The 64702-nt window shown below is 55.2% G+C and overlaps 4 protein-coding genes across 4 annotated transcripts; 1 reads left to right on the top strand and 3 right to left on the bottom strand.

Moving 5' to 3' along the window:
• The first annotated feature begins 17415 nt into the window (after positions 1-17415).
• B3GNT4 (UDP-GlcNAc:betaGal beta-1,3-N-acetylglucosaminyltransferase 4) lies at positions 17416-32183 on the top strand. The gene is made up of 11 exons (XM_090292063.1): positions 17416-17469; positions 18999-19138; positions 20617-20855; positions 21420-21607; positions 23406-23641; positions 25194-25335; positions 25486-25617; positions 25699-25887; positions 26171-26201; positions 26315-26359; positions 31055-32183. The coding sequence occupies exons 2-11, from the start codon at positions 19032-19034 to the stop codon at positions 32134-32136; spliced, it is 2391 nt and encodes a 796-aa protein (XP_090148189.1). The 5' UTR covers positions 17416-17469; positions 18999-19031; the 3' UTR covers positions 32137-32183.
• A 225-nt stretch (positions 32184-32408) lies between these two features.
• DIABLO (diablo IAP-binding mitochondrial protein) lies at positions 32409-42621 on the bottom strand. Its single transcript, XM_090292001.1, has 6 exons — positions 42528-42621; positions 41762-41888; positions 37078-37209; positions 36320-36430; positions 36079-36175; positions 32409-33126 (listed from the first exon to the last, which is right to left on the bottom strand). Exons 1-6 carry the CDS (start codon positions 42575-42577, stop codon positions 32933-32935), a joined length of 711 nt encoding a protein of 236 aa, XP_090148127.1. The 5' UTR covers positions 42578-42621; the 3' UTR covers positions 32409-32932.
• Positions 42622-42918: 297 nt separating this feature from the next.
• Positions 42919-43870, bottom strand: LOC149996759 (uncharacterized). The gene is made up of 2 exons (XM_090292002.1): positions 43812-43870; positions 42919-43114 (listed from the first exon to the last, which is right to left on the bottom strand). The coding sequence occupies exon 2, from the start codon at positions 43094-43096 to the stop codon at positions 42962-42964; it is 135 nt and encodes a 44-aa protein (XP_090148128.1). The 5' UTR covers positions 43097-43114; positions 43812-43870; the 3' UTR covers positions 42919-42961.
• A 3690-nt stretch (positions 43871-47560) lies between these two features.
• Positions 47561-63132, bottom strand: VPS33A (VPS33A core subunit of CORVET and HOPS complexes). The gene is made up of 13 exons (XM_090290961.1): positions 62940-63132; positions 61076-61141; positions 60601-60728; positions 59546-59732; positions 56478-56594; positions 55484-55658; positions 54504-54697; positions 53248-53374; positions 52344-52411; positions 51562-51699; positions 49511-49648; positions 48483-48651; positions 47561-48113 (listed from the first exon to the last, which is right to left on the bottom strand). Exons 1-13 carry the CDS (start codon positions 63039-63041, stop codon positions 47932-47934), a joined length of 1791 nt encoding a protein of 596 aa, XP_090147087.1. The 5' UTR covers positions 63042-63132; the 3' UTR covers positions 47561-47931.
• Positions 63133-64702: the final 1570 nt, after the last annotated feature.

The raw sequence follows: 64702 nt of genomic DNA, 5'->3' as shown, positions 1-64702 counted from the left end.
GTCCTGCCAGGGTCACCTCCAGAGTCAGCACAGGTCCACACTCCTCCGCCTCATGCCCCTCCGTCACATGGGCCCGTTCCATGCCCTGTGTCCTAACCAAACCTTCTGAGCTCAGGTCTGAAAAGGTCAGGAAAGAACATCCAGCTTCCTGACACTCATCCCTTTTTCAAAAATCTGCCTTCCTGCCCTGGCTGGTGTGGCTCAGTGGATTGAGTGCTGGCCTGTCAACCAAATGGTCGCTGGTTCAATCCCCAGTCAGGGCACAGGCCTGGGTTGTGGGCCAGGTCCCCAGTTGTGAGTGCACAAGAGGCTACCAATTAATGTTTCTCTTGCACATCAATGTTTCATTTCCCTTCTTTCTCCCTCTCTTCCCCTTTCTCTAAAAAATAAATAAGATCTTTTTAAAAAATTAAAATAAAAAATAGTAATAGCCACATGTGGAACAATCTAAATTCCTAAAACTGATGAATGGATGAACAAATGTGACCGGTATGTGTATAAAGGGAATATTACTTAGCCATGAAAAAGAATGAAGCACTGGCACCTGCCATAACACGGATGGACCTTGCAAATGTGATGCTGAGGGAAAAGCCAGGCACGAAAGGCACAGACCGTGTGATCCCGCTGATAGGAAATGCGCAGGATAGAGATGAGGTGGCCTCGCACCCAGGTGGGGACCAGAAACTGAAACCCAAGAAGAAGTGAATTAATAAAGCGGGGACCTCAAAGAGCCTCACAACGGTCTCTGATTGTTGCGCCGCACGGTCCAGGAAAGGGGTGGGAGGCATGTTACTGCCTTGGCTGCCCTGCCGATTGGTGATACTGTACAGGGAATACCGCGCGCCGAGGGGCTGCTCTGGGTGTGCTCTTTAGCCGGGGTCTGCAGAGCAGAGGAAGAGCTGTGGGCAGTGAACCCTGGTCTCATTGCAGAGATCAGAGAAAAGAAACAGCAACCCTCACAAACCCACTGCTACGGTGAACAGCCAGGAGGACATGGCGGAAGAATTGTGCCTTTCCCAAGAGTACCTGGAAAACCCTTCAAACCGCCCTGGCCGGGCAGCGTCGTCCTGGCACACCAAGGTTGTGGGTTCGATTCCCAGTCAGGGCACCTATGGGAGTCAGCCAGTGAGAGCATGGGCGGCTGGAACAGCAGATCAATGTTTCTCTCTCCCCCTTCCTCTCTAATCAATCAATTAAGAATTACAAAAACAAAACCAATGTTCCAACTCTCCACATTTCATTCTCTTTTCTCCAGCCGCTGTTTCTTTTAAAATTTGAAACTTTATTTTACTGATTTCTAAAATGATATATACTGGTTTTAGGAAGTTTGCAAAATGCATTAAAATACAGAGAACATGATCCCTGTCCAGAAAGACAGTCCTTCTCTAGTCTTGCTCTCTGTCCATATGCGTTACACACACACATTTTAAAGCTCAGTAGGGGTCATAGATACAGTTTCGTATCCTGCTTTTTGCCGGAGCATTATGTATTCTTTGAGGAAATGATTTTGAATGGCGACGCAATGCCATCTTGGAGGGACACCAGAGTTTCTCTTAGTTTTGTTCTGGTTTGAGCCATCTCCTTACTTTTAGGCATTTGGGGTCTGGGGCAGCCATGAAGACGTGCGTCTCAGGTCCCCTCCCGTGGGAGAGCAGTGGGCTCCGCCCGGCCGCTGCGGCCGCAGGTCCACCAGCCAGTGACCGTGTGTGGGGCAGACCCTGAGGCCGGCTCGTTTCTCTCACAGGGGGCTTGGAGGGCTCCCTCCCAGCCTTGCCAGCCTCTCCTGGAACAGCACTTAGGTCTCCGGTGCTGCCACCCGCCCTCCCTCCTTCCCCGTCCGTCCCACAGGGAGCAGACCGCCTGGGGGAGCCCGGCCTGCGGCCCCTCGCCCCTCGCAGGCTGGCTGCGGACACCCCGCTGTCCCAGCCCGGTCGGCTCAGCTCTTGTTCCCTTGTTGGGGGGGGAATGTTGCTGTCCATGCTGTTTTGATTGTGGGGTGTGTGTATCCCGTCCGCACCGCCATCGCAGGAAATTGCATTGTGCTCGGACCCCAGGAAGGGGTTCCCCGGGAGGAATAGAATCCCTTCCTAAGTCCGGTGGGGACTTCCGGAAGGGGGCGAACAGGCTCTTCTCATGACACCCCATCGTTCATTCAGGGCTTGCCAGTCGCAAAACCACTGCCGATTTGATGGGCAGAAAACAGGTTCCTCTGCTTGTTTGCCTGTCTTGGTTCTGAGGGGCTCTGAGCAGTTTCACGTTGATGGGCTATTTGGTTTCTTCTTGTATGTGAAACCCTCTCTCTCTCTCCTCCTCCTCCCTTCCCCCCCCCACCCCATTACCTCATTGCCTCTTCTATTTCCTTTTAATTTTCCTTCCCCCTCTTAATTCTCCAGAATAAGACAATGATGTTGCTTCAAAGTTTTTCCTTGCAGCGCATGTCCCCTGTCCTTCCTTTACACACGGGGCAAGCTTAGGCAGTTGCTGGCTCCCAGGAAGCCCCCCAGACATAGATGAGTCCTGCACTGTGTTAGCTTTGCTCTGTGCTGCCCTTGCGTGTTGGTGTGTCTGCCTCCCTTTACTCTGGGAGTAAGCGGCCCTTGACTTTTCAAAGCCATGGTTGTGAAGTGTTTTACTCCCAAGCGATGCCATGGGAGTTGTTTGGGGGAGGAGATGCTAAATTCGCCACAGGATGCCAACATCTGCTTATCGCTTTGCGTCTTCCTTGGTTTTAGCAGATCACCACCGAAAGGGATGCTAATTGTCGCCGAGTCCTTGTTAGCAGGGTCCCAGGTAACTTGGGGTTCGTCCCCTTCCCGTCTGAAGGTGTCTCTGCCCCACGTTGCCACTTTCAGGAAAGGTGAGGATGAATTGTTTGTTCTCCCTTTTCCATGATGCTGTGGTTGGTGGTCTTGACTTCAAGTCTGCTTGTGGATGATCTTTGAGAACATGGCGCTGAGCGAGAGACGCCAGACTCACAGTGTGTGGTTCCATGGATAGGAACTGTCCAGGATGGGCAGACCCACAGACAGACAGCGGAACAGTGGTGGCCAGAGACGGAGGGGGGGGACACGGGGGCGGCTGCTGATGGGTCCCGGGGTTCTTCTGAGGGAGATGAAAATGTTCTGGAGCGATGGCTGCACAGCTCTGTGTCGATACTAAAAAAGACGTCGAATTGTACACTTTAAACGAGGGAACTTTGAGGCCTGTAAATTATATGTCAGTTAAGCTGTTAAAAGTACAGATCCCAGGGCCCAGCCAGACCTGGTCGGTCAGGATCTCGGTGTCTGACCAGGCATCCGCCCTTCACCCAGACCCCCAGCAGGACCAGGGACATAATTTGCAGGGCCAGGGCCAAGTGCACGTGTAGGGCCGCTGGCTCAAGCGTCATTAAGGATGTCAAGAGAGTGACGAGAGAACATGGGAACCTGCGGGGGGCCCTTCTGAAGGCGGCACTCTGTGTGACCACATGGGACACAGGCCTCTGAAGCCAACCCTGCAGCTTGGGATGCGGGTTCTGTCCCCAAAGGAAGGACGGGAGCTGGTTAACAGAGAAGCCTCGTCATCAGAGAAGCTGTAGGTAGATTTGCTGGAAACATGAGACGAGAAATCAGAAACTTCAAAAGGCTTCCTCCCTCTGCAAGTGCCCCGAGGCGGTTTTAGTCGGAACTAGCGAGCGGCCCCACGCCAGCCTCTGAGTCATCTGTGGACTTGCCAGGAGGCTGCTGCCTGAGCAGCGGGCGGTCCTGGGCCAGCGCTGCGCCGCCGTGACCGTGACCGCTCTGGATGGTTCCGGAGCTGGGACAGCAAGCCAGGGACCTGCCCTGCAGCTGGGGGGCGGGGGGTGGCCGACACTAAGCCCCGTCCCTGTGGTCCCGGGGCTGGGGGGGCGGGGGGCGAGGCTGTCTGTCTCTGCAACCAGGAACTTGCCACCATCCCTACTGTTCACGCCACCGGCCGCGGACCCACTGTCTGCGCGTATCGCCATGGTTGTGTGCGGTTGCCTAGTAAGAAAGACACGTTCGGTCTCTGCTCCCAGTTCCTCACGCAGCTCCTGAAAGCCTTGGGTCGCCTCCCGAGGGACAGGAGTGTCTTTGGTTCTAATGACGTGACTCTTGGGGGGCTCCTGGGTGTCTGCAGGATGGGGGCTGGTCCCCGGCAAGACCAAGCCATGATTAGAAGCTTGGAACTTGCAGCCCTGTGTCCTGTGGAGGAGTTAGTTGGGCGTCGTCCTGCAAAACAAAAGGTCACTGGTTCGATTCCCGGTCAAGGCACATTCCTGGGTTTCCGGTTTGGTCCCTGGCCGGTGAGTGTACAAGAGGCAACAGATCAGTGTTTGTCTCTCACATCGATGTTTCTCTCCCTCTCTTTCTGCCTCCCTTCCCCTCTCTTTAAAAATAAATAAAACCTTTATTTTAAATAAAAAACAAAGACCTTACCTATGAGGAGGGAGAAGGACTGGAAATTGAGTTAATCATCAATCATGCCTGAGAGATGGAACCTCCATGGTTCTGGGTTCCAGTCCCGGTCAGAGCACATACAAGAATCAACCAATGATGCGTAGAATCAATAAATAAAAATAAAGTATCATGCCAAAGTCCCATTCCTAGACCAGTGCCTCCAGCAGAGCTTTCTGCGGTCATGGGATTGTTGACTGAGCGCTTCAAAGGCGGCTAGTGTGTCTGAGGGACTGAAGCTTCAAAATATGTTTTATTTTGAAATATATTTTCATGCAGGGACATGTTACAGATACCACTGAGTTCTCATATACCGTCCTGGCTGCTAAAGATCACGGCCGTGGCGCACTGCTCAAAACTAAGAAATGAGCACCAGACGGTCTGCATGTGGATTTCCACCAGTTTTCCCTCTAATGTCCTTTCTAAGGGTCCCCTCCAAGATTGCACTCTGTCCCGCCTCCTGTCACAGGGACGGCTGTCAGGGAACCTGAGGACACCGCAGTGACTAGGAGTTGTCTGGGGAGACGCTGCGAGGCTGTGCAAGTCCCCGTTCCTGCTCAGGGTTGTGCCGGCTCAGTGACACTCCTGGGGGGGCCAGCCGGCGCTGTCACCGCGGCCTGACGGTGAGTTCTGTTCCCCTCCCTCCGCCTCCGCCGATGAATTAGAATTCTGTAAGGACGGCTTCTCCCTCCTCTCTGTTTATTTTTTTATAGTACTGCAGACTAGTGGGTATTTATTTTATTCTTTGGAAGGACAAATGGTTATCTTTCCACCTCATTCCCCGATTTTGAATAATTTTTCTGATAATGGTAAAGGCGGTCCGATACCGGACAGTCAAAAAGAATGACAGCTGTCCACCACCGTGGCTGTCTGGAAGGACTGACCAAAACCTGGCCCCTGGAGGCTAGGATATTTGGGGACGTAGACACCCGGTATGGGACTTGGGAGTAGAAATACCCACTGGAGTAAGATTGGGAAGAAGTCCCTCCCCCTATACAAGGACTTGGATGCGTCGAGCTGTCTCTTTGGGCCTCAGTTCCCCCAAATAAGGGGAAGGTGAAAGTGCTAGCCGACTCGAGGCCGGCAGCCCTCTGGCTGAAGCGTGCGTGGCGGTCACCTGGAGGTCTCACTGAAGGACAGACTGCAGGCTGCACCCCCACACGGTCTGATGCACTAGGTCTGGGGTGGGGCCCACAGGTTTGCATTGTAACCCGTTGCCCGGTGACACTGCCCCTCCTGCCCCAGAGCGCGCGCGTGGAGAACCCTGAGTCCGGAAGACTTCTCAGAACCAGGTAACGGCCTTGGGCTCAGTGTTCATTCGCGGGATTGACACTGGCCCCGGCTGCGAAGAAGTCACTGAGGAGCGGAAGGCACAGGCCCCCGCGGGAGCAGGCGCCGGGGAAGGCCGTGCCGGCTCTGAGCCCACCGTGGCCACCCGTGGGCCGCAAGGCCCAGTCCTGCCCAGGGAGGGGCACAGCGGGGACGGAGTGCCGAAGAGCCAGCTGGAGCCCGGGTCCCACCACGGCACAGCTTGGTGGCCTCGAGCAAGTGTCCCCGCCTATAAAAGGAGAACAGCCATGGCACTTCCACAGCCTGGCGCAAAGGAAATGCCCAGTGCGGTCGCTGCTGCTGAACGACCCCCGTGTGCTCCCGAGCCTGTCGGCGGGGAGAGGCGTGTGATGCTCCCTCGCCACCCACGCCTGGCCGGGTGCCTGTCCCAACATCCAAGACACAGACTATGAGAACAATTCAAAATAATTTATTAAATAAGTTCCCAGGGTTCCTCCAAGGAGCATTAATAGCTCTAAATACAATAAATATCAATAAGTTAACATAATTGCCACTTCCTGCCCTCACAGGGGTATAAGGAGCATCATAAATAAGACTGAATTCTGCAGAAGAAAGACATTCTATAAATAACAAGGTCAGTAGCCATGACATAGTTCGGGACCTGTTTCAAGTTCACTCACACACTTCTGTGCCCCCAGGATGGGTCCGCCTGGGGCTTCGCGGAGCCCTTTCACGGGAATAACCCACGCAGCAGCTCACGCTCGGCGGTCACTCGCCCCCTCCTCAGGCTCCTAAGGCACTGGCTCCGCCGGATGGCCTCCGGGCCCCTGGGCCAGCACTTAACAGTGACTTCAAGCACGCAGAAAACTCTTGTAAAACGGCCTGGGTGAACCTTTTGCGTTGAAAGCTATCTGTAGGCACTGCGGGCGCCGGCACTGTGGCTTCCGGTCTGTGTGGAAATCCGATTTTTTCCAGCTGTTCTATGGTGTCCTCAATTAGGGTTTTGTCCTCAAATGATGCTTTTATGGCCTGCAAGTACGGCAGGATGGCTGTCCTGTTGATCTGGTGCGGCGGCTGGCAGGAGGGGGCGAAGGGCGAAGGCAGCAAATAGGTGGGGCGCGTGGGGAGTCCCTCCTCTCTCTTCAGGGGAGCAGCAAGAGGGAGAGATGGTGAGCATTAGGTTTGTCAGAAATCCCAACAGGTAACTTCTGAATGCTTCCTCCGGGACCGGGGTGGGCGAGGGACCCCCCCCGACCCCCTCAACCTCTCCTCTAACGGTGCCACAACCCCATGAGCCTGGGGTCATCACTGCCCCGGGAGAGACTGGAGCTCGGTGGGTTTGTGGAGCCGGCCCGAGATCAGGCGGCAGACCGGGTTCCAGCCCACGCCGGGCAGCGGCCTCCCCGCCACACCTGCTCGTGGGTGCGGGGACTCAGGGAGGCGGGGCTGCGCAGCCGTCAGTGCCCACGCTGCCGAGCAGGTGCATCCCCGGCCCAGAGAGCGGAGCTGAGGCTCATCTGCAAAGGCCCCCGGGGTGCCGGGGAGAGATTTCCCCACGTACCCAGACTATAGACCACACGCTCTCCTGTCCCTCTGCCTAAGGACTAAGGGCTTGGGGGTTCCTCTTGAAGAGCTAAGAGCACCCCTCTGCCTGAACCGCCTGGTCACCTTGGCTGATGAGAGCCTCCGCTTTGTGTCTATAGAGACCCAGGCTCAGGCGTCAGCACCGGCGTGGAAGGAGAGGGCAAGGCCAACGTCGCACGTTGTTTCCGTGTTTTGGTTTTGCTTATTGGTTTAATGAAAGCTGCCTAAGAGGTCTGTCTCAGCCACAGCCCGGAGAAAACGAGGGCTGCTGACATTTATGCTGCCTCAGACGCCCCCTGAAGGGACTGGCTCGGCGAGGCCCCCCTCCCCCGCCAGGAGCAGACTGGGTCCTAGTTAAATGACAAAGCAGCGCAGAGGCAGACACCTAGTTTGTTAACTGACACCCTCCGTGAACCCCCTGAGAATTTTAACATCCCACATTCACGGGGACATTGTTTCCAGCTTAGGCTGGCAGTCACTGCTCCTTAGCGGGCTCCTGAGGCTGTGGGCAAGGCGCCCCCGTCCCAGGGACGGCCCCCAGACAGGAGGGCTCACTTCCCTGGGCTGTGAGCCAAGCGTGCAGGTCCCGTAGGATGTGAGCGGCGGCGGCCTTTTCCGCCGTCCGGGCTCATCCCTGCCTGTGACCCCTACCCACGAGAAAGCCCCATGGTGGCCCGTCTGCTTGTCCCCGTCCCTTCCTGGCGTACCCACAGCCCTCGCTTCACGAGTGTGAAAGGAGCCCCCTCTTCTGCGGGCAATGAGAGGCATGTGAAAGGAATGGGTGGGCCGAGGAGTCTGAAGGGCACTCACGTAGCTTTCCAAAAGCCTCTCAGACAAGGACTTCAGTTCTCTGACGATCATTTCTTGGTGGCGATTGCTGATGGAAGTCAGGGGCAGGGACAGCAGGGTCCCCACGCCGCAGAGCAGTAACAGGGCAAACCGGGCGGGACCTGGAGAGAGAGCGAGCCGCAGTGAGGCCCGGCCCCGGCCCCCCACTCAGCCCCCTCGCCGGCTGAGCCCCCCGGAGTCGTCCTCTCTGGCCCGGGTACCTGTGTGCGAGATCATGGCCAGAGCGAGCGGGTTCTGCCTCAGCCGCAGCTTCTTGCGCCCCTGTGCTCGCCATGGTCGCTGTGCACTATATAAAGGGCCCGCGGGGAGGAAGGACGACCCATGTCCCGCCCCCGGCAAGATTATTGCTCAGCTTTTCTCCAGAAATGCCTTTCAAACTTCTGCCAGCCGAGGCTGCGTGAAAGCGGGCTGGAAGGAAACGCTGAGGCGACCTCAGGTGGGCAGGCGCCTGAGTCAGTGCGGGCGCGCACAGGAAGGCACACACGTCGTTGCCGTTTCTTCTTGGAAGAGCTGGCTGATTAGCCCGGAAGAAATGCTGAAGCCCAGGGGTGGCCCAGGGCACAGCCACCAGGAAACTGATGACACGGGCGACGCCGGGCGGCCGATTTCTGGGGAGGGTCCCCGTGGAGCGCGAGTGGGCGCGTTATCTCGGTGAATTTCCGAAGCCTGCGCGGCCCCGCTGCCCACTGTGGATGAGGAAGCCCGCAGGCGTTTTCGCCCCTCTGCCGGGTCTTGCACGTCCCTGGGCCCTTGGCTGTGTCTTTGCCAGGGCAGGGCTCGTGCTCAGGGGGGGACCGGTTGAAGTCACTTATGTATGTTCTATGCGCCAACTCTGAGCAGGTGGCAGAGAAGCTCAGCAAAGCCCCTGCCCTCACGGAGCTGGCATCCTAGTGGGCAGGGCACGTTGATAACCAAGACGGCATGAAAGTCAAACAAGGGGATGGGACAGAGAGGGACGGGGGAGAGACTTTTAAGTCAGGTGCCCAGGAAAAGTCTCTCTAAGGAGGTGACGTTCAAGCTGAAACTGGAAAGAGGAGAAGGGCCTGCTGTGGGGAGGCCTGAGGAAGGAGTGCTGGGAGCAGAGGGGGCCCTCGGGAACCCCGGGACAGACACGCGCTCGCCGTGACCAAGGCCAGGAAGCAGGTCGCGGCAGCGGGAGGGACGCGGAGAGGCGGTCAGAGGCCAGCTCACGAGGGTCTTCTGAGGACAGAGAACTTGGGCTTTATGCCAGACGGGATGAGGCCCCACCAGACAGCGGTGGAAACTGGAGGATCTGGGTTAAGTGGGAAGGAGGCGGGGCTGCCCCGTGGGGATGGGCCGTGCGCACCCCGCACGGAAGCGGAGACACGGACCTGCGGGCTCGGCGGCCGAGAGACGCGGGGCCTGCAGCAGGGAGGTGCGGGTGAGGCAGCGCCTGCAGACCCCGCTGCTGGGATAGTGCGGAGGGGAACTGCAGACGGGGGTCAAGGGTGACGCCTGGTGTGGCTGATGGGCCGCGAGGGAAAAGAAGTCCAGAGAGGGGAGGTCAGGAGTCCTGTCTGGAATGAGTTAAGTTGAAGGTGCCCTGTGGGCATCTCTTTGATCAAGGCAGCCGTTGGGTGGGAGCCAGGAGCTCCCGGGTGAGGTCAGGCCAGGGTGGTCCCCGGAACTTAGTCCCAAGTCTCCCTCCAGCCACTGCTGGTCTCGCTCCTCTTCTTAAATAAGCTGCTGCTGCTTTTTTGGTTTTATCCTCACCGAGGACATGTTTTCATTGTTTTTAGAGAGAGGGAGGGAGGGAGAGAAACATCGATGTGAGAGAGAAGCACTGACCCGTCGCCTGCCCGTGCACCCAGACCGGGGATCACACGCGCCCTGACTGGGAATCGAACCCGCGACCCTTTGGTTTGCAGGCTGGCCCTCAATCCACTGAGCCACACCAGCCAGGGCCACTTCCACCTTCTTGAAAACCTCCTTTTCCTCTCCTTCCTGCTACATGTGGCCCCTCTGACAGTGCCTTCAGAGGCTGAATCGCCTTCCCACGGGGCCCCTGTCGCGGCCATGTGCCCCATGGCTTCCCCTGGGACCTGTGCTCCACACCCTTCAGTCTGTCTCGCCTTCAGGCTCCAGGTCTGAATGCCCCACTGCCAAATGGACGTCCCCCTGAATGTCCCGCCTGTAGCTCACACCTGATGCGTCCAAAGCCAAGGGTCTGAGCCAGGGCAATGGCGGGAGAAGAGATGAAGTGATGGGGCCGGACTGGGGGAATCTGTAGTCGGTAACGGTCACGGGAGACGGTGATTGGCTGGCCACGGGCAGCGTGGGAAGGGAGGCGTTGAGGATAACTTGCAGGGGTCTGGTTTTGGCAGCTGGACGGAGTGGGGTGCTACACACAGGACCAGGGGGCTCAGGTAAAGCTACGAATTCAGTTTTTGACGCGGCGAGACACACGTGTTAGGGATCTCTTGGGTGAAGACAGAGAGCAGGCCACTGAACCGCGGGATTCGGAGCTGGACATCAGGAACCCAAGGCATAAATGTGCGTGGCGGCTGATGAAACCGCAAGCCTACAAGAGACGGCCAATGTGAGGTGGGTCGGTCCCAGGGGGGAGCTCGGGGGCGCACCTCCGTCCGCAGAACAGGGAGAGGAAGGCGGGTTGACAGGAGTCCTGAGAAGGACCCTCAGAGGTGCAGAGAGGTAGGAGAACAAGTCATGGAACGGGCCGGGAAGTGGTTTTCAAGAAGGAGGAAATGACCAGCCGCATCATCAACTGCAGAGAGGTTAATTAAGATAAAGGCTGAAGAGAGTCCCTAGCTGTGGAGCGTGAGGTCACCGGGGACTTTGAGGGGAGTTTGAACAAGCTGTTGGGGGTGGAAGCCACATCACAGTGATTTGAGAAGTGAGAAAAAAGTGAAACCACCTCGTTGTGTCATTAAAACCCTGGGAGTTCATCTCGATTCATTTCTGATTGGTTTATATCGCAACAGACCCAGGGATCTTTATTTTATTCTTTGAAAGGATATCTGATTCTCGTTTTGCCTCATTTCCTAGCTTTGGGGAGTTTCTCTAATAATAGTAAAGGTGTTCCCCCGATGGGAAAGGAAAAAAGGATGATAAATCACTGCAGTGGGTGCTTTGGGAAGGATCGCAGTCAGGCAAGGGGAATCCCTCGGCAATAAAAACTTTTTTGCTCCGCTAGAAACACTGGGAAGAGACGGGAAAGACAGGCCTCGACTAGGAGAAAAGATTTACCAACACAAATCTGACAAAGGACTTGAGCAGGACGTATGAAGAAGTCGAAAAACTATTTTATGGATCAGGCAGTGTTTTCTTGAAACTGGACACCAAAAGCACAAGCTACTAAAACAAAAATAGGTAAATTACACTTCGTCAAAATTACAAACTTTTGTCAAAAGACACTATCAAAAAAAGTGAAAAAAGACAACCCGCAGAAAATATTTGCAAATACAAGGTGCTAGTATCCAGAATATATTTTTAAAACTCCTACAGCTCAAAGAAAATGAACCCAATTTGAAAATAACCAAAACATGTAAATAGACATTTCTCCAGAGAAGACACACAAATGCCCAACAAGAACACGGGAGGATGCTTGCTGTCCTTAGGAACCGGGGCATGCAAATCAAAACCACGGCGAGTTACCACGTTCCACTTCACGCCCACGGAGGCGGCGCTAATTTTTTTAAAAGGTAAAATAATAGAAGTGAGTGAGGATATGAAAAATTGCGCCCCCCTCCTATTGCTGGTGAGACTGGAAAATGGTGCCTCTTCTCTGTAAAACTGCCTGGCACGTCGCAAACCATTACGCGTAGTTCCTCCGTGGCTATCGATTGCATTCCTAGAGAAATTCATTCCAAGGGAAACAAAAACATATATTCACACCAGAACTTGCACAGGAATGTTCACAGCAGCATTATTCATCAGAGCCAGAAAGTGAAGACAACCCTAATCTCTATCAGCGGATGTCGTCGGCAGCCGTCCGTCTCGAGAGACGATGGTGTAGCTTCTTAAGAGTCTATCTGCACCGCCGAGAATGGCTGTGCAGTCCGACTCGGGAGTGACACGGTATCTGTCTCTTCCCGTGTTGAATCGACATCTTGCGATGACGCTGAAGCTACAGAGCCTGGGCAGGGTAATATGGAGGGTCTGCTGTTGCCCATGCAGCAGACCCCCCCTCTCTTCGCAGCTGAAGGGTCCAAGGGAAAGACGGAGTCGATACAGCTTGGGTTCAGGTGCGCCGCAGGAGTTGCCGGTGTTGACTACAACGTCAAACCGCCTTAGGGACTCCGGCTCCGGATTTTCTGTCGGGGTTTACTCCCTTAGCCTTTCCCCTGAAGAGGTATGCCGCAAGGCAGCAGAGGTTTTTTGGAGTCAGAGTTTTCCTTCTCTGATGTACCCTGACTGGAAGATCGAACCAGCGACACTTAGCTCGCAGGCCGACGCTCAATCCACTGAGCTAAACCAGCCAGGGCAGAGTCAAAGAATAAGAGAAGATAAAAAGCAACAACAAAATACTAGTTCCCTGTTCCACTGGGTAAAGTACCACAGTTATGCAGCAGCAGAAAAAAAAAAAGGACTCCTACCATTTGCAACAACATGGATGGAACTAGGGAGAATTATGCTTAGTGAAACAAGCCAGGTAACAAAAGAAAAATGCCACATGATATCACCTAACACAGGAAGCTAATGAACAACACAAACAAACGAGCATGAATGAATAAGTAAACTGTGTTCCCTCCAGACAGTGGACTATAAACCCACCTTAGAAAGGAATGAAGCACAGACATGAGAACAGGGATGACCCTTGAAAACCAGATACAAAAGGACAAACGTTGTATGATTCTAGTTATGTGAAGTGCTTAGAAGCAGCAAATCCGCGGAGACAGAAGATGTTAGCGGTTGCCAGGGGCTGGAGACGGATAGTAGCTGAGAATTGCTTACAGAGGTCGTTGCTCTCTGGGTCTCCTTGCGCGGTGAACACACGAAAACTCAGAATTGTATACTTTAAACCGGCGAATTTTAGGGCATGTGAACTACGTCTCTGTAAAGGTGTTGCATTCCCAGATTATAGGAACGGGAAACACCTCACCCCGTTGATTCACAAACTAGCGCCTGGGAACCCCTACAGTGCGCGGGGCGCCGGGCTGGATGCTCCGAGGACGGAGGTGAGATTGGACCGGTCTAAACGGGGGTCTTGGAGCTGAAACGGTTACGCGTGTGAAGTGTTTAAACCCCCCAGTCAGGGGTTAAAGGGATCCACACTGGAATCCACGGGCAGAATCTAGAGATCGGCCTCGGGCTCATTCCTCCTTTCCGACCGGCCACGCGGGGATGAGGATTAGCACTTCTCTCGGGCGGAGAAACAGACCACCGCGTGGGAAGCGCGGGACACCCGCTGGGAGCCGCAGCAGTTACCCCGGGACGCGGTGGCACGCAGACTGTCGCCCGTTTTTCAGCCGCGCGCGCACACGAGGCCAGAAGAGAAAACCCAGGTCGCCCGGGGCTGAGTCGGGTTTCGCGTTTCCAGCGGGAAAAGTCGGCTCCGCCCAGAAGTCAGGGGGTGGCCCGAGCGCCCGGCCGCCCCGAGCACGCGCGCGTCCCGGCGGTTGCCTGGCAACGGGCAAGGCGCTGCAGCGGCCGTGCGGGCCATGGAGGCGGCCGGCGGGACCGTGAGCGCCGCGGTCCGGGAGCACCTGCGGCGGTTGTGTCTGCACGAGTTTCCGTGCGGCGCGGGCAGCTGGGTGCGGGGGCCGGCGGCGGGAGGGGCCTGGGGGTCCGGAGGGGCGGGCCGTCCAGGGCTTAGGGACTGAGAGCCGGGCGCGGCTGGGCAGAGGGGACTGGTCTGCGGACGCTCCAGAGGGGGCTGGGATCTGAGCGTTTAGGGAGCAGCCTGCCCTGGAGTGGGCGCGGGGCCCTAGGCCCCCACTTGGGCCTGCGGGAGCTGATCCGCGGTGGAGGGCAAGGACCCCCGAGACGAACACTTCGGCCGATCTGGGGAGGGGCTCTCGCTTTCCTGAAGACATCAGGCTCCCCTTGAGTTGAGCAGCTCATCCTGAGAGCAATGCCAGCAGTTGGGACCCCGCTGAGATGTGGCCAGAGGGGCATGTCGCCAGCTAAATGTCAGTGGTGGGGAGGAGGAGCAGGGCTGCGAGACGGGGGTCCCCAAATGTGCAGGAACGTCCTGAGTGCGAAGGGCCCCTGTACTCCTCAGCGCTAAGGGGGGGCGGCGTTGCCTCCCTCCTCGCACAGGGATTGAGCACCCACTGTGTGCCTGGGATTGTGCTGAGCTCCAGGGTCCCAGAGATGCCTCTCAAGCGTCTCCTGGAGGAAGGGGTGGGAGAAAGTCAACTCGGGGACAGATTCGTTCGTCTGCCACTTCGGGCGTCCAAAGCTCTGCATTTACCCTTCAGCTTTGCCACCGCTCCTTCAAAACCTTTCCTTCATCGATTGCACCCCACAGGCCGTCTTTGGCGCCTCCTGGCTGCTAGGACGTAAATGTTTCCTTAAAGTCTCACGACTTCAGCTTGCCTCTTCCAAGGTCCTGCGCGGCTCAAGAGCAAACACCTTTACCTTTCCGGGTTTTTTTTGTTTGTTTGTTTGTTTCCCTTGTCTGTAGTTACATCCCTGGCTGATAATTAATCAAAAGGATCGATTACTTGTTGTCTAGCCTTCTGAATTCTTTAACCCCTCTTGTCCTGTCTTACAGTCTGTTCAGTTCTGAGCGTTTCGGGTCCTGGAGAGGACTGCGTCGTAAACAGAAATTCTCCATCTCCACCTCTCCAGAATAAGTCGCGCTTTCTTCCTCAAACTTGGCGAACATGGAGGGAGCTGGTGCCCAGAGAAGAGGAGGCCGGGAGCGCCGGGGAGGAGACGGTGGAGGACCTGCTGGGCCTGGTCAGCAGCCCCCAGTCGCCCTGGGCCCTGCCGGAAGGCAGCAGCGCGGAGGACCGTTTCCTGAGACAGCTGGCCATCCAGAATCCCCTGATGCTCAAAGACACCTTCCTGTACTCCTATTTCAGGTCCCTCCGGGTGGTGGACAAGCAGGTCAGTGCGTCCAGAGGTGATGTCAGGGGGCCGGCCCGGACAGCCCTGGGCGGAAAGACCCGGGTGTTAAGTGGGCGAGGGATGGGATAGCTCTGCCCTCCTGATGCACCTCCCGGGCGCGTCTGCCAGGCCGAGCAAGCGGCTATCCTGTTCTTCGTTACCTGTCTTCTCCTTTCACCCGAGGGGCGTGTCTACCAGGCCGAGCAAGTGGTTCACCTGTTCTTTGTTACCTGTCTTCTCCCTTCACCCGGGGGGCGTGTCTACCAGGCCGAGCAAGCTGCTCACCTGTTCTTTGTTACCTGTCTTCTCCCTTCACCCGAGGGGCGTGTCTACCAGGCCGAGCAAGCGGCTCTCCTGTTCTTTGTTACCTGTCTTCTCCTTTCACCCGGGGGGCGTGTCTACCAGGCCAAGCAAGTGGTTCACCTGTTCTTCGTTACCTGTCTTCTCCCTTCACCCCGGGGGTGGGGGCGCATCTACTAGGCCAAGCAAGTGGTTCACCTGTTCTTTGTTACCTGTCTTCTCCTTTCACCCGAGGGGCGTGTCTATCAGGCCAAGCAAGTGGTTCACCTGTTCTTCGTTACCTGTCTTCTCCCTTCACCCGGGGGGCGCATCTACCAGGCCGAGCAAGCTGCTCACCTGTTCTTCGTTACCTGTCTTCTCCCTTCACCCGGGGGGCGTGTCTACCAGGCCAAGCAAGTGGTTCACCTGTTCTTCGTTACCTGTCTTCTCCTTTCACCTGGGGGGCGTGTCTACCAGGCCAAGCAAGTGGTTCACCTGTTCTTCGTTACCTGTCTTCTCCCTTCACCCCGGGGGTGGGGGCGCATCTACTAGGCCAAGCAAGTGGTTCACCTGTTCTTCGTTACCTGTCTTCTCCCTTCACCTCAGGGGGCATGTCTACCAGGCCGAGCAAGTGGTTCACCTGTTCTTTGTTACCTGTCTTCTCCTTTCACCCGGGGGGCGTGTCTACCAGGCCGAGCAAGCTGCTCACCTGTTCTTTGTTACCTGTCTTCTCCCTTCACCCCGGGGGGCGTGTCTACCAGGCCGAGCAAGCTGCTCACCTGTTCTTTGTTACCTGTCTTCTCCTTTCACCCGGGGGGCGTGTCTACCAGGCGGAGCAAGTGGTTCACCTGTTCTTTGTTACCTGTCTTCTCCCTTCACCCCGGGGGGTGCATCTACCAGGCCGAGCAAGCTGCTCACCTGTTCTTCGTTACCTGTCTTCTCCTTTCACCCGAGGGGCGTGTCTACCAGGCTGAGCAAGCGGCTCTCCTGTTCTTTGTTACCTGTCTTCTCCCTCCCCCGGGGCGGAAGCCCACCGTGTACCTCCGAGTGCTGGTTTCTGGCGCGCCTTGCAATGACCCTCCGTGTCCAAGCAGAGGCCTCTCAGGGAGGTTGTGGTGGTTTTACTTAATTTCAGCTGTGGGGGCCCGGGTCTGGGTGAAGGGGCAGAGTACTCTAGAAATCCCTGTTCCTAAAAAGCCTTCTTTCTTACATCAATAGCAGAGCCCCAATCGGGCACGGAAACATGGCCCCAGACTTTCCGAGCTTGCCTCTCTTTTCCCAGAGAAACCGGATGACCCAGGACCTGGGGGATGAGGAGGGCGAGTTACCAGTTTGCCAGGGACTTGCCCAGTGTTAACACTGAAACTTCCATGTCTCTGAAGGCCCTCAGTCCTAGGCAAGCTGGCATGGTCAGTCACCCTAGAGAAGAGAGGGCCAGCTGGGAAGGGCCCCTCACGTCTTCGAAGCCACAGGGAGCTGAGGACTCGTGGGCAGGCTCTGAAGCTTCCGGTCTGACCCTGCTGTGTAAACCACAGGGATTCCTTGAGGCCTTGGATTCGCTGTGGCTCTGAGGAGACAGCAAAAGAGAGGGAATCCCTGCTCTCGGGAGCTCCCAGATAAATAAGGGCCACAGGTCACTGAGCTGGGGACATTCAGCACCCACAGTCAGGAGAGATGCAGGCTGAAGAGGTGAGAGGTCACCGCAGTGTCTGAGACACTCGGATCCTGGCAGGAGGCTGCGGCAGAGGCTCATGGGAGAGGAAGGGGGTCGGGGGGCTGCAGGCTACCGTGCAGGTGGTGTGTGCCCCAGCGCTGCTCCCCCAGCCGAGCTCTTGGCTCTCAGCTTCCTTTCCTCCCTTCCCAGGTGAGCCTTGTGGACAAAGACCTCCTGAAATTTCCGAAGCTTGAGGAGTTGGTCCTGAGTGCCAATCACATCCAGGAGATCGACGCTGTCAATCTGCCCCCAACTCTCAAGGTAAAGGAGCCCAGGGTGCATCTCAGGTCTGTGAGCCCGCGCTGCCCAGAGGACCCCCCCTTCCTCACCCCCCCCCGCCCCTCACAGGCTGCGGGTGAGGCCTGGCCCCAGGCCGTTCGGCGGCTGGTCAGGTTCCTCAAGGGGTACGATTTCCATAGACTCGGCGGTTCCCTTCCGAGGGGTCCCAAAAGAACGGAAGGCAGGGACTCAGATTCCCATGTGCCCGGGGTCGTGACTGCGTCGTTCACAGGACCACGCCAGTGCCTGCCTGCAGATGGGGGGGGACACGGCTTGCCGTTGCCCATGCAGGCCCCTCTGGCTTTTCCAGGTGATACCGAACCCAGGTTCGGCTGCCTGCCATTTGAAGGCCAGTAATCAAAGAGCCAGGGGCCCTGGCCGGGTTGGTTCCGTTGCTTAGAGCACCATCCCGACACGCCAGGGTTGTAGGTTCAATCCCTGGTCAGAACACATAAAGAAGCAACCAATGAATCCTGACCGGTGTTCCTTGTTTGGTTGGGCATTGTCTTGCAAGGTGAAAGGTCCCCGGTTCAGTTCCCAGTCAGGGGACATGCCTGGGCTGTGGGTTTGGTCCCCAGCTGGTGCATACGGGGGGGGCGACCGATCAACGTTTCTCTCTTAGACTGATGTTTCTTTCCCTCTCTTTCTCCATCCCTTTCTTTCTCTCTAAAGTAAACAAACAAGCAGCCAAAGGACACACAGATAGGTGGAACAACGAATCGGTATTTCTCCTTCTCTTCCCCTTCCTCTCTTTCTCTAAAATCAATAAACTTAAAAAAGAAAGAGACTGTAATAATATAATCAATAAAATATACTTAAAAAAATGTAAAAAATAAAATAAAAAAGAGAGAAAGAGAGAGAGACGGGCTGTCGGAAGGAAGGTGGGTCTATTCAAGAGCCAGCGGCCTGAGAGGATCGGAGACACTGGCCACAGGAACCCTCGGGCGGAGGGAGATGGGGAGCAGGACAAGCTGACCCGGGGAGGGCGCTGGGCAGCTTCCTGCTTGCAGGCAACACTGTCCATTTCGATAAGGATCTCGAGCATCCTGACTGTACGTCATTCTGGTTTTACGTCGTCCTGGTTTGACTGTTGAAGGTCACGGGTCTCCCAGAGCTGGGAAGCCTGCAGGTCAGAGTCCGCTTCTTTTGAAGTTAGTTCCTAGAATTCTTATACGAACATATGCTGTTTATCTATAAGTTGCATATTAGTCAGAGTCGGCACTGACTCTGACTAATATGCCCACAGAGTGGGCAGGCGGGTCACATAGGGACAAGTTGCCTGTGTCACGCAGGTCCCCGTTCAGATGCTCCAATGTCACCTCCCATTCCCAATTTTAAAGTTTCCTTTGCAAAAGGAAACAAAACTTCCCACTACCTGCTGCGGAAGATGTGCTCTTCCCGGACTTCTTCCAGGGAGCAGAGGGGGCTGGCGGCGGCGCAGCCCCGCTCCCTGGAGCCCCTCCGCCAGGGTCCCGGGGCCACGGGCTCCCAGCAGCCGGCTTGTCCCGCAGGTCCTGGAGCTCTATGACAACTTCCTCGCCAGCATGGAGTGCCTGTGTGCCCGCCCGCCCCCACGCCTCCAGCACTTGGGGTTGGGGCACAACAAACTTCAGGGCCCCCTGCAAAGTCTGTACGTCACGGCCGAGCACTGGTAACTCGGGGACCCCGAATGAACGGCAAGTGGGGGGAAGGGACTTGGGTGGCCCACCCTGGCAGCTTGGAAGACCCAGCTTTGCTCTTTTCTGTAATAACTCCCGGTCTGCTGCTAAGCCCAGACCTGAGATTTCTTTCTTGGACCCAGTGAAACAATCGGAGGGAAGGCAGGGAAGTCAGGCCCCAGGCTCGGAGCCGGGTTTGGGGTGGGCGGTGGGGGTTAGGTGTTGTCTCGCCTCCTGGGCGCTGCTGTCCTTTAGACTGACAGTTCTGCCTGCCGGGCGGTCTGCGCACAGCGGGAAGGCAGTGCCCGTGGCGCCTGCTCCACCCGGGTTGTGACAGACAACCGAGGTGTCTAGTTAGTGCCTCGAGGGACAGAATTGCCCTGAGCTGAGAACCGCTGCCCTACAGACAACTCTTGGTTTGACTCTGTCTCCTTGGTGGACAAAGGGGGAAACTGAAAACCCCGGGCAGCCAGCGGTGAGGTCGGAGGTCACCCAGGAAAGGCGGGGGCAGCGGGGTGGGAGGCTTGTCAGAGTAGGCTGTGTGGCCGCCCAGGCTCTCAGGGTCCCGGGCAGCCTGTCCATGGGCTGAGGGTCACTGTGGTTCCCTCCCTCATGACCAGAGAAGGCAGAGGGCATAGGTCAGCGTCGCTTCCCTGCTTTCCCACGTAGCCTGGGGAGGGCACTCTTAGCAGGCCCCTCTCTGTGACCATCACATCCCTGTCCCCATTCTCCTGCCCCTGGCCACACCCCCTCTCTACGCTCTGGGCGGGTCTGCCCGATTCTGAACGCTGTCCCCCACCAACCCCAGCTGCCAGGCACGTGGCTCGGGAAAGAGACGTGCGCTTGGCCTTGGCCTTGTACCATGGACAGTACCAAGTATTCCGCCTTTTTATGGGGAAAATAATACAGAACTTCCCGCAAACCTAGGTAACCTGCTTCGTGCTGAGCGTGCACCTTATAAAAACATAAAACCTCCGACTTTTACTGTTTTGAAATGAAAAGGAAGGTAGACATTCCATGACTGGACTTCGCTGGCGCTTCCCCTGGTTCCATTGCAAAGGCTGCTCTGGGGTCAAGTCTGTGGTTCCCTAGTGGCTGGCCGGCCCTGGGCCGAGGGGAAGTGCCTGGGTCAGTGCCCGGAGGCAGTGGGGGGTTGGGGGCCCGTGAGAGACGTGCTAGGAGGGGTCTCCCGCGTCTGCTTTGCGGTCTGCTGGGCTGCGTTAGTAGCAGTCAGGCAGAGGCGGACGTGGCGGGGCCGCCCCTGACCCGCGAGGATGGCAGTGCCACAGAGTGTGGGGCAGTGGAGCCCGGGGTCCTTTGCTGTGTCACGGGCCAACGGGGTCAAGGGCCGCACGAGGCAGGCCGGTCGCCACGCCAGTCTCCCCTCCCGCCCTCAGTGCCAGGCCTCCTGTCTGCTCTGGACGTGGGGTGCCGAGGGAGGCCGCGCAGACCCCCTCCGCTCACCTTCCAGGCCCAGCCTCGTGTCCCTGGACCTGGGCTTCAACGACCTGACGGACCTGCAGGGCATGGTCGCCAGCCTCAGCACCCTGCCCAGCCTGCGGCTTCTGGTGCTTCAGGGGAACCCGCTGGCCCTCGTGCCCTACTACCGCGGCTTCACCGTGGACAGCCTGGCCCGGCTCTGCGTGCTGGACGACATCACCGTGTCCCCCAGCGAGAAGCACCAGTTCCGGGGGCTCCGCCACGGCGCGGGTGAGGGAGCTGGCCCGCCGGCCCGCCACGTGCTGTCCCCGCGGCTCCTGGGTGGACCCCGACCCTGGTCAGATGCAGCTCGCCTTCTCTATCAGTCTCTCCCAGATTTGATCGCTGTGATTGGGGTTTGGGGACAAAAAGGCTGGGGAAGCTGGGACCTCCTTGGTCCCCTCCGTCCCCAGACAAAATGGGAAGCACTCTTTACATCCGTGTCACCACTCCCGTGGTGGCCTGAGATCACCCCCTTGTGGCCCACACTGCAAGCGGCACCAGAGCCTTCCCAGGTCAGGGCGATGAACTTGCTCACAGGTGCACCTACTGTGCGCAGCGTACATGCTGAGGCAGCCCGTGTTCTTCCCTGTAACCATCCTGCCATCATTCCCCAGATACAGATGGGAAAGCAAGGCCTAAGGCTGGGTGGGGGGCACACGAAGTCACTGTGATGGAACCAAGTCCGCAAACCCCAGCGCTCAGCTGCGTGGCGGTCCGCTGCCCCCACCCTCTTTCGGTCTCTTCGCACCTCCAACCACGCTGCGCCCCTCACTCCTGCCCGTTCCCCTGCAGACTTCTTGGCGCAGGAGGCACAGTTGGTGGTGACGATCGGAAATGTCAGAGGGGTCCTGGACACCTCGATCTTGGACCCAGAACCAGGGCCCCAGGGCCCTTTTATCACTTACAGCTACTATGTGACCTACGACTTTGTGGAGGACGAGGAAGGCGAAAAGAGTGACTATGGCGGGGTGCTGGCTGAGGTGTGCCCACGGCTGGTCCCTGGAACGGGGGGGCGGGGGGCTGTGCTGGGCCCACAGTGTCTCCCCCGCTGGCGGACCGGCTTCTTGGGGTCCAGGAACATCTCGAACAGGCTCTTTTAGAGCCGGAACTGCCTTTCTCGTAGCTAAAATAACTCCCAGCCACGCACCCCCTGTCCCCTCAAAATATAAGGTTGGTGCAAAAATAATGTCCGATTTTGAGGTCTATTTTAAAAATGAAAAAGCCCATGAATATGAAAATATTTATTCGTTAACATAACCTCCTTTGCTTTCTAGAACCTCATTCCATCTGTCAACTAGCTTATAAATGCCACACTTGTAAAATTCTTTAGGTTTTGAAGCAAAGTATGAATCCAACTGATTTTCAACCTCTTCTCTTGATGTCAACCTAAGACCATCAAAATGGTTCTGTGGTCCCCGAAACAGGTGACAATCAGAAGGAGCAAGGTCAGAAGAATATGGAGGATGAAGCAATATTTCCCAACCAAGTTCTTTCAACAAATTTTTGGTGAGTCGAGCTGAGTGAGGATGAGCATTATTGTGATGGAAGATGACACCCTTTCTGTTGACTAAGGAGGGTCGCTTCTGGTTCAAAGCTGCTTTCAGACGACAAAGTTGTTCACAGTAAGATGAGCAGTAACTGTCTGATTATTGTCTAAGAGTTCATCATGGACAGTTCCTTCCATATCCCACCACACACTCAACATGACCTTCTTTGGATGAAGGCCTCCTCTTGGTTGAACTCTTCTTCCTCCTCAACTGATCCATTATCAGCGGTGTTTAATGTTATGGTAAAGGATCCCCCTCTCAGCACCTGTAACAAGCTTACCTAAAAATGGTGCCTGAAGGTGTCGCTAAAGCAACGATTCACAACAAGCAACTCGCTGTTGCGGATTCTCTGGAGACGGTTCGTGTGGGACCCATTTTCCAGCTACTGAAACCTTTCCAATCCTCTTCAGTTGGTGTAGCATGGTTGTATGGGCTACGTTACATTGTTCTGCATGTTCCCTAGAGGATATGGTGGGGTTTTCTGTGACAACAGCTTCCAAAACTTCAGAATCAAGTATTTTTGGACGACCCTCTTTTGGCTCGTTTTTCCAACTGAAATCCCTACTTTGGAAACAGGAAAACCACCTCCTGCCACTTCTTTCAGTCACTACATCGCCCCATAAGCGCTCTGGATAGACTTCGCTGCTGTCCTTGCATGGGCACCTTTATGACACTCAGAGAGGAAAACAGCTCTAATGTGGTCTTTAGATGGGACGACCATGGGTGCAAGTATTGCGGACGATTATGAACAATACTTTGATAATGAAAAAATAAGGTATAAAGTAGTCACTGTGACATCAAAAAATTATAAGAGGCACAAATTTAGTAAATACTATCTAAAACTTTCTTTTAAAAAAGTCGGACATTGCTTTTGCACCAACCTGAGCAAAAGGCCTAACAAGGGAGCAGCCCCGAATGTCACCTCTAGACCCACGGCTCCCGGCCGGTCCTCCAGCCCCTCTGCCTCCCATCCCCTCACGGAGAACAAGCCCCAAGCAGTGGGCCGCCCCCGGGGTCCGGGGAGACCCGCTCCACTGATTTCACACCTCGCGGAAGAAACGAGACCGGTTTTCCTTAAGCTCCCCGGCTCGCGCGCGCTCCTACCGCAGACCCGTCCCCACGCTGACACCTGGCCCCGCGTGGACCCCGCGCACGTGCGCGCCTGGACGCAGCCGCGGGCGCCCGCAGCCTGCTCGTGTGTGCTCGTGTGTGCTCGTGTGTTCCCCGGCAGATCGTCCAGCCGTCGCCCAGCGCGGAGCACTCGGAGGCGGAGGAGCCTCCCGAAGAGGCTGAGGGCTCCGCCAAGTCCGCGTCCCCGTCGTCCGCATCGCCGTCCGCGTCGGCGGAGCGGGAGGAGGAGTCCGTGGTCTCGGCCGGGTCGGCGTCCTTGCCCAGGTCCAGGGAGTCCGCCGAGGAGCTGGCCAAGCTGCGGCCGAGAATCGACCCCCGGCTCTGCCCGTCCCCGGGGTGAGGACGGAGGCAGCGGGCCCCCGCCACGCCAGGCCAGGCCACCCCGCCCGTCCTGCCCGCTGAGCGCTCGGGAGCCCGGCGCCCGGGGCTGTCACCCCGAGGGGTGTTCGGGTTCAGTGTTGGAAAACCTCCCGTCCGGAGGGGCGCTAGGCCTCCTCCCCGGAGCGGCTGGAATTGCTCCCCATGGGGGGCGGGCGGAAGCGCACGGCCCCTTCCGTGCCAGCCTCCGGGCTGGGAACCTTTCCCGGCTGACGTTTCAGTTCGCCTGGAACGCAGGCTGGCGTCTGAGCCGAGGTCGGGATCCCCGAGCCAAGTGCCGGGTCCGTCCTGCCTCCCGAGTCCCGGTCCGGTCCCGTCCACGGGCTTCCGCCGTCACTGTCTTACTCGAGGACGAATCTTTTCTGAAGATGGATTTTACAAGAACGTGAGAGTCAGTCCTCATTCAGGACTGAAGCTCTGTTAGCCATTCGCACTAATTTCAAAGCATCGAGCTTTGTTTGGGTCCCTTCCGCGCACCCCAGGCGCCTGCCACTGGCGTCTGTTGTTGGGTCTCCTGGTGACCTGAGTGCAGGAAAAACGCTCGTGACCGAGCTCCAGCCCGTCCCCTCCTGTGGACTGCTGCCGGCCCCCTCAAGGCGCTGCAGAGAAGCTAGCTTCTCTTAAAGCGTGCTAAAAATTTATTTTTTAAATTATTTAAAACCTCATCGCTAAGTAAATGACGCAGGATTGTTGAGAATGCGGGGGAGCTGAAGTCCCCTGTCCCCCCGTGCTGGTGTGCGCAGTGGGGACAGAGAGAAGACAGTCAGGGGACCGGCCAGTCACTGCCCGGGTTGACTTTGTCACAGCCGGCTCTATGGTGTGGGGGTTAACTCTTGGAAAGATTAACAAAAATGTAAGAGCCACAAATAATTCCACCGCTTGAAATATTACGTAAATTAGGCGTGACGCTGGGCTCGAGGGCTGCAGATGGCAGGACAGCGACGCCCTGCGGACCCCGAATCCCTCGGGAGGGGCATGACCCGTCCGTAGTTACCCCTCTGCCTACGAAGTGCCACCCAGGCAGGCCCCGGCGGAGTCTGCCCCTGCGGGGGCACGAAGGAGACAGAACGGGAGCTGGCATATGGAGGGAGCTGGGGGCGTGTTTCCTGTTAAGGGGCAGCGGACACGCGCAGGGGGGCCGCGCCCACGTCGGGTTCACGCCTGGGGAGGCTGGTGGCAGTGGAGGCGGCGCCGGAGAGGACGTTGCGTGGGCTGTTCTCCTTGATGTGTTTACAAACTATTTCACCACCAGAAAACGGCTCTGTGGCAATTCAGGAAATTCGAAACAATTCTCCTGCTTTGCTGAAGATCTCAAAAACTTTTGATGCACTTCTGGTTGGTTTCCATCCAATGTGCGGTGCTCAGTTACCCCCGCCGCCCGCAAGGAAGTCCCCGGGTGGCGTTTACCATCCTGCTTTTTCCACCGTGCCATGTCCCTTCCTGGCCTCCTGGTCCCCGCCCCACATCGCCTCACAGTGCCCGCAGCCTGTCCCCTCCTGTCCCCTCCCAGCACGGTCCTCTTCAGCACTGTCCGCAAGCCCTGGGCCGATGTCATCCCCTGCGACTACGAGATGCAGCACACGCTCAAGGACCTGCTGCCGCTCAAGGCCTTCCTGCTGGCGGGGACCACGGTGACTGTTGTGGAGGAGAAGGTGGGCGCTGGGGTCCCCACAGGCAGACACGCGACCTCTCCCCCTTCCTGCAGCCCTGTTCCCGTGTTAGCGCCTTTCCGGAAAGACCCCCCGCCCCCGCCCCAGCCCAGCTTGGCCGTGTTCACGCAAGGCCACCTTGCTGTTTCCTAGATTCTGTCGTGGCCTGTGGGGCCACCTCACGTCGACAGTCCCTTGCCTGCCAAGAAAGGAAAAGCGGAGAAGGGCAAGAAGGGGGAGGATGGGAAAGGCAAGGCCGCCCCAGGGAAGAGAGAGACGGAGAAGGTACCGCTGGCCCTGGGCAGGGGCTCTGGGTGCTGGACGCGCCCCTGTCGGCCCCGTCACCCTCCTGGCCTCTCCTCCCAGGAACAGAAGGGCTCCAAGAAGAAGAGAGAGCTTCCTAAGGAGCTCCGCCAGGACCCACCCGTGCTGCGGGTGCTGGGCAGCGGCCTGGTGGTTCTGGAGCCCCTGCTGTCGGGGGACCCGCTTGTGTCCACCCTGTGCAACTTCGGGGTGATCCGCACCTTGGAGTCGGACAGGCTGACGTTCCTCAGGGTGCTGGTGGTGCTGGGCGAGGAAGGGCTGTGGGGCCAGGTCGTGGGTGGTGTGAGGAGGAGGGGCTCGGAGCCCCCTCATTGGCAGGGCCCCAGAATGCACAGGATGGGGGAGGAGGAGGGCCTCTCTGGAGGTCATGGGGCAGGTAGGCCCTGCTCCTCCCTAGGAGATCCTGCCCTACAGGGTGGGAGCGTCCACGAGGCCGAGCCAGCATCTGCACCCATCTCTTCCCCTGCATCCCTTGCCCTGCAAGAGTGTCTCATTTGGTGGTTCTCTCTCTCAGGATTCGAAGAAGAATAAGAAAGCCAAGAAAGGTAAGCACAGGGAGGCGACTGACTGAGGGCCTGTCTTCGTCTGTCGAGGCCGCGAACTAATGGGGCGGCACCAGCTGGGTGGCTCATAAACAACAGGCGTTTATTTCTTGCAGCTCTGGAGCCTGGGAAGTCCAAGGCCAAGGTGACGGCATTGTCAGGTGAGGGCCTCTTCCTGGTCTGTAGCTGGCGCCTTCTCCCTGTGTCCTCGTTTGGAGGCAGGGCTGGGAGGGTCTCTCTGGGGTCCCTTTTCTAAGGGCACTAATCCCATCATGATGGCCCCGCCCTTGTGCCCTAATCACCTCCCAAAGGCTCCACCTACAAATGCCATCACCTTTCGAAGGGAGGAGTGCACATAGGAATTTGGGGGGAACACAAACATTCAGGTCATAGCAGGACCTGCTGTGGGACCACAGGGATGGAAGGATGAAGAACCCTATCTTCCAGCCAGTGGGGGGCCCACACCCACCCTGAGAGCCACATCCTGCCTTCCCTGTGGCCCTGAGATCAAAGCAGCCTGCTGTGGGTCACGCCGTGGCAGGAAAAACATTCAGGGCCAAGAGCCAGGGTGAGGTGTGATGGGGGACTCAGAGGGGTCCTGACCCACAGTCCTCTGGCTCAGTGGTCGTCCGGCTCCTGCATGGGTCATTAGCCCATGTCTGCTATAAGAGGAGGCTGGACTTGTTCTGTGAGTGGTGGGCAGCCACCGAAGTGTCTGAAATAGATCAGTGTCAGATTTGAGTTTCAGGACTGCCTGGCTTGGAGGGAGAGATGGCAGACAGGGACATCAGCTGGGAGACTGCTGCCAGGCATGAGGCAAGGCCGCAGCAGCAGTGGTCACATCAGGCAAAGCAGCCCAGGTGTCCATCAGCAGACGATGGGCAGATAAATGTGGCATGCCCTGCAGCGGAATATTACTCAGCCATGAAAAGGAATGAGGACTGACACCTGCCGAAGCTGAGTGGGAGATGCCAGACGCAAAAGACCAGATATGACTACATTTATGTGAAAGGTCCAGAATAGGCAAAACCATAGAAACAGAAAGGAGATTAGTTAGTGCTTGCCAGGGCCTGGGAGAAGGGGGGCTGGGGAGTGGCTGCTAATGGGTGTGAGGTGTCCATTTGGAGTGACGAAAGTGTTCCGGGATTGGGTCACACAACATTGTGAATATACTAAAAATAACTACACCGAATGGTTAAAATGTTGGATTTTATGATAATTTTCTCAATGAAAAAATTCACCTAAAAAAAGTATAAGGTGAGTATACTGTGTTCATGGATCAGGAGACTGAATATTGTTAAGATGTCAGTTCCTCTCAAATTGATTACTATAGATTCAACACCATTTCAGTCATAATCTTAGAGGGTTTTTTAAAAAACAGAAATCAGCAATCTGATTTTAAAATGCATATGGAAATACAAAGGACCTAGGATAGGAAAGAGAGAAAAAACAGGCTGTAAAAGCACAAAGGATTTATATTGCTTGGACTTGAAGATCCATACAAATATTGACACGTGGTTTGGGATAGAGCTATGGGGTTAATATGACCTTAGAACAGTTTTTGTTTATGTTTTTGCAAATCTGCTTAATGTCTGGCTTAATTGAGGGCAGCTGCAATCAATCGCATAGCTCCCGTGGCCCATCCCGTGTGAGGTGTTGAAGTACATGAAGGAGATCCAACCCCACCTGTCACCGGAAAAGAGGAGGGTTTCAGTAGGCTTTCAAATGATTGCAGAGATCCTTCACTGATATTACATCATATCAGTGAAAAACCACTGGGTTTTTGAAGGTTATTCCAACGTGAAAGCTGAATCCGTACGAACGGCCGCTTTCGTGATCAGCTATGTTAAAACCCACTGGGCTGCACTGCGTTTTGAATGGCCGTCTTATCCGCGTGCAATGCGTAACATCTGACATTGGTTCTTTGTAAAACACCGAGTTCTGCAGGTCTTCCAAGTGTGGATACGCGTCATCGTACGTTATCCAGAAGTCACATTCTTTAATATCAGCACCCATGTCATGAGAAGCGCCTTTGGGTGTTGGAAAACTAAGTTCATGGTGGCAGCTACAATGTTCCAAAATTCTGATTTCTATTTGAAAGCTCGAGTGTTATAAATTTATCAGAAGGCTTTCGGTTTCTTTCCCTGAAATGCCAGGCTTACTTCACTCGTTGTTTTAAAGAAAATATCTGCTAAGTACTCAGGTCTGAACGACCGCAGTCACTCTCAGTGTCCTTTCAAGTGCGTGGCGGTGCCCTAGTTTAGACGTGATTTCACGTCACCGTCCATGACGGAGTGCGGGACGCGCGGAGGACGGGCTTGGTCGGGAGGCCGGCGGAGAGCCCGCTCCCGGCCGCGGACTCGCGTGCTCGTCCTCTGCTCAGGGTTCGAGAGCGGCCACGAGCCGGAGCCCCTGACGGTGGAGGTGCAGATCCAGCTGACCCAGTGCCGCTCGGCCGAGGAGGCGCTGCGGACCCTCGCCGCGTAGCCGCATTAAAGGCTGTTGTGATGACCGCAGCCCCGCGTCTGTCTGGCCGCCGCGCGTCGGGAAGCGGGCGCTGCGGGAGCGGGGCGGCCTCCCCGGGGCTGGCCCAGTCGCACCGCCAGCGGAGGCGCGGAGGGCGGTGGAGACCCAAGTGGGAGGGGCCCGCCTCCGGAGCCACGCCCACTGGGGGGCGTGGCCAGCGCAGAGGCTGCAGCCGGGGCCCGCCCACCCCCCCCGAGGGGAGCGGGGTTCGTGGGACAGATGCTCCGAGTCTCCGCTCCTCCGCTGGAGCTGCTCGCCCGGCTCCTCGCCTGTGCCCGACCGGCAACAAGGCTCAGGTAGGTCCGCGAGGCGCGGGTCGTGCCCGCCCGGGGCGCCCGAGCCCTGCTGCTGGGAGAGGAAGCGTTGTGCGCCGAGGGGAGCCCTGGCTGTCTCGGGACGCCGGACCCCGGCCGAGCGGCGCAGGCCCCCCAGCCCTTCCCCGCTGTGCCCAGAACGGCAGAGCCGCGCGTCGGGGACGGGCCCAGCCGGGGCCGCTCGCCCCGGACGCTTCGAAGGGCGGAGCTGCTCGTGGGCTCAGGCCCGGCGGGGCGTCCACCGCGGGGCTCCCTGTTCGCACTGTGCGACCCCGCGGAGACTCGCAGGAGAGGATGAGCCGGCGCTGGGCTCTTGGTCCCGTCGGGGGATGTGGGGTCCCTGAGCCCTGAGAGGACCCGAGGCGGCTGTCACCCCAGAAACAATTGTAGACCCTGGGGACTCGGCGCAAAACTTCGGCGGGGGGTGGGGGAGACGGCGTGCACTCGCTGAAGCCGGTGCCAGTTAGGAGCAGGCTGGGACTCTCAGTAGGGAGGGGAAGCCGCTTAGCAGGTGCTGGCGTGGGGCCCCCAGGAGGTGCGGGGTGGGGAGCAGAGGCTGGCGCGTCACCGCGGTGCGGACCTGCTCTTGTTCGGGCCGCGGGGTCTGGGCAGAGGGGTCGTGGGTCACGGCGCAGCCTGGCTGCAGCCGCTCGCTTTGCGCCCTCCTCGGCACTTGGCACCGCCAGCCGCCCGGGGCCGTCCACACCCGGAGCCCATGCCCCACACCTGGAGCGCATCCAGCCCTTCGCTCCGCAGCTCCCGCCCAGCCCGCCTGCGTCAGGGTCCTGACCGGGGCAACAGTTTTCAGCTGCGCTCCTGTTCCCGTTCTTGCTCCTCCGCAGCCCAGGATCTAGGCAGCAGCGGGGGGACGTTCTAAACAATTAAGTCCTTTTACTGCCTCTGCTCAACCCGCCAGGATCGGCGGCCTGCGGTCGCGCCCAGGCCCTTTCCCACGCGTCCCCTCTGCCCCTCCCTCCAGGCTCCGTGCCCCAGCCCCTCGGACAGCAGCCCCCCGCCTGCTGCAGGAGCTCCGCACTTGGCTGTCCCCTCTGGCCGTGCGCTCTCCCCCGGGTCGTTCCGTGGTTTGGTCCTTATCCGTTCAGCTCTCGCTCAAAGTGGGCTAACTCGCGTCCCGACGGATTCCGTGACTCTGCGGTCGCGTCCGCGGCAGCACCTGCCGTTCGTGCTGGCTTGTAGGGTCTGTCCCTCGTGAGGGCTGGGATCGGCCCCCCTAGCAGCTACAGAAGGTGCTTTTGTGTGGCGGTGGTGGCGGGGACGGCAGGCTGAGGCCAACGCGGGTAGACTAGACAGCCGCGGAGGCCTGGCTTTGCTGTCCGGGCGCGGGGCAGGGCCTGTGCTCGCGTCGGCTTCTCGGCTTCTCTTGTGGGGGGCGGCTTCTGAGACAAGCCGAGGCTGTGAGTGGCAGGGGAGCCGTCCGGGGCCCTCCTCCAGCTCTCTGTGCCTGTGGTGGCTCGTTAACCCCCGTTTGACCCCCAGGAAACCCAGGCCCCTTAGCCGGTGGGAAGGGTGTGCTCTGTGGTGGCCGCCACCCCCTCTGGCTCTGTTGGGGGTCCTCTGAGACGCCCGACGCAGGACCTGCCGCAGCAGACCGGACGCCAGACTTGTTGGAAACGGGTTGACTTGAGACGCAGGAGCCTGGAATGTCACGCTTGATACTTAGAATGAGTTGAACCTGAAGCCAAACTAGCACGTAGGTACTTGAGTTTCGTGGGAAACGCTGAAAACGCTCCGGACGCCTCAGTTGTAAAGTGGCTGCAGGTCACTTGGGGAAAAGCTGACCGCAGAGCCCTCTGACCGTGGCAGAGTGAGGGTGGCACCACGGGTGTCCCCCATCTGTCCTCTGGGTGCAGCCGGAGGACATGCTGAAATGAGCAGAGAAGTCCCAAAGGCCAGCCAGGTCTCCGAGGCTGGGCTGCGTTGGCTGTGGCTCTGGGGACCAGGGAGGTGGAGGCCGGGCCCCAGGGGGCGGCCCGCTCACGCGCTCTTTCCTCGCAGGCCCTGCCATGTTCCGCAGGCTGGGCTGGCTGGTCCTGTACAGCCTCGCGGTGCTGCTGCTCAGCTGCCTGCTCTTCCTGAAGAAGGAGGCCAAGCCCGCGGGGGGCCCCACGGCCCGCCAGCCCTTCTGGGCTCCCCCAGGGCCCCCCCGCCGCCAGTGTCCACCCAACCACACAGTGGCTAATGCCTCCCTGTCCCTGCCTAGCCGTCACCGCCTCTTCCTGACCTATCGCCACTGCCGCAACTTCTCCATCTTGCTGGAGCCTTCAGGCTGTGCCAAGGACATCTTTCTGCTCCTGGCCATCAAGTCACAGCCTGGCCACGTGGAGCGGCGTGCAGCCATCCGCAGCACTTGGGGCCGGATGGGGGACTGGGCCCAGGGCCGGCAGCTGAAGCTGGTCTTCCTTCTGGGGGTGGCAGGGCCTGCTCCGCCAGCCCAGCTGCTGGCCTACGAGAGCCGGGAGTTTGATGACATCCTACAGTGGGACTTTGCCGAGGACTTCTTCAACCTGACACTCAAAGAGCTGCACCTGCAGCGCTGGGTGGCAGCTGCCTGTCCCCAGGCACACTTTGTGCTAAAGGGAGATGACGATGTCTTTGTCCATGTTCCCAATGTCCTGGAGTTCCTGGATGGCTGGGACCCAGCCCAGGACCTCCTGGCGGGAGACGTCATCCGCCAGGCTCTGCCTAACCGGCACACCAAGGTCAAGTACTTCATCCCACCCTCCATGTACAGGGCCCGCCACTACCCGCCCTATGCTGGGGGTGGGGGCTACGTCATGTCCAGAGCCACCGTGCAGCGCCTCCAAGCAGCCGTGGAAGAGGCCGAACTCTTCCCCATCGATGACGTCTTTGTGGGCATGTGCCTGAGGAAGCTGGGGCTGAGCCCCGTGCACCACGCCGGCTTCAAGACGTTCGGCATACGGCGGCCCCTGGAGCCCCTGGACCCCTGCCTGTACAGGGGCCTGCTGCTGGTGCACCGCCTCAGCCCCCTGGAGATGTGGACCATGTGGGCCCTGGTGACGGACGAGGGGCTCAAGTGCACCGCTGCCCCCCTGTCCCAGCTCCGAGGGGTGGGCTGAGCGGAGATTTTCCTAGCATGAGAAATTAACAAACTTGAAACTTGACCTCTGAGGGTCTACAGAAAATGCGTAATTTTTGTAACCCCCTCCCAAACTTTTCTAACTTTGATTAAAAACACTGCAACCTGGCTAACTTGTCCTGGCACGTGTTGAATGGGAGCAAGAACTCCACGGGGGGGGGGGGGGGGCGGGAGCCCCTTGGGGCTCTGCCAGTCTCGGGGGAAGGGCAAAAGTGGGAGGCTGCTGAGGACCCCAGAAAACACACGCAAACATTTCTCTTAAATGCAAAAAAAAAATCATTTCCCTTCAGATACAAGAGAGAAACGCAAAGGAAAGGACACGAGAAGCATGTGTTGGCCTTTTGGTTCCTTGGCCAGAGCCGTCCTCACAGGGTAGTGGGGCAGGTCAGAGAAAGCATGAGAAACAAGAAATCTTACAGACAGAACAGGATACCCCCTCACCCCAAACTCCCATCCCTACGGAGGGAGCAAATACTGAATCCTATTTTAAAAAGTGAATACAATCGGAAACTGAGGTTAAACAGTTACTGAACTTGTGGACATGACAAGAAAGGACGTCCCTCTCTGGCCGGGAGGTAAAAAGGTCAGAGGGCAGCTGTGCTGGGTGGGGAGCAACAGTAAACGGGGCGCAGCGCCCCACGCTAGGAACCAGGCCCAGCCCGAGCCTGAGACCAGGGGGTCAGGCACGCACAGCCCACCAAGGCCTCGGGCAGGACCCGCCGCCGCCCCTCCCTGCAGGGAACGCCGGGCTGGCCGCAGGCGGAGCGCGCAGGCCCTCAGTCCTCGCGCAGGTAGGCCTCCTGCTCCGGCTCGGCCCTGTCGTCCCCCTCCTGGGTTTTCTGCCGGAGCTCTTCGGTCTGGGCCTCGGCCAGCTTGGTTTCTGCTTTCTGGGACAGCTGGCGCACCTCCTGCACCTGCGACTTCACCAGCTGAATGTGACTCCTGGCAGTTACGGAAGCCTGGTCTGCTCCTGCCGAGAGATGGGGCGATTAGCTGGGCGGGCGCACGGCGCAGGTGCACGTGGACACCTGCACGGCTGTCACCTGAGCCCCTCTCGGAGCCCTGTTCCCTGTTCTGCCTGCCAGCCTTCCCTCTGCAGACAACCCGAATTCCACACTCAAGTCTGCATTTTACTTTTGCCAGAATCCTAGCATTTGTCTCCAGCTATGAGAAGCTATCATCATAATTATTAAACGCAAATCCCACAAGCTTTATAGCTACACAGCTCTTAATATAGACGTTTTATGAATTTGTTTTCTAAACAAATTTCAGTTTTTAACTCCACAATGAATTTCTTTTTGACAAATTAAGCGATCAAAAATAAAACTGTCAGAGTTCTTTCCTTAACCAAACCAATCTTCAGATAAAACCTCTATTGGAAGTTTAAAAGGCACCTTATCTTTTAAAATGTGACCATACACCATGGGATGCTTAGAAAAATTGTTACCATCCTTTTACACAGTATCACAAGTGTATTTATTGCTTCTTAAGCTCTATCATCTCCGTGGCCTGCTGCTGGTGTGCTTCACGGCCCAGGCAGGCGTGTGCATCACGGTCTGCGGGGCGCGGGCGGCTCGCACTGCGCCGGCACAGCCTCCAGGACGGCGCTGCGTGGTGGCGCAGTCACAGGCATCCGCCTGTTGTTCCTGACCTCGATGGACACGCGGCTCGTATTTCACTGTTAAGAGGGTTACTGAACTGTTGTCGTTCAGGGAAATCCTATTCACCGCTGGACTTAAGGGTCCAGGCACCAACGGCACCGCGCTTCGCTGGAGGCTCTGGCGCAGACGGCGTAGGGTTACCCGGGCAGCTTTCCTCACGCAGTGAACTGTGCTGATAGTTTTTCCAGGGCTGAATCGTCACTGCACTCTGCGGGTTCGCGGCCGTCTTTAATTTACATCTGTATCTGTGGCACTGAAGTGTCATGTTTTTGTCTGGGTGCTGGCCGGGCCCCGTAGTCACACCGGTCAGGAGGCCTTCCATCATCTTCTGAGCCTGGTGCGTGTCCTCTGATACAGGAATTACGTTTCCTGAACAGCTGATAAAACTCGCCCCCCGTCCCCCCCCGAACACCTAGGCTTAACGTCCATTTCGGGGTACAGAAACTTTGAACACTATCTCAGCTTCTATGGTCATTGGTCCTTTTTGGATTCTTTATTTCCTGGGCCAATTTGGGATTCACATAAAGATCATACTAGTCTCGAATACTGTAAAAAACCTACATAACTATTAAAGCCCTTTCTGATGTCACTTCTGCTCTCTAGTAAGTCATACTTGCCGAACCTTAGCTTTTTATTCTTTTCAAGGAACCAGATTGTCTATTTCTTTTTAATCTTCTAATACCTTTTACTTTTTTCCTTTCACTGTCTGGATTTATTTTGCTTTTTTCCTGAGCTCTGGGTTACAAGGAACACGGCGCTTCTTGTGCAGCAAGCACCACCTGTCACTCCTGACTGCTGCGCTTTGTATTTATGACATGTGCCTCTGGAGATGCCAGTTTCTCTTTAAAACTACTTCCTCTGCACACCCCCTGGTCCGCTACAGACCGCATTTCTCATCACAGTTCTAAGGAATTGTAAATTTCTATTTTGATTTTTGGTGGGGAAGAGGTGTGAAGGAATTTGCTAAGTCCTTGGGACCTGGCACAAAATCAGCTTCTGTACTTGTTCTATTTGTTTTTGAAAAGAATACTTGGCGGGGGCAGTAAGAGCAAAATTTCCCTTTCAGTATATATATATTTGGTTAAGCTTTTAGAAATCATTCTGTTCTAACCCATGGTTGCAGGTTCAATCCCCAGTCAGGGCACATACAAGAATCAACCAATGATGCGTAACAGGCGGATCAACAAATCAACGGCTTTTTTCTACCTAAAATATAAACCCCTATGAGCCCTCTCAGCCAGCCTGGGAAATGTCTGTTCCTCCAGATACTGCCTACGCGTGCCTTCTGTGTCTCTCTGCCGGCTCTCAGCTGCCTCGCTGAGTGGTGGAGGCTGCCCGGCCAGCCCCAGTCCATGGCCCGGGTCCCCGCTGCCCCCTCCAGGGCCACCACCGTATGCTCCTCTCACCACTTCTCCTGTCCCATTGTCACAATCTCTGATTCCTTGAGTTTTTTTGTTTTTACTTTAAAACAATCTTTTGTGTCCTTTTTAAGATTTGGTGTTTCAACACACCAGCTTCTTGGTAAGAGCTGGTCCTGGGCTATAATTTCTGTGCGCTACTTTTTTGGGACCAGCCAGGTACGATGTTAAACTAGTTTCCCTCAAAATACAATTAATTAAAAAACCATTCCACATAAGCCCAGGGGATGGGGACAGTAATGTTCAGACCCAGCCTGGTGAGTGAGGAACTGCGTTTTCTACACCGAGGCACCAGGGCGCAGAGCATAAAGCCCAGGCTACCAGGAGCAAAGGCCCAAGAATCTGATCTACCCGTGTGCTGCTCACTTCTGGGTCCACAGCATCCTGGGTGAGTTACTTAGCCCCTCTGTTGTCCAGTTTCTTCACCTGTCAAGTGGGAACAATAACAACAGGCCCTCTTTTAAGGGAACATCAGGAGTTAAAAGTGCCTATAAAATGCTTCCCACAAAGCCTGAAAAATATTAGTCATTCATAAAATATCTGAAGTATAAAAAATAAAATGCTTAAAAACTATCTGAACACAAATCTTCCAACTGGAGGTGTAGTTTCATCGTTTTATTACTTTTCATTTTCTAAATACCGACAACCTCGCTTCTATCGGTCTGGTCAGCAGGGACGGTCCTCTGCCCCACCGTGCAGATAAAAGGTCGGCTGAAATACCGGAAACGGGGCCGTTTCTCGCCAAGTCAGAGCAGGGGGCCTGCGCCCACCTAAGCCACGCCCCTCGTCTTGCAGCTGAGAGGAGAGCCCCAGGGCACCCCCACAGCGCGCGCCCGGACCCACCGGTGTGGTACGCGGCCTCGGCCGCCATCTCGGAGAGCCCGACCGCAGTCATCCAGGTGGTCTCCAGCCTCAGGTACTCCTGCTGCTTGGACGTCATCTGTGAGTGAAACCAAGGGCTTCAGCAACAGGAAGGGGTCCCCGCACTCGCACGGCCTTGAAAAGGGTCGGTTTAGAGAGCGTGCCTGGGAGACCCCCCAGCGAGCCGGGGCCGGAGCAGAGCGAGGCCTCACCTTCTGCTTACCTCCACCCGGGCGCCTATGATCACCTGCCACACCTCGTCTTCCTCCTGGGAGTTCATTTTCCCAAGCAGACTGGTATATTGTCGGTACAGAGAAATTAAGGTGTAAACAGCCTACAGACAGAGAATAAATCAGTCTAAGAGGCATAAGGGAGGCAAGCGAGGTAGGACCAGGAAGACTCACACCTCTAGCAGGTGAAGTCCGTTACGGCAAACGGGCCCTTCGGTCCTGCGGCCTCACGACACCGCACTACTGTAGGGAGGAGGGGCGTTATTCCAGGACAGTGGCTCCACTTGTCGACTTTGGTGTTTTTCAAAGCTTGTGAACAATTCAGACATAGAAAGAAAACACAATGCGGGGGGAACTCAGACGGTGGAAAATACATGTAAAACACAGGCGGGAGAAGGGAACATGACTGATTACCACGCACTCGTCAGCTCGGGTTGGTGGCTCTCAGACCGCGCTCAGGCTGGGGCCCTGGTGCTGCTGCCGCTGCTGCCAGGCAGCTTCTGGGCCCTCCGACCCCGCCCCTATGGAACCGGGTCAGCGGGGTCCCCCTTTCGGACAACTGGGCTACTATGGTGAAGACTTTTCTTTTAGAAACCAGTTAGAGCAGGGTGAGTAAATACTTCAGGCTTTGGGGACCCTACAGTCTGCTGCCGCTATGAACCCACAAAAGCAGGCATGGGACTGGACGTGGGCTGTGCGCCCGTCTGCTAACCACAGGCCGGGTGACCGAGGCTCAGCAGAGGGCTCTCACCTTGGTGTACTCAGTGATGGCTTCGATCAGTGCATACGTGCTCTGCGAGAGGAAGGTGGAGGTGCTGTCTGTCACCAGGGACACAGCTCTCCTCATCAGCGCGTCGTTGCTGAGAGAATGAGGCTCCGATTTCTGAAAGGCACGAACGTTCTCACTCAGCTCCCAGCGCTCGAGCGGCCGCGGCCGCCACGCCGGCCAAGTGAAGACAGCGCTCACGCGGTCCCTGCGCTGTGCTGCTCGGCATCAGCGCTGCTTTGAAAGCTTTAGCTCGGCTATTTGAGACAACAGAAGTAGTTCAGAGTGCGCTCTCTACCGACTTTTATTCTTTAGTCTCTCCTCCAAAAAGCCAAGTATTTCTTTATATAGAAGGCTGACAATTATAACCAATAAATTTCATAGTTATGATTCATTCATCACCGAAGTGCTGGATGCTTGCGCTATAAAGATAACAACCTATATCCTTTGCCCTGGAAGATTTCAAACAGACTTGAGCTTACAGAGAACTTGAAAAATTAATGCAATCAAGTACGGGAGCGGTGGCAGGGTCTGCACGGGCTACAGAGGGACCCACGCAGGGGAGCAATCACGTCCATGATGACTGAGAACAGCTCAGAAAAGGCCTCAGAGCAGAGGGTTAAGCTGAGCAGAACAAAGGAAATGGGCAGAGGGGGCAGGACAACTCTGAGCAGAATGAACAGTACAGCCCTGGTCGGGAACTCTGCTCTGACCTCAGCTATTATGTTTAAAAAAGCCATTACTACTGTCTGACTCTGCCTTTTACCTCCTCAGCAGAGCGTTTATTGTACTGAACTAACAAAGATACCTATCCCTCTATCAGCTATTGTCTTGTTCTTGCCACAGTAGTCAAGAAATATCTTTGATATATATATGAATCTAGAATTACATTTCTATTTCATCCAATCAGATAATTAGGTATTCATTATGTACCTGCACTGAGGGGTATAAAGAAATGACCTTACCTGTGCTTATGAGCAGCTCATTTTGACATATTGTGGTGACTTAGGTCTTCACAATGCCCTGCACATACAAGGATACAAGGGGGGACCCAAAGAAACCTGGCATTTATTTATTAAAAAATGTGTACTTAGTCCAGGCTGGTGTGGCTGAGCGGATTGAGCGCCAGACTGCGAACCAGAGGGTCGCCAGTTCGATTCCCCGTTAGGGCACGTGCCTGGGTTGCGGGCGAGCAGGAGACAGCCGATTGCACCTCTTGCACATTCGTGTTTCTCCTCCTCTCTCCCTCCCTTCCTGTCTCTCTAGAAGTGAATAAATACAATCCGTAAAGAAAACTGTGTATTTATTGTAACATGTTTAAACTTCGGTCCCCTTCTAAGCACTCCGCAGTGGTGCAGCACACCACACCTATTGAGACTTGTTTCCGCTGCTACAACAGTTTTTGAACTTGTTGATTTTGATGCCTTTTAGTGCTTCTGCGGTTTTTTGTTTCACCTCTTCCACATCGGCAAGACCCTTTGAGGGCTTTTTTCATCCGGGAAACAAAAAAAGCAGCTCAGGGTGAGATGGGGTGAATAGGGAGGGTGGGACATGGGGTTCCTGCCAAGTTTGGTCAAAAACTGCTGAACGCTCAGGACAGTGTGGGCAGGTGTGCTCGTAAATCACCCGTCATGAAATGGGCAAATGCGTTCAGTCCTCAAAAAAAATTTCACTGAAGCCGAACGCAGCCTCTCACACCACCACCAGCTGGCACACTGATCCAGACGGGTTCCCAGAACACTCACTTAGCGGGGGAAACCTGTCCTACAAGGAGCCCACCCTCCAGAAGATAATTCTGGTTTTTTTTTTTTGTTGGTCCCCCCTCCTGTAAGTATGAGGAATGTTCTGCTAAAATGGGTTTGCTGGTTTCCTATTTAGTTCTTCCTGATAAAGCAGGCACCACTTTCATATCAACTGTCTATGTGATAGCCCCACTGAGGTGCCTCCCAGAGGTCTCAGACCATCATTTCAAAAACTGAGCTCCTGATTCCTTCCTCCCCAAACCTATTCCTCTCTATCCCAGTAAATGGCAACTCCTTTCCTTCAGGTGCTTAGGCCTTTAAAATCATGGGAATCTAGGTTCCCGACTAACCCATCAGCAACCCCAGCTGACCGCATGTGGCCCCATTCTCCCCACCTCCACTGCTGCCCACCTCGGCCAAGCGCACTACCGTCTCATGCCTGGACTCCTCTCAGTCTTCCTAGGTCCACACACACCTTTAAAAAGTTATGTCAGTAAATGACATGATAGTACACATGGAAAACCCTAGAGACTCCCCCAAAAACTATTAGAACAAAGGAATTCAGTCAAGTTGCAGGATAATCAACATACGGAAGTCTATTCCATATCTATACACCAGTAACAAATGATCAGAAGGAGAAATTAAGAAAAAAAATCCATTTGCACTTGCATAAGAAGTATAAGATACCTAGGAATAAATTGAACCAAAGAGGTGAAAGACCTGTGCTCTGAAAACTATAAGACGCTGAAAAAAGAAACGGAACGAAACACTAATCAATGGAAGGATGTATCTTGCTCATGGACTGGAAGGATTAACACTGTTAAAATGTCCTTACTACTGAGAGTAACGTACAGATTCAGTGCGATCCCTACTAAAACATCAATGGTGGTGTCTCAGAATTAGAATGCATTCTTAAATGTATATGAAACCATAAAACACCCCAAATAACCAAATAAATCTTGAGAAAGAACCAAGTGGGAGGTATCATTCTCCCTGACATCAAACTACGCTACAAAGCTACAATAATCACACAATATGGCAGTGGCATAAGAGAAAACAAAAAAAATACCCGAAGGAATAGAATACAAAGCCCAGAAATAACTCCCTGCTTATGCGGTCAGCTGATCTATGGTAGTGGAGGTGAAGGACATACAACGCGGTAAAGACAGTCTCTCCAGTGAACGGTGTTGGCCAAACTGGACAAATACATGCACAGAAAAGAAAATGGATCACTTTCTTCCACAATATAAAAAAATGAACTAAAAGTGGATTAAAGACTTAATTGTAGACCGGAAACCATTAAACTCTTGGAAGAAAACACAGGCAGTCAACTCCGACACCGCCCTTAGCAGGATCTTTTTGGGTAGATCTCCTCGGGCAGGGGGAACACGAGGAGAAAAATGAACAAATGAGACCACTGTATATCACAATATCAAGTTTTCGCACAGCAAAGGAAGCCATCAACCAAACGCCAAGACAACCTACTGAATGGGAGAAGATATTTGCAAGTCATGCATCCAGTAAGGGGTTAATATCCAAAATATGGAAGGAATTCATACAACTTAACACCAAGAAAACTTCCAATTTAAAAATACCAGAAGGCCGGGTAGCTCAGGTGTTTAGCACTTCGCCCCAACATGCCAAGGTAGCAGGTCGGTCCCCAGTCACAGGGCGTCTACAAGCACCATCCAATTGCTCTGGCTGGTGCGGCTCAGGGGATTGAGCCCCCGCCTGCAAACCCACAGGTCACCAGTTCGATTCCCTATCAGGGCACAGGCCTGGGTTGTGGGCCAGGGCCGCAGTTGGGGGCGTGTGAGAGACAACAGATAGATGTATCTCTTGCACACCCATGTTTCGCTCCCTGTCTTTCTCCCCTCCTTCTCTAAATATAAAGTTAAAAAAACAAAAAAACACAAAAAACCATCCAATGAATGCATAAATGAGTGGGACAACAGATGTTTCTTTCTCTCAATACATTGAAAAAATAAAAACAAATAATAATTAAAAATGTCAGAGGGCCTGAACAGACATTTTTCCCAAGAGGACACACAGATGGCGCCCAGGCATAAAAAGACGCTCAACATCACTGATCATCAGAGATGCCCGTCCAAACCCCAGCGAGTTACCTACCCGCCCCCAGCGGCCGTACTAATCAACGAACAAGCAGGTGCTGGCGAGCGCGCGGGGCGAGGGGAACGCGGGGCGCTGCTGCGGGGGCTGGAAGGCAGTGGGGCCACGTGGAAAATAGTACGGAGGGTCCTCAAAAATTAAACCGAGCTGCTCAGCATGTAGCACTCTCTCGGGTAATTGTCTTTCTCCCAACCACACACGACAGTCCCAGGTGCGTCCCATGAATTCAGACGGCTCCCGGCGGCCGCTGGCTCTGCGCTGGAGCTCCTTCTGCCCGGCCCGCTCCCCGCTCCCGGGGGGTCCCGGCGCTCCGCGGCGCGCCCTCCGATCCCTTAGCTGTTACTGGATCAGGCAGCCCCAGGCCCGGCTAAAGGAGGGCAACCCCCGCAGCACCTCCGGGCCGCCGGCGCGCACCACCGGGCCTTCGTTTCGGCTGATTCGCTCGCCGTTCTCCCCCCGCCGCAGCTCGAAGAGCGAGGGGCCGCGTTGCGCTCCGCAAACCTTGTTAAATGAGAGTCCGTTCTGTCTACAGACTGCGATGCGCTCTTCCTGTCGCTCCCGTCCCTCTCTATACAATTTCACCACCGAGACGTCCCGTTCTGGCGGAAGAGGCAGTCCAGACGGGGCCCTCGGTGTGTCCAGCTCGGAAGGTGCTGGCGCAGCCGACAGGATGCGGGGCCGGGGCGGGGGGCGCTGGGTAACGCCGGGAGGGCCTCTCCTGGTGCCTCCTTCCCGCGGGAGACGCCAAGCCCACGAGCGGCACCAGGACGGGGCACGGGGCGGGCGGCCGCGCTTACCTGGGCGACGGGAACCGCACACAGCGCCACACCGACTCCGACGGCCACCGTCGTGCGCCATGGCCGCACCCAGTCCGAGAGACAGCGCCTCCTCCAGCCGCCCGCGGCGGGAACGCACGCTCTGCACCTGGACACCGAAGTCACCTTTAACAAGGCGCCCGCGCCGACGACGTAGTCGCAGGGTCTCGGAACTCAACGTGGGGCCCCGCGGGTCGCTTCCCGGGCGACAGGCCTCCGAGGGCGCGGGCCCCTGAGCCCGGAGCTCAACAGGTGCCAGGTGTGGACGTTTACGGGGCGGTCTCCAAGCTCGTTAGGGGCCTCGGGCCCACACGCACGCCCCGCAGCCGCGGCCGGGCTCCGGCCCTCTGGCAGGGAGTCTCGGAGAGTCCCCGCCGGGCCCTGGGGCTCTCAGCGCCCGCGGGGGCGGTCGGGGAAGACTCATTCAGCCCGCCGCCTGCCCCGGCTTCCAAGGGCTGCGGGAACTCGCGGCGGGCGCGCCGCTCCAGGGAGACAGCGGAGGTCGGGGGCCCTGCTTTCGGCGGGTGGGATAACGGAACGAACCCGGCTCGGGCCGAGGGGGCGGGAGGCCTCCGCCGGGGCAGAGGCGGGACACACGCTCAGACCTCTGAAAGGGGCGGGGCGCCGCGGGCCTCTCGGCCGGGAAGGAAGCGCGCGCCAGCAAGGCCGGCGCTGCGGTCCCGCCGGGCGCTCTCGGCGTCGCCTCCCCCCACTGCTCCCCGGCCCGTCTACGCCACCAAAGCGGTACCTGAAGAAAGACAACACGCCCCGCGACAGCCAACTCCTCAGAGCCGCCATCCCGCGACGGACGGACGCCAGACGCACACGCCGGAAGTGACGTGGTTTCGCGAGCGGGGGGCGGGGCGCGGCCTCCGCCCAAGGGGGCCTGGCCCCATGGCCACGCCCCTGCCCAAGGAAGCAGTGGGTATTGGGCGGGCGGGGAAGTAGGGGCGGAGCTTAGGGAAACAGCTGTAACGGCCGCGCCTGTTATACCCAACTGCCAGAACCTGCGCGCGGGGCGGGGCGGCCCTGGGGCTTGAGGGCGGGGAGTGGGCGGAGCGAAGCCAGCTGTAGTGAGTGTTGATTGGACTGGGGCCCGGGGTTGGGGCCGGGCCTCGAGAGACCCGCCGGGCCCGGGCGCGGGGAGGACGGGAGGGACGCGGAGCCGGGGCGGCGGCGCTGTCACTTCAGCACCAGGAAGTAGGTGGTCCAGCCCGCCAGCAGCAGCGCCCCGATGAGCACCGTGTAGCTGAGGAGCACGAAGGCCAGCAGCTCCCGCAGCAGCTGCAGCACGTGGACGGTGGATGAGGCAGGCATCGCCCTGCGCCCGAGGCCCTGCGGGGCAGAGGACGGTTCCCGCGCATGCCCCGCCTCGGTCGCACACAGGCGGGCTGCTGAGCCGGCCCTCTAAAAAGTAACTTTCCTAAGGCTAGGGGAGCCGAGTGCGGATTCTTCCCGTAACAGCCATCTGGACGCTGTTCGCATTTTCACTATAGAATTCTTTTAAACCAAAAGTTCTTGGGCTCCGCCCTGGATCTGGGCTCGGAGGACAGCGCCGGCAGCGGCATTAGTCTCGCTCCCGGCCCTCTCCTCCCGTCCACCTCCTGCATTTTTAATGCTATGAGTGCTGCTAATGGGCTACTGGAGTCAAGCCTTCCTCTCCCATCGCTAGCTGCAGCCCCAGCGGTCTGTGGCTTTGGAGGGGAGGAGAGACCCACTCGGGTAGGGGGAAGGCAGCAGGCCCTCACTGCAAGCCCCCCGGCCCCAAGGCTTGTCAATAGCAGAATCTGAGGATCTTTGCTTTGTGGCTTGGCTTGCTAGCCCTTCCGGCCAGCTGGGACTGGGTCTCGATTCCATCCTGGGCTTATCTCCTGCCCCATCAAGATCTTGTCCACCTGCTCCAGCCCCACTGCTCCTCCACAGATGGAGTCGGATGGCAACCATCACAAGCCAGCTCTTTACCTCCATCGCTGCCCTGCCCAGGAACTCCCCCAGTGCCAGCCACGAGCTTCCCTCTCCCCATTTGACTCACTCAGCCAAGTTCCCAAGATTCCTGCCCTGGCGCAGCTCCCGGCTTCCTCTCGATCGGGGGTCCGAAGGTAGCTTGTGTGCGCTTCAGCGATCTGGGCAGAGCTGAGGGCTTCTCAGGCAGCAGCTGCGCTCACCACCTAGGTGTGGTCTGGAGACCAATCACAATCTCCACGTGGTCCCTGAGCTCCTAGGGAGCTGCGCACAGGCGGTCCCAGGCCGGGCGGGGCTCTGGCAACCCTGCCCGCAGGCTCCCAGGTGGCCTGCAAAGCTCCCGACTTCAGATGGGCTGAGCAGGCGGTACCCTAGGGGGTATTTCATGCCCCTTCTTGTCTGCTTCTCTAAACACTACAAGTGGGATCTAGTCCATACTCTAATTTTTAACTCACATTGAGAGCAACCCCATCCTACTCACAGCCTAGAAGAACCACTGTACAAACAACATTCACTATGACCGCCCAGCTAAGCAAAAGCTGTTGTCAAAAAAAAAAAAAAAAAAAGGGCAACGTGAGCACATATGTGTGTAAGGACCAGGAGCTGAGGACCGAGGGCTCCTGAGTGGTTCCCATTCCCAGAGCTGAGCAGGTTAGAGCCTCATCAGTCACCCCCGCACTGTGCCCAGCTCCAATTCCAAGTCCTGCACACGCAAGGCAGAAAGAGCCAGTGAGACCCTTTCCCAGATGTACTAGGGAAAGAAAACACACCCGATGCTGCTTCTGGTCATTTTGCTTTTGTCCTAGTTTGTGGTCACTTTTTTTTTTTTTTTTTGACCTTAGAAAAGCAGGCTGTGTGCACATCAACCCTTTTATCAACATCATCATCCAGACGCAAATGGCTCTTTAATTTGATCAGGATCTCTTATTATCGAATCATTGTCCGGCCGCAGCTCAGCTGAAAACCAGAGCAGACCATTATCAAGCTGCGCAGGAAGTCAGTAATTGCTCCCTGAGAGAATTGGCCATCTTAAGGGCTCTGGGTCCTGCGTGGTCACAGCAAGGGAAGTATGGCTAAGATTATACCCTTGTCCCACACCAAAGTCACAGATGAAAAGAGAGGTTACTAAAATAGGCCGACTCTGCTGACTGGTGGCGCTTCGTGGGCTGGGCGTGTCCCGCAAAGCAAAAGGCAACCAGTCTGTTTCTCTCTGACATCAATGTTTCTTCCCCTCTCCCTCCAAAAAACAAACAGGCCGATTTTGTCCCCCTTGACCTCTCACTCTTCAAATGATGTCTCAAAGCAGTTTCGTGTTCTAGCCTTTGCAGCTTCGAGCCACCACCCGATTGTGGATATTTCAGGGCTGTGGCGTAGCAAAGAAACATTGTTTGTATGCATTCATTCAGAAATAAGAGACTGAGATTTTACACAACAGCCTTTTTCTCCGATTGACAAAAAGGCCACCTCTGCTTCTTATCGTATGCCCTCATATTAGACCACGTGACAATTTAATACGTGAGGCTCTAGAATAGTCCGTGGACATGAGATGCCTGTGCTGCTGTTCCTGGCAGTCTCTACCACAGCCCCTCTTCCTGCCTGCAGACACTCAGTCCCCTTTGCTACTTTAAAGTCTTTCTTCTTGAGTTCAACTCTGCAGAATACAAACACTTCCTTCTGGTGACAGGCTGGTCTTTAACATACGACCGAGAACAGGAGACTGACCAGCATGGCACAATCAATCATAACCCTTTCCAGTGAGGGAGGGTGGAGCTAAAACGCACTGGAACTCACTCAGTGCCTTCTCTTCCCATGCCGTCCCAAGAACTCAGTGTGCTGGTTTTAATTCCCCCCCTTTAACCACTACCCTCTCGTCCACAGCGAAACTACAGTTCAAATACTTATTTCTCGGTTGGCTAAAGCTCAAGTGTATATAGTAAGACACAAAACAGTGCCTATGTAGACTTCTTTATCTACGCAGACTCCTTTTGTAGGGACTGCTGGTGTAGCAGGACTGTCTACCCCACTAGACAAAAGGCCAGACATGATGTAAACAATCCACCCTCTCCAGGAATAAATGTACCATTCATATACCCTTTCTCAGTAAGGCCACACTCCCTGGAGACAAAGACGCCTTGGAGGATTAAATGAACGGACACAAAGACGTATAATATATAATCATCCCCCACTTTCTATTGGCATACAAATGAAGCAGTTGATGTTTCGAAGTCTTCTGAGGCACGCACCTTCCAGGCTGACCTCGCTCTGCTCTGCGCAGGCGCAGGCGGGTAGAGGGCCACGGTGAATGCAGACACATGAGATGCAGCTGCGTATCTGTTCACGGGCGAGAAACCCCAGCCGAGGAGACTCGACCGGACTTGAATTGAATCCCATGAGCCGAAAGCACCGAGGGACAGTGTGCATTTCATTCTGCAAGGAGGCTGCTGCGGCTGACAGCTGCCGGGGCTGGAAGCTATAAACTAATCTCCCTGGGATAACAAGGGTCTGAGAAAGGGTTTTCTAAAGTAGGAATTGTTTGCATTAAGACCATTTCCAAATACTGAATGCCAAGGCCAATTAAGGACAAATCTTTTAAATATTACTTCTTCTACCCCTCCTCCTTCTCACATAAAGGAGATTTTTTAAAAATATAAAGAATTTTGCCCTGACCGCGTGATTCAGTGGGTTTGGTGTCCTCCCGCCGAGTGAAGGGTCATCAGTTTGAGTCTCAGCTGGAGCACATGGCTGAGATGCAGGTTCGGTCCCCGGCTGGGATGCATGTGAGAAGCAGCTGGGCGTTGTTTCTCACCCTCCCTTCTACCCTCCTTTCTCCTCTCTCTAAAAATAAATAAATCTTTAAAAATATGTACATAGAATGTCTCGTTCATGTCATAACGTGCAATGTGCCTAACAGATTTCCACTAATGAAAAAAATGAGGAAACACATGTACGGTTACTAATTAACAAGAAAAGCCTCACCTGGGGAGAGACGCTGACCTTGGTCCCCCAGCAGAGGGTGACCCGCTGATTTTGCTCGAGACTTGGGCTGTGAAACCATCAATTTGGCCTTAACCCCTCCAGACGCTGGGATGAAGCACCTACACTCCATCCCTCTCCCCCATGGCCCAGCAGTCCCTGCAGAGAGAGCGGCCGCTGGGGCCGCTGGGCTCCAAGTTCATCCACAAGCTGCGTCAGAGAAGACCAAGGTCACCAGACCAGGGACTGAAATGGAATTGGGTGTTTTCAAGCAAAGCAGGCAGAGGCTGAGTGGGAGTGGCCGCAGACAGCTCAGACGTCCATGTGGTGGTTACCGGGGAGACGGAGCTGCAGGATGCTGAAGCAGCAAGGGCGCCACGGCCCACGGTGGGGCCAGCGGACGTTGGGCCCACGGTGGGTGGGAAGGACACTGGAACCGCAGTGGAGGCATCTGCCATTGAAGTGTCTTGGAGCCAATCACATGAGCACCAAGAAGGTGTCCTTGAATGGTTCAATTCCCAGGAAGCCGCTCCCCAAGCATTATCTCTCCCCACGTACAAAGCCCCCGGTCAGGGCGGGAGCCACCCAGCTACAGCTGGCCAGACAGATCAGTTCTGGGGAAGGAAGCTCCCCCAGACCTCTTGCTTTATAGCATCAAACAAATCAAAAGCACAAGGAATCAAAATGTGCCTTCAGGGTCGGGTAAGACAGAGACCAGTGGTACTGCACAGAACGGGCCGCGCCTGGCAGGAGAGGAAAGCGCCCCTCTGCACCCCCGGTGCTCACACTGCAGCCCCAACGCCTAACCACGGCCTCGGCACGTGACTTCAGGAAACCTGGCTCCACTCACCAGGGATTGGACTTCTTTTATTTTCATTTTTACCTGCTTGGACCCTGCTTTCTTCTTTGATGAACTGGCCCTGTTTGTGTGGCTGGATTAAGTTATCCAGCCCCGCCATCCGCATATACTTCCGGAAGTCTCTACCAAAGAGCCCGAGCTTAGAACATAAGAAACTGGTACTTTTTTACCCAGGCTGTTCTCTTCTGCTCTGTTTTCTTCAAGAGATTAGGGACACCAAAGAGAAGCGGGACTGAAGCGGCGGCCCCAGAGCAGACCCCGCGCGCCGGTGCTGTCGCTCTGTGGGCTGCGCTCCCTCCGGCAACTTCCGCACAGGGCGCTGTGCCCTGAGTCCGCAGGCCCGTCCGCCCTGAGCGCCCTACAGAGGCTTTTCCATCAGGGACTCTATCCAGGTGGTCCCGTTCATCAGCTTAGTGGTGGCGATGACATACTCAGTGCCCCCATCCTCCAGCTGGGAGAGGAAGCGCAGGGCAGCGATTTCCGCGAAGGTCACGCCCCCGAGGAAAAAGACCAGCGTGACTCGGTTTTCTCCCGCTTGGCCTACAATGGAAACATTTCAGAATTAAGAGTGTTTATTAGCTTCTCTTCCCACCTGTTAAAAAACTGCATCATTCTTAAGAGAATAAACAAACGCGTCTTGGTGCGACAGTTCACGTGAAACTCAGGCTCGCTATTTTGCTCCCGTGTTTTTCCTAACTACCGAGGCCCTCCGCTCCAAAGCTGAGAGCTGCCACCCCTGAGGGCTCGATGGGTGCCCGTGCTTACAACATACATTCGCAACGAACCGAAGGGCTATACTGGACTCTGACTCCCAAGGACGTGACAACTGTCCTTTACAAAGCAACTGCGCAGCACGCGAGGACTGCACAACAGCGCACTGTGATGTGGAGGTCGCGGCCGCAGGCTTACGTTTCTTCTGCAGCCCCGTGGGCAACGGCTGCCGCTCCTCAAAGTGGGGTCCCGGGAGGATGCGGAGGACCTCCTCGATGCTGCGCCAGCCAGGCCGGGCCAGCAGCTGGGCCAGCCGCACACTGAGAGGGGCGTAGCCGCTGTACACGTACGAGATGTCCGTGGGGCTCTGTCGGGGGTTAAAGGGAAGAGGCCGCAGGTTTAGACTCAGAGCCACCCCCTATGGCCTCTCGGGCAGCCCCCAATGATTTGATTAGTCTTCGAAGGCCAAACCACAAATAACCCCCCCCGCATCTTAGCAGCCGGAGGTTCGCTTTTGACTCGCGTCTTGAAAAGCCATGCAGAGCACCTCTGGATACTGAAGATGAAAATGTGTCACTTTTTTGGCAAGAAACTTCTTGGAGGGTAAAAATGGGCTCGGGTTAGCAACAGCCGCCTCTGTGGGAGGAGCCTGGCCTTCCCCTGCTGGCCTTACTGTCACACGACCTGACTTCAGCGTGTGCTGTACCTTCCAGGTCCCCCTGCCCTTCTCCTTGGCACAGGAGCCCGGGGGCCGACCTGCAGGCTCTAGACCAGCGTGCCTCTCGTCCTCTGCTTGGGTTTGGCCACTGGGGGGAGCCCAATAAAAACAGACGGGAGGGCAGCAGTGAGGTCAGGGTGTCCTCGCCCTGGCGTCCCCTGCGACCCCGTCGCAGGCTGGCTGGGTCCCTTGGCCAGAGGCCCCGCAGCCCTCGCCTTGTCGGACAGCTGCTCCTGCAGCTCTCCTGCCCAGGCCTGCAGCGGCCCCCCCTCCCTGCCCACAGGCCGCGCCCCGTCTTTATGAAACTGCCGCACGCTGCCCAGTGTGAGGGCACCCCGGCCCCGCTCCCGCTGGGGTTCCCACGGACGTCACACCCAAGCGCAGCGCTTCCCACAGACACTAGGACGCTGCAACGAGAGAGCGAGGAGGACACGTGGGTCGGGCAGCGTATGCTGTCACCTGACTGCTAACCAGCACCCGACTGAGGGGGCGCGAGGGGGTGCCTTACTTGCTCGTTGACATCGTCCATCCAGAGGCGCAGCGTTTTCCGGATGGTGGGGTAGCTGTTCCGGCCCCCCGCCTGCGGCCTCAGCAGGCCGGCCTTCTCCAGGCTGTGCAAGGTCAGGATGTGCTCGTAGCCGTACGTCTGCAAGGGAAGCCGTGCGGCCCGACGTCGGGTCAGGAGAGGGGCCCCTGCGCCTTCCACACAGGAGCACGCCCGCTCGGTGGGCTTGTTTGTGCCCCGAGGCGCGTCCCGCAGGTCCCCGCTAACGACTGTCTGCGGGCGCAGGCAAGGATGGGGTGAAACCCACCCGGAACCTGCTTGTCCATCACAACGAACCCAGCTCATCAGTTCAGAGAGGGATTTAAAAGGCTCAGAATAAAAACTTATGGGCCCAACCTCAGAGAGCATCAGATCAGCGAGAGGTGACGCTTCACCGGCACAGCTCTGGACTTCACAGGTCCGCTCACACAGCACCGTTTCCACTAAATACATACAGTGCTGCCTTTTCTCCTCCTTCTGGTTTCAACATGTTCCTTTCTCTAGGTTAGTTTGTCGTGAGAATACAGTACATAATACATAGAACACACAAAGCATGCTAACTCTGTTATCAGTAAGGCTTCCAGTCAACGTGGGCTATCGGTAGCCAAGTTTTTGGGGGAGGCCAAAATCATATGTGAATTTTCAACACCTGTGCTGCTCAAGGGTCAGCTGTGCGGCATGTATTCATATGGGACATAGTCGGCTATAAAGAGATAATGAGGCAGATCTACACACCCTGATAAGGAAGGCCTTGTAGGGAGTGGGGGAGGTAGGAGAGGGTAAAGGGGGCATAAACGGTGATGGAAGGAGACCTGACTTGGGGTGTTGAACATTCAAAACAATACACAGATGACGTGTTATAGGATTGTGCCCCTGAAACCTCCATAATTTTATTAACCAATGTCATCCCAAAAAATTCAATTTAAAAGTATCCCGGATATATCCTTAAGGACAAAAATATAATAATAAAGTATTAAGTATATAGTAGAATTTTATTGGTTAAAAATTATGAGTAAATACTAATAGCCAGCAGTTACATATTTTGAATGTGGGGGGCACTATTCTGTTCTAAGAGCTTCACACACATGAACTCGGGCTTCCCTATGATAGCCCCGCGAGGCGGGTATTATCATTATCTCTGTCTTACAGAGGAGGGTCAGGAAGTTGCCCAAGATCACACAGCTCCTAACAACAGAGCTGGGACCTGGATCCAGCCAGTCTCGCCCGGGACTGGGCATGTAAATGTCCTTGCACATGAACGAAAGAAGGCGTCTGGAAGCAGACAAGCCACATGCTGATGCTGGTCCTCTCTGGGGTGGGGGCTGGGGAGGCAGTGGGGTGCCAGGACAGTCACGTGTGCTCCCTGTACTACTGCACTGCGTGACAAGGATGCATGTGTTATTTTTAATTTTTAAAAGGACAAAAGAAAAAAAAAATCAAACTGTGACTGGTAACAGCAAATAAACACTGCCTGAGACATCTGCAAACGAGGGGGAGGTGGGGTGGGTGTTTAAAAGTGAAAAACAGTGGGCTTCCCTTATTACAAAGTGCAAGTGACGCAGGCTTGACTTCAGTCTGCTAAAGAATTATCAGAAACTTGCAAAGAGTCCCGTCCTCCTTTGCATGCGGTCTGGTTAAGCACGTGGGCGCGAGACCCGTTTGCCTGGGTGTCAGAGCTGGTCACCAGCTCAGTGACCTCAGGGAAGTTATGTAACCGCTCTGTGCCTCAGTTTATCACCCACAGAGTGGGGTGACTCACAGAGCTGCTGTGGGGAGTGTGCAAATGAGCGCCTGGAGGGCTCTTCCCACAGTGCCCGGCACAGAGAAAATGCTGCACAGACTTCAGGTGCTGTCGTTCTATACACACTGTCAACAGTGGCTGCCGAGGGTGGCGCCTCCGGGCCTTAGAACATTTACGACAGTGGAAACAATATTCCAAACAGCAGATGCGGGAAGCCCTTCTTTAAGAACTTGTTTTCTCCCTTGGCAAATTAGTAATTTAAGAACATACTGACCTGGAGAATTTCTCTTTTGTAATAATCCAAAACTTTTTGCTTGAGTCCACTATTGCACACAGATTGGAGGCAAATTAGCCTCAACACCTTGATTAGAGGGTGCTTTTGGGCGATACAGTCCTCAATGTAACTGTTGACCTGGAAGCAAAGGACAGACAGACGTACACCACCGCCTGGTTTGGGGACCTAAGACTTGGGATCTGCTATTGTTTTTCAGAATCAACTAAAGGACATGTGTGGGAGGACGGCTCATTTTCTCATAGTCCCTAAGCCCCTCCAGCCCCAGCCACCCACCCCCAGTCACCAGAAGCACTGGGCCGGTGAGGACGCGCTCGGCAGCCTGGGTGCCCAGCGGGACTCACCGGTCTCTATGGACAACTTCCCGAGAGGCGGGTGGGGCCTAGTCTACCCCAGTAAGGCAGCCATCTGTCAGTAACAGGGCTATTTCTAGACGATGCAAATTTTCATAAACTAAATAATTTTAAATTTATTAATAGATGTGACGATGTAAAGAAATTCTATGACCAATCCTCTCTGAAAGCAAGGATTTTGATTGGTCCCTTACAGGGGCTAGGTCTCGCCTCTCTGTGTACTGCAGAAAGTGCCCTCCACCGAGGGATGTTAGATATCTGTTACTTGATAAAATGTGCATTTTCACATTTCACATTTGGTCTTAAAAATATGTAAGTAAGATACTGGAGTGAAAACCAGTGCTTTTCTAGCTGTAATCTTGTGTTTGGTAAGTACCCGTTATTTGTCTGACAGTTTCATTATTCAGGTACCTTGTCGGTGTCTATTCCAGACATGAACTCCTGCTCCACCGTCAGCTTATCAAAGAAGTCTTCAGAGGCTGAAATGTAATTAGGAAATTTGCAAGTTAGAAATTAAATAAATGTCCATTTATTTGAGCAGTGTACTTTGAAGAACAGAGCACAATCAGAGGAACAAGACAAGCCAAAAAGCAAGAAAGCAAAGGACTGAAATCGTCACCGGATGAGAATCTTCGAAAAGGATGGAGCCCCTACAGCCCTACACCCCTAAGTTACAGCTAGATACAGTCGGCCCTCGTGCCCCTGCGCTACCCATAAAGGCAAACACGGACCTCAAGAATGGTTCCTCGGTGTCAGGGAAAGCTAATTTCCCCAGAGCATTTCATCATCTGATTCAACCCAGTTTCAATGGATTTCTCCTAACAAGGGAAGAACCGACCCCCCAGCCCCGTGCTGTATCCAAGGTTCGGAGTGGACTTCACAGCACGGGCCGCCGACCCAGCTCCTGGGCAGCTTCTCAGCGGTCTGCGTTCTGAGAAATAACCACGTCGCTGGTTTAATATACACCGCCCAAGCTCTTTCAAAACCCCGTCTGCTATATACCAATTATGCAAAAGTTCAAGCAAAAAGGAGAAACGTCACACGGCTCTAATGAAATGATCCTTAACAATAAGGAAAAAATGCTAGACGAAAAAAATTAACCACCTCATATTACGGTGGCAAACTTAGGGACGAACTCTTTTTCTCTTATTGGTATTCCAAGCACTTTATCATAAGATCACACGCTTTTAATAAGAAGAAACGTCTGAAGCACCAATGGCAGCTGCTCACTATGCACCTACGCGCACGGAATTAACGTTGAGAATCCCAGCGGCGCCAACGGCCAGCGGAGCCTCACGACCCAGCGGGTACTCACTCGTGACGTCCTTGATCAGCTCGGCGATGGAGGTGTGGTTGGCCAGCGAGCCCCTGGCCGCCTGCATGTGGGGCAGCTGGGACACGAACTGCTTGATCTCCCCCACCGTCTTTGCGTTGTGCCTTTCCTGAAGCGGGGAGACCACCGAGAAGGGAGGGTACTCACTTTACGAGCTCTGTTCTTCCCACTGCTCAGAGGACGTTTAGTTTATTTTAACGTGGCAGGAAGAACGGATACGAATAAATCGGGCCACGCCCAGCTCCCACGGCACACAGGAGGGCAGAGAAGGTCAGCTCACGGTGCCTGCTAACGGCCTTAGTGCTCCCGCAGAGAGCAAATGTCTGGTTTTCTCTTCCAAGGCACTGGGCGTGCTGTGGACAGTTTTGGGGGGCATCTGAGTATTTGTGGGGGACAGTAGTGGGTAAAACGCAAACATTTCAGAGGAAAACACTAAACAGAAGACATGTTAAGAGGGGAACATAAACACCAGAGCGCTCCCTACTCAACCTCCAACTAGAATACTGTCTGTGAACAAAGTGAACCTCGCTTAGTGATGAGAAAATGTTTTTTCCCAAAATTGAAGCATTTAAACCCCAAAGAATCACTTCACTTCAGAAATATGAAAACCAATTAATGAATATAATTCCCAAGAAAGAAGAAAGGGGAAAATTAGCTTTCAGCAATTCCCCAAATGTGCGTCTGCAAAGCCTAAGTGTTCCGTCTGTCACCTCCCTGCTTCCCCACGTTTTAAAATCGGACTGAGCAGGGCCGGGCGGCGGCGGGGGCGGCGCGGGGGCGATAATGAAGCCGCCAACTGCAAAGCTGGGGTTCACGCTCATTGTCGCCCGCGGGTCGGCAGGGCCCCCCGCCACGGCGTGCCAGCCACACTGGGAGTGTCACCCCAGACCGCGAGTGCTGCCACAGGGGCTCTTTCATCTACAGCACAGCTGCTCCCTCTTAAGGAAGGAAGTAAAGAAAAAGAAGGGAAAACAAATGTTTCTGACAAAAGCTTGTCAACTGTAAACACTGTCCTGGCCCCCCCCCCCCAAAAAGAGGGAGAAAAATCTAAAATACTGTTTTCATGGGCCTGGGAGAGCTGAGGAGAAACCTGGGGCTCTCCCACGGCGAGGGGGCTGTTGCCGAGGACGTGAAGGCGCCTGCGCTGAGGCTGTGCATGTGCCCGGCCCATCCCCCTCCTGGTCGTGGGCGGCCGAGCCTGCGACAAGGGGGCCAGGGCGACAGCCCAGCTGCCTCACCTCAAACGCGGCCGAGATCACCTTGGCTTTCTTGCTCAGCACGGAGCCCACCGCGTTGAAGTTCTTGTCCCGGATCTCGGCGTATAGCTCCTCTGCGGAATTCAGCTGAAGCTTCTTGGCTTCCGTGGGGAGCTCCTTCCCACCGTCGCCCTGTTTCTTGGGCGCAAACTTCTCTGGAGGTAACTTCACATAACCTGGGCCACGTGGGAGGGAGCGGGCACCCGTGTGCATTTCCTGGGAGAACGGCTCAGGTGCCCCACCCAGCACAGGGCAGCGTTTGCCCCTCCGCAGAGACGTGCGCCGCCTTCATGGAAAAGCGTGGATGGCGCTGAGGTTTCTACCCTGCCCACGAGCAGAGTACTCTCATCATAAATACACAAATCAGGGTTACTATTAACATTTTCTCCAATGTTAAATGCTGACAGAAACAAACGAATACCACGTGGGCCAAAAGCAAACCACACACGCTGTGGCCTCTGACCTAATGATCTGTCGAGCCTAAACCTGTGCTGACCTCCTGTCCTCCAGTGAGGTCCCCGACCCTCCGCTCTTGCCTCTGCCTGGTCTCGGTTTGAGCCGGCTGGTCACCTCCACTCCCTGCTCTGACTGTGCTGCCTGCCCCCGCCAGCACCCACTTCCCAGACCCAGCACCCCAAGGCCACCTCCCCACAGCTTTCCCGCACGACTGCCGACCAGGAGGCCCGGTCCTCTCCACACTGCAGGGCCATGTGCATCCAACCCTGGGCCTCTGCTCACAGGGGACAAGCCCCGTCCTCCCACTACCCTCCCTGCCGGCCCTCATGTGACCAGCGGGTGGCTCGGACGCTGTTTACCTCTGGTGTCTAAAAGCCAAAAGCAGTATTTTTATACTTTCAAATATTCTCTGATTTATATGCAAAGAAAGCACCTTAAAAAAGAATGACCTCCGGGATATTTTTATCCGATGACCTATTAGTAAGAACAGATGGCGCTTTACTCACTGTTCTGAATGCCGTAGATTTCATCAATGAGTCCTTCGTACGTAAGCTGAGTGGCGAGGGGTGTTAACAGATCCACGTTCCGATCGAGCAACAGGAGGTTATCAAACACAGGAAATACGGAACTCTGGCCTCCTGCAAACTCCCTCTTCATCCTGACCATCATGTTGGCCACTTGCTGGAAACGAAACATGGGATCAGGTGGGACTCTCCTGGGAATCAGCAGGTTTTAAAATTCAGCTAAAACCAGAAAGGCAATCAAAAAAGTAGAAGAGGAGAACACCCATGGGTGGGCGAGGGGGAGAACTGAGCAGCCACAGAAGAGCATGTCCTGCTGGCCACCCGTCCGGCGCTTACGCTGCCGCGTCTGCCCATCTAGTGCCGCCTGTCTCTGTGGTTCCTGGTAGCTCTGTCCTATAAAGGCACCATGGACATGAATCCCGAGCACGGGGTGGTTTCTGGGAGCTTCTGGTCAGAACATTTTTGTCAACTGGTCAAAACGTAGCCTCGTCTAGTGTTTCTGCTTAAGGACGGCTTTGCTGAATGGCTGTTGCTGATCCCCTAACACGGAGCTCGGGCCAGCCTAACACTCGGGGCCACCAGACAGCACCTCTGCACTGCGCTTGGGGGCTGTCGTGACAGCAAAGTCACCAGCACAAAGCACCAAAATGCAAAACCAAAAGCGGCGTTAGGCTGTGCACGGCCCCATTCAGTGGCAGGACGGACAGTGTTTGCACAGGAGCCGGGCGGGGGCAGGGCGTCGCTTTGCCTGACCTCAGCGGCCGGCACGCACGCCGCGCCCGCCCACCCGTCGCTGCTCTGGGCATGTCCACAGACGCTGCCTGTCGGTTTGGGGTTATGAGGATGCTTTAGCACGTAGGCGATTCCCAGATAACAAGGATTGATGGCTTTTGTTTGTAAATGGCTTCCCACCCCTCCCGCCTTGGTGGGTGCTAGGGGGCCCCTTCCTTCACCCCAGAGACACGGTACTGCTCACCCGCGCGCACTCTCCTTTCCCAAAGATCTGGGGGATCGTCCCGTACAGAGCCTGCAGGGTCATCAGCCCCTTGGCTGCGTGGTAGAGGCTGGTCTGGTCGCTGTCCAGGTAGCACTCCTGTGGGGAGGGAGGAGGGCCAGTTACTATCAGGCCGCGGTCAGTGGGGTGCCACCCGTCTGGCACCAGATAAGGCCGTGTCCACTTAGGCAGGGAAGCAGGAGAGGGGACCCAAGTGCCTTTTAAAAAGCTGCCGTTTGGCACGTTACGCCACGAGGCCAACAGCTCAGCTATCGGGTACGGCCATGGAGGCACCTCTCCTGGGGCAGAGCCTTCTGGGAGAAACGTGTCCCCAAGGCACGCCAGCTCTCAGTCCATCCGCCCTGAATAAATCACTGATGAATAAAGACTTAACGGGGTCTCCCATTCGCTGCGGCGCGAGGAAACTTTGGTAGGACGGTTTGGGGGCCCCATGCTCATATGCACAAGTGTGTGCATTCTTTGGCCCCCAAGTCCCAGATGACCACACCAAAGGATACTCTGCAGTTTTTACAGACGCGAGGCAGGTTTGCGTATGTACTGACAGCCATTACATCGTGAGAAATGAAGAGGGGTGGCTGAACAATCTTTAAAGTATGATCTTAGCTTTAGGAACTATATTTTCCTTTGTAAAATATACAAAGCGTATTTTACAAAGTGTAAAAAGTATATACTTTTGCTTTTGCATTGTAAAACAGGCTAAAAAGATACACAGAACCGGGAGAGAGGGAAGTGACCAGTCTGGGCCCTGGAGAGTGTGGTTCCGGGCTCAGGGGCCCTGATCTGACCCCGCCCCGCCGCTGCCACTTCCCAGCTGGTCCCCAGGCCGGCCCGGTAACCTCTCTGTGCCTCACGGTACTCCTCTGTGGAAGGCAGCATATTCCACGTAGCACAGGGACTAAATGAGAAGGACGCTTATCAACGCCGTGCTATGTTTAGTGCTTAATAAATGTCAGCTTTCATTAGATAGTATCTGGATATTTGAGAACCGTCACCCACTCAATAATGTGTCCCTAGTTGCCGGAGCCAGGAGGGAGGGGACTGGGCCGGGCGAGGGACCAGGAAGAGAAGGAGGACGGCTTTCCAAGTCCGGTGTGGCTTCCCGTTTCACTGAGTACGACAGGCCAAACGCAAAAATGTCCACAGACATACTTCCTGTCAAAGTTACTTAAAACTCCTGACCGGAGCAGAGAAAGATAAAAATTCAAGAAAAATATATTAGGGAACATATCGCAAAAGAGCATTCATATTTTTTTAACTTAAAAGTTATGTTACAAACAAGACATTTTTTAATTCTATTTTTTTTAAAGATATAAAAGTTAACTCTAACTTTGCTCTAATATGATTGGCAGTGGGCTAATTATTTGTATTAATATCCCAACTCTATTTGGTTCACGCAAAATTCCATGTGGTATTTCAAGCCATGAGAATATTCTGGGAGGGCCAAAAACTAATACCCAATAACATTTAAATACACATATCTTTTGACCATGCAAAGTTATTTTTTAAACTTGTTTTTACAAAGTCTGTAGGTTTTATACGTAGATTTAAAAAAAATTTTTATTAATTTACTTTGAGAGAGAGAGGAAGGAAGGGAGAGAGGGAGAGAAATCTCAAGGTGCGAGAGAAACATCGATCGGTTGCCTCTCACGTGCCCCCAGCTGGGGACCAGGCCTGCCACCCAGGCCTGTGCCCTGACCGGGAATTGAAACAGCGATTTGATTCACAGGCCGGCACTCAACCCACTGAGCCACGCCAGCCAGGGCTCAAATAATTTCTTGTAGGGCACCAGCTGTTCCTCAAAGTTCTAGTCTCCAGCCTGACGGGTGTGAGTCAGCTGGTTGGGCGTTGTCCCGGAGATGGAGGGGGTCACGGGTTCGATTCCCAAGTGGGGCTTTGGGGTTTCGGGCCAGGCCCCCGTTTGGGGGCATGCGAGAGGCAGCCAATTGAGGCTGTCTCTCACACTGATATTTCTCTACGCCTCCTTCTCCCTTCTGTCCCCTTTCTCTAAACATAAATTTAAAAAATCTTTTTTTTAGAAGTGGGAGGGTATGAGCTGTAGCTGCATAAACTATTTATGGGACGTTAAGGCTCTCAGACACTGGAAAACAGTCTGGCAGCTCCTCACGATGTTAAATACAGATTTTAACCACGTAACCCAGCGATCGCGCTCGTAGGCGCATCTAAGAGAATTGAAGACACGCAGACACAGACCCTTGTATGGCTGTTCACGGCAGCACTACGGACGAAAAGCCACCCGCTGCCCATCACAGACAAATGATAAGCAAAATGCCGGCTATCATTATAATGGAACACTACTGGTGATGAAGACCAACGAAGTACTGACACATGCTGTAACACAGATGAACCAAGAAAACATGCTGCTAGAAAGGAAGCCAGACACAAAGGCCACGTATTATAAGGTTCACCGATATGAAGTCTCTAGAACCAGCGGATCCATACCGACTGCAACAGACGAGTGTTGCCAGTGGCTGGGGGCGGGGAGATAGGGAGTGACAGCTAATGGCAGAGGGTCCTTTCAGGGTGCTAAAAATGTCCCAAAATTAGATGGTGCTAACAGCTGCACAATTCTGTGAGGACACTAAAAACTGCTGAATTGCATACTTAACAAAGATGAATTGTTGCTATGTGAATTACGGCTTAATAAAGCTACCATTAAAAGATTTACCTTATCATTGGAACTGTCTGCATGATAAAAGGGGTCATAATTAAAGTTAAAAGACAAGCCAAACACTGGCAGGAGATACTTGCAGCTTTTATAACCCACAATGATAATTATCCAGAATATATGAGTATAAAGAATTCCTCAAAAGAAAAAATGGGCGAAGAAAAGGAACAAGCACTTTGCAGTTTGCTAAAAAGGAAAATCTTACACGTTAGTACACCCATGAGAAAGCTCCGCTTCCCAGGAACCAAGGAAACGCGAGTTAAAACACCAGCCGTGCCATGGTCAGCCCCAGAAGTTTAGCCACAGTTCCAGTCTGCTGTCAGAAGAGACCCGCCGCACTCACCTTGAAGGCGCCCTCCGACTCCATGGACAGGAGGTCCCCGTCGAAGGGAATGAGGTCCAGGCTGTACTCCTCCCTGTGGATGAAGGAGCCGAGGACGCCCAGGTCCTTGAGCCGCTGCTCGCACAGCAGGCTGCGCCGCGGCACGAACAGGATGTGGAAGTCTCGGGTCGGGCCGCGCCGGTCTTCGCTGCGTGAGAGGGAGCGCGCGTCAGCTTGGGGCCCTTCCGAGCCCCGGCCTCCATTGCTTCTGCCCCCCCAGGGCCTGCTCCTGTGCCCGGCACACAGCAGGCGCTAACTGAACGCTGGCCGCGTAAACATGCCAGTATTGCCTTCAGACCCATGCTGCTGCAGGCGTTCTGTTTTTCTTCCCGACACGGAGGCAGCATTGATCCATAAATGACTTGGTAACGCATTTTCTAGCTTCCTCTTAAACTACTTATGGGGCATTAAAGCTCTCAGGTTATTGACACAGGATATGTGTGTCTTCCTGAAAACAAATGGCTCTTTAAACCAAACCAATGCAGCAATACAGTCTTATATTAAAATGAAAGGTCATTCTGGGCCCCCACCTCCGCTGTCCTTAACGGCGAGCTTCCCCAAATAGCGCATTTGCTTTTAAGGTCTTAGGGGCCACATCAATCAATGCAGCACAGAGTGCGGACTGGGCTGGGACACTTCCTCTACAGACGCAAGCTGCGTTAAATTTTAATCAGCTCTTACTTAGTCCGCTTATGAGGGCCAAGCACACTATATTCAGGATATTGAAAAACAATCATTAGAGCTTTTCTTTTCTTTTTAACTAGGGTCCCTTGTACTGATACAGGTCCAAATATTCTGCTGTCCTAAAAGAACAGGGTCATAGGATGACCGCCCCCCAAGCTGTGTGAACAATTTCATGTTCCTCATCCCCGCTCCTTGCCCACCTGTCCCGGTTTCCTGAAAGACCACCTTCCAGTGCATGGGCAAGAGAATGGGGCCGCCATGAGGAGCTGGGTACATGAAGGCCACCTGCGGGACCAGCCTCTTTCGGACCAGACATAAGCCCTGAGAAATACCTGAGCACATTGTCGGCAATTATATCCATCAGTTCTAGCCGGGGTCTGACAAAAAAAATAATATTCTTGACATCGGCTGCCGGCAAACGACTTCCTTTAAGGGTGAACATTTTTTCCACTTCATGTTCCTAGGAAAACGCAGACACAAAAGGGTAACAAGAAAGCCGTCTTCACCTATCACATCCAGACTCAGACATCACCCCCCCCCAATCAAAGGCACGTACTCCTTCACTACCCAAGCCTGGTAACGGTCGCATCATGCAATGCCAGGAACTTCCCTAAGGTTAGAATCGGCAGAGAAACACAGGCCAGAGGGCCACTGTACACAAAATGTCAGTCACGAGTGAGCACCCGTGTTTATAAAGACTAAACAGCTTCAGAAGCCAATTACTCTGGAGGAAATGTGAAAATCCTACTATTACTGCTGAAGTGCGGAAGTATTAATCCCTGAGTAAAACCCAAAGGGCCCACTTACCTTCAGTAGCGAATACTGTGCAATCAGGCCAAACGGTCCTGTGAGGTACTCATCCCAAACTATTGCCTGTAAGAGGGGAGAAACACGCTCTTATTACGGTTAATACCCGGAATTTCAACAACAGCAAGACAAGACAGCAGTCATACATAGTAGGACTATCCGTTGTGAACTCTGAATTCACCAAAATTTTAATCGGCTCTGACCACAGTCACATCCTGCCGGTCTACGGAGGGCGAGGGTTGCTGCTGCTGGTGAGGGAACGTTACAACTTCCCCCCTGTGCTCGACAGCAAGAAGGAACTGCAGTTTGCTGTGTATCTGTGATTTCATCGAACCATCTGGAAACTGCCGGTGGCAACAGTTCAACCTAGTATTTTACATAGAAGTATCATGTAATCCAATTACATAAAATTAAAACCTCGAATGCAGGTATTACAAATCTTATTTTGACAGAAGAAATTTTAAGTACCCTGGCTGCTGTGGCTCAGTGGATTGAGCGCTGGCCTGTGAACCAGAGGGTCGCTGGTTCGATCCCCAGTCAGGGCACATGACTCGGTTGCAGGCCAGGTCCCCGGTTGGGGGCGCGTGAGAGGCAACCACCCATTGATGTTTCTCTCTCTCTTTCTCCCTTCCCCTTCTCTAAAAATAAATTTAAAAAAAAATTTTTTTTTTAAAGAAAGGTAGAAACAACTGAAATGCAGCGTATGGAGAAGGTGCTGTGACTGATCAAACGTGTCAGAAATGGTGCGCGAAGTTTCGTGCCGGACATTTCTCAGTGGACGGTTCTCCAAGGTCGTGTAGAGCGTAGAAGCCGACAGCAATCAAATCGAGACGGTAATTGAGAACAATCAACGTTATGCTTCCCAGGAGAGAGCCGACCGACTCAGAATATCCAAGTCAATAAAGTTATTGGTGAAAATGAAAAAGAAAAACAGAAATCCTAGCAGGCTCATAAAATATATGTAGCGTGTCCAGGGACAGCGTAACGAAGTCCGAACTGCAACCCAGCGCTTAGCGACCCTGCAGGCCGCTGCCCCGGGCCCCTGCGCGCATCTGTCCCGCTCAGTTCCAGGGCCATTTCCTTCTCTTCTAACGGGCGTTTTTACTGAGACACTTGCAGATGACGCTTTGTTGTAAGAAATAACACCGAGGGGTCCCCTGTGCACCTCACCCAGTTTCCCGACGGTGATATTTTGCAAAGCGACACAATACTGCAGCCAGGCTCCGGACACGGCCGACTCGCGACCTTCCTCGGGTTTCAGCGTCGTTTCCTGAGCTTGACCCGGGACGGGCCTGTTTGACCCTCATCCCGGGGGCTGCGGGCACCCACTCGACCTCTTTCTAAGACTGACTCCTGCGTGTCCTCAGTTTCCCTTCTCTGTCCAGGGCTGTCCTGCCAGTTATTCGGGGGACTAGGAAACTCCAAGGGGAGAGCTGGGTGCGGGCCACCGTCTGCCGGGAGGAAGAGTCTTGTTTCGGACGGTCACGCGAGAACCTCAAGGAACCACGGCACCGCTCGGAATCCGCGCGCGCGGCAGGCGGAACGCCGCTGGTGCTTCAGCCTTCCCAGCGTGGGTTTGTGACGACACGCACGACGGCTGCCGTGGGCGACGTCCTCACCACCCCGGGGCCCCGCCCCTCTGCGCCCGAGGGACCCCTGACGGGAGCTGGGTCCCAGGGGCCGGGCTACCACGGTGGCTGATGCCGCTGCCACGGGCAGTGCGATGCCGCGCGGCCTCCGCGGGCGTCACCGGCAGGCGCCTCGCCCCGCCGCGCCGGTCCCGCCGGCCCCAGCGACCGCACACGCCGGGAGCTCCGGCGGCCAAGCCGGGTTGGCGGGCGCTGTCGCCACCGCCGCCGCTCACCTTGCTGCCCGCGCATTTGTCCAGGAATTCGCGCAGCTCCCGACGCACCGCCTCGCGCAGCACGTTCAGGTTCACGCGGCCGTAGGACAGGTGCGCCGCCATCCTGCCCCGCCGCCCACCTTCGCCCCCCAATGCACACGCGTCCGCTGCGCCTCCACGCGAGGCCGACAGACGGAGTCACGTGACAGCGCGCTCACGTGACCGCCGTCGCCGTCAGCGCGCAAACCCGGAAGCCGGAACGGGCCGGCGTCTGCGGCTCCCCGCGGCCCTAGCGCCGTCGAGTTCTCCCGCCGAAGCTGCCTCAGGCCTGCGGTCGCTGGGCGCTGAGAATTGAGTTTAATTGAAAGACAGAGGCTGGGTCCTGCTCGCTCCGTTTAAATTTTTAAAATCACCACTTTCTTCTTAGCAGCAAGCGTATGCGCTGCAAAATGGTAATTTGAAGCTAAACGTGAACGGAAATCTTTTAAATTAGATCAATCAAAAGGACCTTCGCTTTGCTCTTGTGGTTTGTGGGCTGAAATTGACAAGGGCCAGGGTCTGAAGGAACCTCCAGCGACTTAATTAGCTCTTCTTCGTAGACTTTTACTGCATTTCACGCTACTATCCGACGTGGAATCCACGCCCCCAACTTGCTGCTTCAGTAAAATTCGCATGTGACCTTGTGAGTTGTGGATATCACAGTGTCCTGCAATTCACATCAGGAGTTTATCAGCCTGGCTGCTGTGGCTCAGTGGATTGAGCGGCGGCCTGCGAGCCAAGTGTCGCTGGTTCGATTCCCAGTCAGGGCACATGACAAGGTTGCATGTCAGGTCCCCAACTGGGGGCGCGAGTGAGAGGCAACCACACTTGATGTTTCTCTCCCTCTTTTTCCCCTCTCTCTACAAATAAACAAATAAATGTTATTAAAAAATAAAATAAAATAATTATTAAGATAAAAAAAAGAGCTTATCAGGGTACCTGGGCCAAATTGCTCAGAAAGTGCTTATTGTTTTAGGATGATATCTTCATTCAATACTTGGGGGTAGAAATTGGCTGTGTGGGATCCGGTGGGAGGATTGGCAATGTTTGGTCCGGGCGTGCAAGGCCCCCTCTGATCTTCCGGCTCTTCGTCCCGGAGCCTCGCTAGGCAATTGCCCTGGAGTCTGAGTACACCAAGAGCGAACTTGCCTTCCGCTCTCAACGTCATGATTCCATCAGACATTTGGGTTTTAAAATAACTTGTTTCCGCTCCTGCAGGCTGTTCTCAACCTGGTTTTCCCAGTGGTTTCTCACCCTGTATCACAAATTCTTCCCCCATGCGCGGGTCCTTTGCTCAGCTGAGAAAGTGTATTATTTGAGCCCCGTCTGTAGGAAGAAATGTTGAGCTAAGCAGGCCCTGTCCTGAGCTGTTGAGTGAGGGCACCGCCTACTCAGAGGAAAAATGCCCCAGGCCAGTGAGAGCTCGGCAGCCAGCTGCCAGGGAGCAAGACCTGGGTGACTAACTGCCCCTCAGACAGGACCAGGATGCTCGATGACCACGAGGGGTTTTACTTGCGTACGATGTTTGGAGAGTGTGCTATCCTGATGTATTTGCCCATAAATATTGCATACTTGTTTAGTGGTTTTATTTTGGTTTTTTTTTTTTTTTTTGAGCTCCCATTGCCATGTAACATTGTATCAGTTTTAGGTGTACAACATGATTCATGTATGTAGTGTGAACTGATCACAGTAAGTTTAATGAATAATTTGAGTCTTTTAATCCCGCGCGGTCAATACTAAAGGCA

The sequence above is a fragment of the Furipterus horrens genome, unplaced genomic scaffold (genome assembly GCF_987537825.1).
Source record: "Furipterus horrens unplaced genomic scaffold, mFurHor1.1.pri manual_scaffold_11, whole genome shotgun sequence".
In the NCBI taxonomy this organism is placed as follows: Eukaryota; Metazoa; Chordata; class Mammalia; order Chiroptera; family Furipteridae; genus Furipterus; species Furipterus horrens.
Note: the sequence above shows the minus strand (reverse complement) of the source record. Positions and strands in the feature narration are given on the sequence as shown.

Coding starts and splice junctions, on each gene's coding strand:
- B3GNT4 (XM_090292063.1), top strand. CDS start 19,032: ATGGAGTGCCTGTGTGCCCGCCCGCCCCCACGCCTCCAGCACTTGGGG. Junction 23,642..25,193: donor CGGCTCTGCCCGTCCCCGGG/GTGAGGACGGAG, acceptor GTCCCCTCCCAG/CACGGTCCTCTTCAGCACTG. Junction 25,336..25,485: donor TGACTGTTGTGGAGGAGAAG/GTGGGCGCTGGG, acceptor GCTGTTTCCTAG/ATTCTGTCGTGGCCTGTGGG.
- DIABLO (XM_090292001.1), bottom strand. CDS start 42,577: ATGGCGGCTCTGAGGAGTTGGCTGTCGCGGGGCGTGTTGTCTTTCTTC. Junction 41,889..42,527: donor GGCGTGTTGTCTTTCTTCAG/GTACCGCTTTGG, acceptor TTCGGTGTCCAG/GTGCAGAGCGTGCGTTCCCG. Junction 36,176..36,319: donor TCATAGGCGCCCGGGTGGAG/GTAAGCAGAAGG, acceptor TTTCACTCACAG/ATGACGTCCAAGCAGCAGGA.
- LOC149996759 (XM_090292002.1), bottom strand. CDS start 43,096: ATGCCTGCCTCATCCACCGTCCACGTGCTGCAGCTGCTGCGGGAGCTG.
- VPS33A (XM_090290961.1), bottom strand. CDS start 63,041: ATGGCGGCGCACCTGTCCTACGGCCGCGTGAACCTGAACGTGCTGCGC. Junction 54,698..55,483: donor AATCTACGGCATTCAGAACA/GTGAGTAAAGCG, acceptor CACGTGGCCCAG/GTTATGTGAAGTTACCTCCA. Junction 52,412..53,247: donor GCTGATCAAGGACGTCACGA/GTGAGTACCCGC, acceptor ATTACATTTCAG/CCTCTGAAGACTTCTTTGAT.